At 38.3% G+C, this 72,089-nt stretch overlaps 5 protein-coding genes and 1 long non-coding RNA gene across 6 annotated transcripts; 3 read left to right on the plus strand and 3 right to left on the minus strand.

Annotated features, from left to right (window-relative positions):
* The first annotated feature begins 373 nt into the window (after positions 1-373).
* LOC133524762 (tigger transposable element-derived protein 4-like) lies at positions 374-5,414 on the plus strand. Its single transcript, XM_061860906.1, has one exon. The coding sequence runs from the start codon at positions 1,341-1,343 to the stop codon at positions 2,838-2,840; it is 1,500 nt and encodes a 499-aa protein (XP_061716890.1). The 5' UTR covers positions 374-1,340; the 3' UTR covers positions 2,841-5,414.
* A 4,584-nt stretch (positions 5,415-9,998) lies between these two features.
* LOC133524763 (uncharacterized) lies at positions 9,999-12,793 on the minus strand. The gene is made up of 2 exons (XR_009800429.1): positions 12,290-12,793; positions 9,999-12,204 (listed from the first exon to the last, which is right to left on the minus strand). It is a non-coding gene; the product is annotated as an uncharacterized LOC133524763 (long non-coding RNA).
* A 4,525-nt stretch (positions 12,794-17,318) lies between these two features.
* On the minus strand, positions 17,319-21,777 carry LOC133524764 (uncharacterized). The gene has a single exon (XM_061860907.1). It carries the CDS (start codon positions 21,565-21,567, stop codon positions 18,271-18,273), a length of 3,297 nt encoding a protein of 1,098 aa, XP_061716891.1. The 5' UTR covers positions 21,568-21,777; the 3' UTR covers positions 17,319-18,270.
* An 11,436-nt stretch (positions 21,778-33,213) lies between these two features.
* Positions 33,214-35,305, minus strand: LOC133525331 (uncharacterized). The gene is made up of 2 exons (XM_061861618.1): positions 34,829-35,305; positions 33,214-33,906 (listed from the first exon to the last, which is right to left on the minus strand). The coding sequence occupies exons 1-2, from the start codon at positions 35,060-35,062 to the stop codon at positions 33,214-33,216; spliced, it is 927 nt and encodes a 308-aa protein (XP_061717602.1). The 5' UTR covers positions 35,063-35,305.
* A 19,358-nt stretch (positions 35,306-54,663) lies between these two features.
* Positions 54,664-55,420, plus strand: LOC133525241 (uncharacterized). The gene is made up of 3 exons (XM_061861542.1): positions 54,664-54,872; positions 54,948-55,025; positions 55,107-55,420. The coding sequence occupies exons 1-3, from the start codon at positions 54,664-54,666 to the stop codon at positions 55,279-55,281; spliced, it is 462 nt and encodes a 153-aa protein (XP_061717526.1). The 3' UTR covers positions 55,282-55,420.
* Positions 55,141-56,895, plus strand: LOC133525332 (glycoprotein gp100-like). The gene is made up of 3 exons (XM_061861619.1): positions 55,141-55,277; positions 56,081-56,541; positions 56,589-56,895. Exons 2-3 carry the CDS (start codon positions 56,134-56,136, stop codon positions 56,856-56,858), a joined length of 678 nt encoding a protein of 225 aa, XP_061717603.1. The 5' UTR covers positions 55,141-55,277; positions 56,081-56,133; the 3' UTR covers positions 56,859-56,895.
* Positions 56,896-72,089: the final 15,194 nt, after the last annotated feature.

Genomic DNA, 72,089 nt, shown 5'->3' on the forward strand with positions numbered 1-72,089 from the left:
CTGACAAGAACCAATGGTCAATGGCTAAGCCCCTACTGAAGCTCGGCCTTTGCCTGTGCGGAGTACGACCTATGTCTTACGTCTTCGCTTACACTTAGACGATGGTTGGCATGGCCTCCGCCCTTATGCGAAGCACGGTCTTCGAATTTGCTTACACTTTACGTTACCTACTGTTGGAACATTACTGCTGCGGTACTGTCAATTTCCGTGATAAATAGATGTGACAGATTGAAAATTCTATTCTCAGCAGTAATGCGCCAATAAACGTCACGCAATTTACCAAGAAAATTCAATGTAATCTTGATGAGGGGGCACCATGGCCTAGAAATGCTTAGGGCACCAAAATGTCTTAATCCGGCACTGTCTCGGGCTGATAGGAAACGACTCCTCTACATAATTAATATATGACATTGCATCTAACCCCCTATCCTTATTACGCCGACAGGGCAACGGTAACCGCGAGAGCGCATCCGCGTTACTATTATCATTGGACTTGACAAATTCAATTTCAAAATCGTAGGCTGCCATAAGTGTGGGGACTCTGACCGGGACATTTTAGAAAAACTAGTAAAGGTAGAAATAATCGGACAGACAGACGGACATGACGAATCTGTAAGGGTTCCGTTTTTAGGGTTCCGTAGCTAAATGGCAAAAAACGGAACCCTTATAGATTCGTCATGTCCGTCTGTCTGTCCGATTATTTCTACCTTTACTAGTTTGCCATTTGGCTACGGAACCCTAAAAAAGGAACTTTTATTACAACAATAGGTAACTTTTCCTTGCCTAAACACAAAACAACTTTTAACATAGCCATTCAATGCCAGCGACCCGCCAGTCGGGTTTTCTGTTCGTTGGCGCTTTTCGCTACAAAGGCGAAAATGCACTTTATCGGCTACGAGCGCAGCGTATAGCATGCGCTGCCGCTGAATGTGTTAATTCTGATAATTTTACAAAATACAGTGTAAACTCTTTATAACGTTATCCTTTATAACGATAAACTCCCTATAACGTTGAAGTGAGCCCAACTTGGTTGGTTTGCGTTAAAACCCACATATTGAAACACTCTTTATAGCGATACGCCATTCTCTATTACGAAGAAATGTGTTCATATTTTTAGACAATAAATATTTATTATCGGTATTATTGTTTATGTTATGTTATCAGGTAACAAAAGACTTTGAAGCTCCGAAACATCCGAGGTCCGTCTAGCTTTTGTTATCCTTAATTGCCTTGAACACGTGCAGTAAGACGCATTGTTTTCTCGGAAGTGATGGTCTTCGACCAAGCATACTGGGTACCTATCGTATTATCAGTCGTAAACCTACTTTGAAACTGTTAACATGGCCAGTAAACGGAAAGCGATTAGTGTTGACGAAAAAGTTTGTGTGATACGTGCGATTGAAAAGGGAGAAAAGAAAAGTGACGTTGGAAGGCGTTTTGAACTAAGTCAATCCACTGTTGCTACCATTTGGAAAAACCAAAAAACAATTCTACAAGCGGCGCTGGAAGGAAACTCTTCTAAAAAATTAAGAAAGCCAAAATTCGAAGACTTAGATCAGGCAATGTTGTCGTGGTTTAACAATCAGCGCCAGAATAATGTACCCATCTCGGGGCCAATTGTAAAAGCTAAGGCTGAAAAGTTTGCCAACCAACTTGGCATAATTGACTTTAAAGCATCTGAAGGTTGGCTTGGAAAATTTAAGCACCGTCACCAAATTACGTACGGTAAAATGAACGGAGAGGCGCGGGATGTCGATATGAATGTGACTAACAATTGGATTAGTACAGTGTGGCCTAAATTAAAGATGAAGTACTCACCAGAAGACATTTTTAATGCAGATGAAACTGGCCTTTTTTTCAAGTTGACTCCCGATAAAACTTTAAAATTCAAAGGGGAAAAATGTGTTGGAGGAAAACTGTCTAAAGAGCGTATTACAGTTCTAGTGGCTGCCAATATGAGTGGCACAGAAAAAAGAAAGCTCTTAGTTATAGGCAAATCGAAAAACCCTCGGTGTTTCAAGAACATAAAACAGTTGCCAGTTACGTACAAAGCAAACAAGTCAGCTTGGATGACATCGCAGATTTTTGAAGAGGAAGTGAGAAAATGGGATGCTGAATTAAAATCACGGAAAATCTTGCTTCTAGTAGACAATTGTCCTGCTCACCCAATCATATCTAATCTTCGAAACATAGAGTTAGCATTTTTCCCAGCTAATACAACCAGTATTTTACAACCAATGGATCAGAGTGTAATTAAAAGCCTAAAGGGCCACTATAGACGGAAAATGTTGATGGATATGATCGAAACTGACGGCAAGGTCTCGATCAACATGCTACAAGCAGTGAACTTCTTATCAAAAGCCTGGCAAGAGGTAACAGCAGCCACTATCCAACATTCTTTTCGACATGCTGGATTATGTAGTAGCCAAGAAACGAACCAATTTGACAGTGAAGACAATCTACCACTGAGTGAATGGATAAGACAGTTCAACGTACCAAACAATTTTAACGAAGATCTACAATCGTACGAAAATATAGATGAGGATGTAGCCACAACTGGTACACTTACAGATGAACAAATTGTTGATTTAGTGTCAAAAAGTCAGGAAACACCCGATAATCAAGATGAAGAAGATGATCAAGTGGACAAAGCCGAATCACCACCAACAATTCAACAAGCCCTAGATGCCGCTAAGTTGGTAGAAATTTTTTTGTTGTTTAATCAAGACGATTCCACCACATATCTAGATATGAATAGAATACATAAAATAATTCAAAACAAGTACTGGCATAGCAAAAAACGTCAGACAAAGTTATCAGACTATATGTGTAAACAATAATATTATCTAATACATACATATTAAAAATTCTTGTTAATTTGGTTGTTTTTTTGTTCACTCCATATAACGATAACTCTCTATAACGACAAAAAATGCTCAGTCCCTTGAGTTTCGTTATAAAGAGTTTACACTGTATTGATAAAAATACATTTATTTTTACGAAATCGACATTAACTGAAGTATTAAGTATCAGTCAACATTTTTTAATTAGCACACTATGTAATCAACAAACATAAAATTATCACAATGTTATTTTTTTAATAAACAAAATATAATTATATGATTAAACGAACTTACCTTAAGTGAAGTTCTATCATAATTATACGATGCTTCTTGTCCGAGACGTTTTTACATAGGTAGTCCGCTGTCGCTACAGCGCCGGATCACTATTCCAAAGCTAAAAGAAAAAACACCTCTGGTTTGACAGGTGTTTTGACAATCATTAGTTTAAAGATATTATACTATGAACAACCCTATATATTTGGGAATAAATACATCAGGATTTATGGGAGGTTACGGGACCGACGTCTCGGACAAGAAGCATCGTATAATTATGATAGAACTTCACTTAAGGTAAGTTCGTTTAATCATATAATTATACTCCTCTTCTTGTCCGAGACGTTTTTACATAGGTAGCTGTTTGAAGCTGAGGTTGTGAATAATAAGCAAAAGTAAGGAAAAGGTAATCGTTTTATTAACGAGTAAAATTTAAAAACAAAGCAACATAACAATACTTCTAAGTAATCATTAACGTTACAGACAGTTATACTGTCCTATCCTTGTTCTGAGCCTCTATGATTACACTCGGGTAGAGTTCAGAACTGCGTTACTAAAGTGTAAGGTCTCTGTGACCGGTCTATTGTAATGTCTGGCAAATGTGGTTGAAGTTCCAGACCAACCCGCTGTTTTTTGAATTTGATCAATATTCAGACCTGCTCTCAGTGCAGCAGATGTAGAGGAGTGTCTGGTCGAGTGTACTGTGAAAATATTCACATCAACTCCTGCCTCGTTCAAGGTTTTCTTGATCCACCGACTTATACTTTGCGTGGACGCAGGAATGTGTGGTTTTTTTAAAGTAAGAATTAACCTGCCATGTTGATTTCTTATACTTTTTGTAGCTTCAATATATGTCTTTAGAGTCTTTACAGGACAGATTTCTGTTCTGTCATAGATTGGAAGTTGTAACAATGGTTGTGGTGTCCCATATTTGGACGTTTTTATAATGTCAGATATAAAAATGTTGACCTTGTCACTAGAAAAAACTATATTTTTAATATCAATCAACGATAATGTTTGGACTTTATGTCCAGTAGCCAAAGCCAAAAGTGTTACCAGTTTTCTTGTTAAAATTTCTAGAGAACTATTTATCATAGGTATGGTGCTCAAATAGTTTTAAACTATTCCTGGGTCCCAAGTAGCATTGTATTTTGGTTTTGGAGGCCTTGATCGGTATATGCCTCTCATCAACCTTTTTATTCGGTCGTCCGTTCCTATTTTAGGACCCAAAATTAAGGATAATGCAGACCTAGTAGAATTTAAGGTTCCATACGAAGCCCCAGATTTAAAAGATTCACTTAAATATCTAAGAATATGTGGAACTGAAACCTGATATGGATCTAGACTATGATCGTTGCAGTATTTCCACCACAGCTTTAATGGCGAGTTATACTGTCGCATGGTGTTTTTAGACAGGGACTTGAGCATTATTTGTAGGACTGAGGCAGGGGTGCCGCGCCTTACATATGCTTCGCTGACAGCCTCGCTGCAGCCAGGGTAAGCTGTTGGTGGAGTGGGTGAGTCTCTCTGAAATTTGATGATAATAGATTCTTGTTAGGATTAAACATTAAAAGATCACCAATTGCTAAGCTTTTTACAAGAGGGAACCATGGTTGAGATGGCCATAACGGAAAGACTAAGATACCAGTGGCTTTATCTGTCATAATCTTTTGAACACATTTTAGAATCAAGGAGAAAGGTGGAAAGGCGTAAAAGTACATATTTTTCCAGCTCAAGGTAAAGGCATCTATAGCAAAAGCATCAGGGTCACATTTCCAAGAAACAAATTTATCACATTTAGTGTAGACATGCGCGAAACAGTGCTTCAAAAAGTAATGCTATATCACATCACTTTTTCGAAAACGTAATGTTACACTGAGATATCACATCACTTATCACTCGAAACGAAACATTTACCCGAACGAATACAGCGCGCGGGCGCGCGCGTGATGGCAACATCACACTCATCACAGTCATCACAGTACCAACTACATTACGCAGCGAGTGTTAGGACTCTAGGGCGTATCATATCGGCGCGTCGATCTATTACGCATTGCGTTTTGTCACCGCCATGTGATAGATCGTTTTTGTTAATGTTTTTATTTTTATAGTCGTAAAATATGCATCATAGATAAAAAATAAAAGAAAATATCTGTTAATTAATGAGATAACGCCATCGAGAGTCACTAGGTAGTATTTTTATTTGGGTATATCAATAAAATTATGATATGATACTGATACGAGAATGTACTGTAAACACTAGCTCACTATTAAATTAAAGATAAATAAGTAACTTCACTCGTGCTTAATTTAGTTTGCCGCGAAAGTCAACCAAACCAAACATTTCACAACAATAATAAACAGTAAATACGTTTTTGTTCGTCAAATTCAAACTCGCAAGCGAATTATCATTTAGCCGCATCCTTATAGGTAAAATACTAAAAACATTGTAAGCTCTATGGTAACGCATTACAGTTTTAAATCGATTGCAGGTGCAAAAATCCGTTATCGTATCAATTTAATGAAATTTGCAATAACTCAAATGAGACTGCTACCGACCGGCCGAGCGGACCGATCCGAAGTGTTCCGAAAGCATTGCGGAATGAGAGCGAGCGAGCAGTGAGTGCGGGTGCGAGCGGGATAGCAAAGTAATGATAGCATGGCAAACAAACATCACACATCACACCATCACGTCTCATTGCTCATTATACATTACGCGGATTGTACTTGAACGGACCTTTCGTACCGACTACCGGCGCGTCAATCTATATTGATGCTTTACGAGTTTACGCGCGCTTTGGCCAGTCATATGCTCGAGTGATGTTTGAAGTAATGCTTGGTTTCTCGGAGTGATGCGTAATGCAACATTACGCGTTTGAGTGATATCTCATTTGTGATGTTACGCGCATTACTTACACATGTCTAATTTAGTGTTGATTCTTGAGGTAAACAAGTCAACTTCTGGTTTTCCAAACCTGTTTAGTATTTCTCCATAGGCACTCTTACAAAGTTCTCATTCTATGTTAATTTTTCTAGATTCTGTATCAGCTTCAAAATTATCTTTAGTGTTAATGTATGATGCGAAGATCCATATGTTTCTCTCTTCACAGTATTGCCAAATTTCTCTGGTAATACTGTTAAGATGTGGAAATTGAATTCCTCCATATTTATTGATATATGCTACTGCTGTAGTATTATCTATTCTTAAAAGTACCTCGCAATTTCTTAATTCTTTTGTGAAGCATTTAAGGCTTAATAGCGCTGCTTTTATTTCTAAGTAGTTAATATGATTTTGTTTCTCTGAGTGCGACCAAGACCCTGATGTTTTTCTACCCTCACAGAAGAGTCATTGTTGCATCGTAACTATCCTGGTTTTTTAATAACGCTAAATATTTTTCTCTTTCGAGTAACTTTGTATATACCCAACCATATGGGATAGCAGGAGCTATAGAATTGAGTGATCCCAACAATTGTGAAAAATCTCTTATGCTACAAGAGGATTTATGCTGAAACAACTCAATTTTTTGTTATAACGCCAATTGCTTCGATTCAGGTACTCCTAAAAACATATTTTGAGAATTTAAAATAAGGCCCAAAAATTTACATTTTTTGTTTGGTGTTAGGACACTTATCAAAATTGATAACAAAACCTAGATCTTCTAAAATACTGCAAGCTAGAGTTATATTATCTTTGCAATTTTTTTCAGAATTCCCATTAAACAGAACATCGTCCAGATAGCATGTCAGTATTACATTATTACTTCTGAGGTAGGTACTTATTGGTCTGATTATTTTTGTGAATACAAAAGGAGCCGTACATAAACCATATGGAAGAGCATTAAACTGGTACAACTGTCCATTAAAACTGAATCTTAAATATTTTTTGAAGTTATCTGATATAGGAACAGAGAAGTAAGCTTCTCGAAGATCAACAGATCCTAAAAAACAGTCTTTGGTCATTAGCTTGCATGCAGTCCTAATGTCTTCTAATTTAAAATGTTCAGTTTTAATATATTGATTTAGCTTTTTTAAGTTTAAGATAAATCTATATGAACCGTTTGGTTTGGGAACCAGGAATATTGGTGAAGTAAATTGGTCTTTTGTATACGAGCACTTTGAAACTGCGCCTAACACTTGAAGTTTTTCTATTTCTTGGCTAATTAAAACAGTTTCTTTTTTAGACCAATTCTGTTTAGCAGCTTCATATGGTGGCGGTGTGTGATTAAAGGGGATTTTATACCCTTGCACCCAGTCCAATACTACTGGGTCGTCTGTTATTTCTAACCAATTGTTGAAATATTGTTTTATTCTTCCTGCATGTACTTGTGTTAGCGGCGGTGCGTGTGACGGCTCCGTTGATGGTTCCGTTTCTGGTCTCTGTGGGGGGCCTGGTACTTCCTCGTCGCTGGTGCCTGTCGATGCCCGCCACGTGAGCGTTGCTGTTGGTACTGCGGTGGCGGGCCCTTCCAGTTTCCCTGCCTTCTTGGTTGTTGCTGTTGTATAACAGGATTTTTGTTGGTATTTGTTTCAGGGGCTTTTATTTGTGCTCCGGTCTTTTTAATGACTTGAGCCGCTTTTATTTTTTCTCCACAATCTTTCCCAAATAGATATTCATCTGGTTTCTCTCCTCTAACTGCTTCTTTAATTGTCTGGTTAGCCCCTGATAAGGCAAAGAACTTTCTGGAGGAAGAGTCTTCATGAAAAATTAGACAGCATAATTTTGCCGCATCATTCACCTCTTCAATTACCGCTTTTGAATTAATATTTCCTTTTAAAACACTCGTTAGGGTTTTTCCCAGAGCATACATAACTTTGAGTGTTAAATTCTGTCGATGGATTATGCGTTTATCCCGTTTTTGGGAAATCTCAGAAAGAGAAGCTGTGATCTCCGGATTTATTTTGGGAGCTTCCTTATAAAAGTTTGTAGGGGCTGGATATTTCTTGACAAGTTGTTCTTGTGCTTCTTTGTCCAGTCCTACACACATCAATTTTGTCCATCGAGCAACAAGCTCGGGCCGAATCTCTTGACCTCGCTCTACAGTTTCTTCTCCTTCTGTACCAAGGGCAAGTAGGAATTCTTCCGGCAACACATCCTCATCCTCTGAAATTTATAACATAATGTTAAGACATTGAAGACTTCATATGTCTCAAGTAGTCTATCCACTAAGTGATAGCGCTTAATATGAGGTAGCATGTCTATCCGTTATATGATAGCGCTTAGTTCAAGATGCAATGTTTGTCTATCCGCAGGTGATAGCACTACATACCATGTATGTAAAGTATGAATATTATGTCATACAATGTTATCTTTCAATTCAATAAAGTATAGTCTCAGATATGGTTGGTCAAGGTCTACCCGCTGTGTGGTAGCGCTAGCTTGCCCAGGGTGGTTAAACTGACAAAAAAGGAGAACCAAAGAAAAAAATAGACCAGATTTTTCTCCACCATATGGGACACAACATAGTACCACTAGGTATTACTACCCAGTTGTTTGAAGTAAGATAGTTATATTTAATCTTTCAATAACAAACCTATAAGGTCCTCAGGATTAGTTGCTTCGTTATTGGGTTCCTCCTGTTTCTTCGGTGTCGATTCTCGCTGTGGCGATGGTTCCCGCGACGAAGGTTGCGAATCAGCTTGGATCGGCATCGGCAATGTTGACTCTGATGGTAACTTCTTTATTTTCTTCTGTAGTCGACGTAATTTTCTTTTGAGATAATCAGTCTCCGTTTCACCTGCTTTCCTTTTTGACATTTTTGTGATTTTTTGCACTGAATTAGTCACCAATTCACAATGCGCGTCCTTAATAGTAAGCGATTTGAATGAAAGAAAAAAACGGTTTTTCTTCTCCTATAGATTCAATAGATTGTCAATGAAGGATCAAGGAATAAATAAAAGTTGAGTAGGGCCAACTTAACAGATGAAAAAGTCATACTTAATTAACCGGTATCGCGCCAAAACAATGTCATACGCACGGTCGTACGTCACTAGTGACACTACGAAAGTAAATGGTTCATAGTTTGTATTTGTCTATGACCAAATAGAAGCTCCTGGTAACTAATTTTGATTGTTTTTTATGTATTCACAACAGTTACAAGTTGAAAAGCAGCATTAGCAGCTAGATACAATGTTGAAATGAACAACAAAAGCATTGTGTTTTTATCACGTACCTTTCAATGTTGATTAATAGCTTACCAACCGGCATCCAATCCTCTGCGCGTATTTTTCATACATACTGACGAATATCACAAAAAACCATGTGTCACTTATTAATTCACTTTAAAAAACACTATACACATCAAATCTCCACTCCTTTATGCAAAGATAAGCATAAAACCAAATATTATCGAGAATTAACAACATGATCGGCGCCATCACAGACAACTAATGATTGTCAAACCAGAGGTATTTTTTCTTTTAGCTTTGGAATAGTGATCCGGCGCTGTAGCGACAGCGGACTACCTATGTAAAAACGTCTCGGACAAGAAGAGGAGTATAATTCCTTTGTAGCATCGCGATTAGAAACTGTAGACGCCTTGTACGACCGTAAGTTTGCACTCTGATTTTCTGTACATACGACCTCGATACTTTACATTTCCTGGCGACGTCCCGGACGGAAAGGGTTGGATTTCTCTTAAAGTTCCCGATGACTTTTCTCGCCTTGGCTTTATCAACAGGACCACGATTTCTACCCGAACAAGGGGACTTTTTCATGGCAAAATTCTAAATACTGAGCAGTAAATTTATAAAAAAATTACTTAACTAAAAATCTAACGACACTTTTTTGGTTTTACAAATTCTTGTAAATAATCTGATAAGTAGTCAGAAGTAACAAATTGAAACTAAACAAATTGGATACATATTTTGATAAATAAAACAAAATTTTACAAAACAATGCAATTTTATTAATCAGCTGCGACCCAATGATGGAATACAGTAAAAAAGCTGCCAATTTTTAAGTACAAACTTGATATGTTTTCATATAAAATTTTGTACATTACCCTGATAATAATTTATAAACTATGACATATAATTAATTGACATTTTACATTAACTTAATGGTGGGTAAGCCGGTGGGGGTAGACGGGTCGCATAATAATAATCATAGGGGGGGGGGGGCCTGAATAAAAAAAAGTATTGGATACATTTTCTTTTGTTTCAATACGATTTTTTAATTCAGTATATCTTCACGCTAATTAGTACACTAAATCTAATAGGATTATTTTGGCGGTTTGTACTTATCAGCGTAGAAATGCGGGATGGTCCGACTTAGGGAAACTGCGCGAATTTCTTGTGCCCGGTAGCACAAGGGGAAAACCATCAAAAATCTTGACCCGTGCACAGCCCGGCATGGGAGTCGAACCCACGCCTAGCCAGTCTAGAAGTACAAACAGTCAAACACTGCGCTACACCATTCGTCCAAAAGACTGGCCTATTACTTTAACTTAAACTAAATAGAGTAGAAGTACCTATTAAACAAAATTTATATCAATAGAGTATCACGTTGTGAGATTCGTTGTTTAAAATTATACATAAATATCGTTTCAATATTACAATTTTTATAAATTAATTCGGTTGACTACTGGCCGAAAATGGTACTCTAACTCTATTACTATATATTATCAATAAGTAAAAAGTTATTGTCTAAAATATAGTCGATGCTTCTTAAAAGTTGCACTTTCCTTTCATCCCTACTCTGTAATCTCAAAAAACAAAAACACAAACTGTAGCTGTTTAGATTAAATGTTGAGGTTAGGGCCTAAGAAAATTATAAAACTTTTTTTTTATTGAAAGATAAGTATCAATAACTCTACACAAAAATTTTATATAGATTCTCAGTACCGTTTTTGAGTAATTACTTTTTTGAAATTACATATTTTACACTTAGACGTATAAAAAGTGATGCAAATAAAACGTAAGTTCAAAAATTAATTACTCAAAAACGGTACTGAGAATTGGAGTAAAATTTTTGTGATGAGTTATTGATACACTTATTTTAGAATTATTTTACCATAAGCTAGTAAAGTACCTACATAACCTTAAAAGTTAAACATGTATACATTGTTTGCCGAAGGACATCGATAGAGGCGCTGTTTGTATGCGGGAATACACATTAAATTAGATAAACCACTTATTAAAAAATACACCACGAGATGGCGCAATGATACTTTACTAGCGTAAAGATCCTAACCTCTACTACCTTAAACAAAGTGTCATAACTTAGAACTTATTAAGGTAGTACTACCTGTTAGAGAATTCATGCACGTTCAGAATTTAATGAAACTTGGCATATTGGTACATTATTATATCATAATTAATCAGTTAAATTTTTATAGTCCTACAGAGAACCAAAAAAAAGATATTGACGCTTGTTGTATCGGTAGTACTACCTTAAGATTGGTCTCGTAAGAAAAATTGTTAAAAGAAAATTTGAGCAATTTTAGAGAGTGAATCCCGTCGACTACAGAAAATATGCAACATTAGAAGGCTTTGGTTGTAATTAAAACATATCAAAAAGTATATTTTTGGATATATATACTTTGGCCAAGTTACATTAACAATATAAATTTTGACAATATAATATACTATATTTTTATTCATAACGTTTATCACTAGATTTAATCTCGTAGATGGCAATAACAGTTCCAAATTAATATGGAAAATTCTGTGAAATTACGAGATTCTAAAATACTGTGAATATAATACTATAATTCAAAAATATTAAATACTCTGCAGAATTACTAATACAAGCCTCGGACGGTTAAAAGTTAATTTGGTCTTTCATGTCTTTTATAATAAGTACTCGAACCGAATAACACAACCAATTTTGTGACTCGAAAATCAGATCTCTATACGTAAGTTTATATCTTAGGAACTATATGGAATGTTCAACCGATAAATAAAAAAAAAACATTCCTTAACAATCAGTCGAGATTACAAATCCTTATTTCCTAAAATATCTACTAATAGATCAGCCTTAGGATTAGTCTCACGGGGTCTAGCTCCCTGCTGCCCAGTCTTGCTTTCGTCGTGGTGGGCCTGATGACGGTGGGGATGTCCTTCAGGATGAGGCTCTGCCTGCCTTGCCCTGAAATAAATAAATTGCTCTATTAATTTCATTCTCAATTGATCAGCCAATTCAATTTAAGAGCTCGATTCTATCAGTTAGTTACCTCAGAGGATAAGGCATCGAGCCAAAGTTAAATTCCTGGCGGATCAGCGGTTGGCTCCGGGCTGATTCGGAATTCCTTTGGTCCGAAGAAGTCCCAGATTCCACTCTTTGGCCCCAATGTGCGCCGAAATTTATCTTGAAATGGAATTCGATGTTGGGTAGTTGGTTTTGGGGAATGGAAGTTTCTTGGCGGTGAGTCTCTTGTTCCATTTCATGATTGTGGTGGCAGCCATGTCCTCTTCTCTGCTGATCAGCTTCGGTGGAAGTCGAAGGTTCCCTATAAAGTTAATAATTACCTTGTCAATTTTTGTATAGTTATTAAACACAGGATAATACAATAGCCCTTAAAATTAGAATTCGATCGTCCCAAATAATCCCAGATATATTCTAGACAAAATTAAATAATTGTCAATTTATTGTATACGATATCTGTAGTTATGATCGCAGTTGATCAGTTATAAAAACAACAAAGTAACTGTCAGAAACTGAAAAACAAAACTGACAGTCTTTTAATCCATTTGTTATAAGATTAAAAACAGAATAATTAACAAATGTTGGCAGCGGCCGTGTAATTATTTTAGTCTAACGGTTTAAACGTTTGACAATTAATATTTTAGTTCCGAGTATCGGTATTAGGGATGTTACGGAGGTTCGGCTTCGGCTCCGATATACCGAAACTTTCGGCTGAATTCGCACCTCCGGCTTCGGCTTCGGTTTCGTCTAATTTGAAGCGAACACCTCCGGCTCCGGCTTCGGTTTCGTCTAATTTTAAGCGGAGGTTTTAACGGAGCCGAAAGTCAGCAGCCGCAGTTAGTGTTAGTTAGTGTGACAGTGACAGTAACATTCGACGATGAAGCGGATGAAGGCTAAAGTAAGTCCCATATGGAACTACTTTATTGAAGTAGACGCAAACACTGCAAAGTGTAAAATATGCGAGAAAACATACTCAAGAAAGGGCGGAACGACTACTCCATTAAAAAGTCATTTAAAATCGGTTCACGAAGATGAGTACGAAGAGTTTTCGAGATTAGACAATTTAAAGAATACCGTACAGTCTTCGACCGCCTCGACGTCGACGCCTTTACAACAGGCCAAAAAACAACTTACACTAAAGGATTCTTTAACGAAGAACCAAAAATGGTGTACGTCGAATCCAAAATCCCAGGAAATTGATAAATTAATTGCAGAAATGATTGCATTGCAAGACCTTCCTTTTAATTTTGTCGAGGGAATTGGATTTAAGAGGCTGATGCAATACATCGCACCAAATTACCTATTAAGGGGCAGGCAGTTTTTTACCACATATCTTTGTGAGGACTTGTACCCAAAACTTGCAGAAAAAATCAGTAAATTGCTAAAATGTTTCACAAAATATCATTTACTACTGATATATGGAGTGAACCAAGTGCGAATGTGTCGCTGTTGAGTTTGACCGCGCACGGAATAGATGAAGATTTTAAACGAATAAAAGTGATTTTAAAATGTCAGACATTCGACGGCCGACATACAGGAGATTTGATCCAAGATAAATTTAATGAAATGCTACTGGAATGGGGTATAATTTATGATAAAATTCATTGCTTTATCCGTGATGCCGGGTCCAATATGGTAAGAGCAATGCGACTAGCCAACATACCTGACATCAATTGTAATGTGCATCAAGAATCATGAAGTGATTACCCATGTCGTTGAACATGTGTACAACGCAGCGTCTGCCGCCGCCAGGCCGATAACTCAGAAAAGAGGTTTGCATGGACTGCGCCCCTTTGCTGTGACAGGACAACGTCTAATATTGTGGCATGTTTTGACTTTTAAAGTGCTTTTTATTATTAATTTGTTATTTTATATTTAAGGAGTGATCTTAGGCTAACGTAATTATTGTTTTATAGTAAGTATTTTAAGTGTTTTTTTTTATTACTTGTAACCTTACAATAGCTCGATACCACCTCCGAATCAATGGAATGCTGTGTATGTAAAAGGACTTTCACAACATCAAAAGGCCTACACATACATCAGTCTCGCATCCACCATGTTCGCGTGTGCCCGGTTTCTCCCGGTGGTCTACAATGAGAGGAGCTGACCCGGAATGATGCTGGAGCGTCGCGGCACCCCTTTTATACGCATCTTTACAATGTGTAGCTAGGAAAACGCCATGCGTATTAGTAACACTCTCAAGTTCACTTGAAGTCGTAAAATAGAATAGAATAGAATAGAAGAAATTTATTCAGAAAACGCTTAAGTTTAAGTAATACATGAGATGACAGAATCAATTTATTATTAAGCGTCACTGAAAAGGTCTCCACTCAGCTTAATGTCAAGATACCACCTAAGGATCTCGACGCTGGTCTTCCGTGGAAACCTTTCCGAGTGAGCACAGCTACACGCTAAAGTACAAAATTTTATATAAGTATTTAAGTTTAGAAGTTTTTAGTAAATATCATAAGGCTATAATTATTATTCAATTAAAAGCTACATTAACAAATAAATTATTTATTTTTATTACTTGTGTTAAATATCGATTTTATTACTTGAACGTGACAAAAAGAATAGAATTGTTCGTGACCGAGGATTAGTCAAGTTAACTAGAACTCATTTAAATAATATTTGTTAATACAAGGTCGGCATCGCGGATTTTTAGGGTCCGTAACTATATGCGTGGTGGTTCTTGAACCTCCTGCCTCCTTAAGATAAAAAAATACTTTTTATACAAAAAATATTTTTTATGAAATTAGTACAACGATTGCACAATATAAGTTCTATGATTATACTTGAAATATACATGAAATAATCAATAAAATTAAATCTTAAATTACCCTTAGTCTTTTACTGCCCTATTTTATTTTATTTCACTTTGTTTATGGTTCTTTTTCACTTCACTACATTTTCACTACAAAACGTCTTCCTGGAGTGCGTTGATTAGATCTTTACACCACGTAACTAGTGCACATACCAATGTGACATTCTCCTTCATTTTCCTTCTTTCTCTTTGTTCCATGCCAACTAGCAAAATAACCTTATAACCAAAGGCTTATATGGCCAAAACTCTTATAAACGTCATTTAAAGGCATCGTTTATGTCAACATACCGTATAAAAGCTTTTTGCAAGAGGATTAAGCTAATCTAGCTACAGACTTTATAATAAGGTCAGGTAAACGTTTACAAACCTAAATTATATGACTACAATAAAACCTTTACTTATAAGGTTACAACTAGTGTCCGACCGAAATTTCGGTTTCGGTTTCGGTTTCGGCCAGTTTCGGCCAAAAAATCAAGTTTCGGCCCGAGTTTCGGTTTCGGCCAAAAACGGCCGAACCCTTCGGCCGCGCCGAAACTTACAACATCGTATCTTCGGGTCGCGCTCGGCTAACGTCGGGCGCGCTCGGCACGGCTGGCAATATGGCGTCGCTCGCCTGACTCCGCCGGGAACTACCTAAATCAGTGCGCTTTGCTCGTGTAGACGTGTCAATACGTGTTGTGTTTGTTCCGCCAATAATGGTAAGTAGTTTGATCAAGTATTTTAGTTTGTTTTTGTTGTGAATTCGTCATGTCATAGTTAATATTTAACGCTTTATTTTAATAGTTTGCTAACCTATTGACGAATATATTTAATTTTAAAGGTGTAAGTGTCAAGGTCCGTATCCGCATTGGGCTAGCGTGGGGACTATAGCCCAAGCCCTCTTGCACATGAGAGGAGGCCTGTGCCCAACAGTGGGACGTATATAGGCTGAATTATTATTATTATTTGTATGTCTTTCCATATCTCGGGACCATGGGGTCCCGGACCTTTGGGAGGCATGCGTGGGGCCGAAGCCAACAGCGCAGAGGCCCTTTTAGACAAATTTGATGTTATGTAATACACCAGCTAGAACCCATTCACGGGTACAAATAGATACCCGTAAATCGGTCCCAGCTGGTGTAGGGGCTATTGTAAATAAAGTGGATAAGAGGGCCGGTGTTGAACTTTGGCTGGTCAAAAGATTGGGCTATTGTAAAGAGGTCCGGACACCTGCCATAACAATGCTTAAACACGTTATCGAGGCAGGCGGTGACTTGCCGCTGACTAGATGGGCCCCTGAAACTGCCGTCGTAAAGACGACCAGGAGCAACACCGGTGTGAGCGGCTCAGGGGTGTCGAGAGGTGTACGCCGCTTTCTACCCAGTGGCTGATAACAGCCACTGTGCCAACTCGCGTCTTATGCATCTTTCACTTCCACCCCCGGAGCATATAGCTCTAACGATTCCCCTCTGGACGGCCAATGAAGGGTCCCCTTGGGGTCCACTCCGACCGACAAAGACACGCCGGAGACGGAGACCCTGACCGACTCTCGGGAACACTCGGGTCCTTGGGGTCGTTACTCCCCAACAGCTCGCCACAAGCTGCCCTGCGGGCTTATTATTATTATTATTAAGTGCCAAGGTTAAGTACCTGCTTCATTAAAGTTTAAAATTCATCTTAGTTGCGTGTACTATTAATGTAATAATAATAACGATTGTAGGAAGTAGAAACCTGTATATGTCGCCCCCTTACCCCTTATAGGTCGGCGAGATATTAATTTTAGAAAAAAACGGGCATACTAACATTTTTTCGACTTTTTAAGGACTTTTTTTTTTATAAAAGGTTCGGTTTCGGTTTCGGTTTCGGCCGAAACTACAATGAAACCGAACCTTCGGTTTCGGTTTCGGCAAAAAAACATGTTTCGGTCGGTCACTAGTTACAACCTTTATAATTGGGTTCGGTAATCGTCAATAAAACCAAATTATATACCGATGCTCCGATTTTACGCTGCTACCCGATAATTGAACCGCGGGGACAATAATGTTCGTTTCGTCATTGTTCTGAGTATTATTTTCCTTAGTTGGCTGAGAAGGTACTTGTAGCTGAAGTTGTCTATCCTCTTCTGCTTTTCTCTCGCGTTCTTTGCGCGTTGTACTGCGAGTATTCACCATCTTCGCAGGCGGAGTACGGAACATAAATCCGGTCGAAGTGACCACTGTTGACGCTGTAGGTGTTCCACAATACAAACTCGAAATACGGATTACGAAAAACAGTTTAATTTCCAAAAGTTACAGACACCACGTGAATTTTATATGAGAGCGATATGTACGTGTGTCGCGCGCGGATAGACAAGCCGACTGACGCGTGGTCAAAAAACAAAACCCGTTGGAACCTTGTCGCTGCGTCACACGTATATATATTTACCTTCAAATTTCAGCTTAAAACTAACATTGTACAGATTATGAGAGTACCACCATATTAAAACAAATTAAAATAAAGAGAAAAACCCATTTTGAGCACGTCGCTAACACGCCCCACCCCAGTGCTGGCTCAGCACTCATTAACCAAAGGGATTCTAGCGACGCGCGCCGCAGGCCGTTTAAAGACGCCAGATTTAGTTTTTACTTCGACCAGTCTGATCCGACCGTCTCTACCTGGAAATACCTGCTGGACGACTGCCTTCGGCCACACATTGCGTGGTGCTCCCGGATCTACAACTAAAACTAAGTCTCCTACCTTGAGTGGAGTTTGCTCATTGTTCCATTTCCTTCTAGGGAGTAGCTCCGGTAAGTATTCCTTTACCCACCTCTGCCAATACATATCGGCTAGCCTTTGACTCTTCCGCCATTGCTTCCGAAGGAATAAGTCGGAATCGTCAAAGGCACCCAAAGCGGGGGTATTAGGAGAAGAGTGGAGAAGGAAGTGGTTCGGCGTCAGAGCGCCGTCGCTACCTGGTTCCACGGAGACGTGGGTTAACGGGCGGCTGTTCACAATATTCTCAACCTCCGCCATAAGAGTGCTAAGAACTTCATCCTTCGGTGCCCGCTCTTTAAGGACAACGCTAAGGCTTTTCTTAACGCTGCGTATGAGTCGCTCCCATGCCCCACCCCAATGGGGACTTGCGGGAGGTATAAACTTCCAACTCGAACCGTTGGTCAATGCAAAGTCATTGACAGCTTTGTTGTCGAGTTCCTGCACAGAGCGTTTCAACTCGGTATCAGCGCCCGTAGGTTGGTACCGTTATCCGAGTAGAAACAGTCTGGCCATCCTCGACGCGCCGCCATACGCCGTAACGCCATAATGAGAGAGTCGGTGGTGAGAGAATGTACGATCTCCAAATGGATCGCCCTTACAGTGAGGCAGGTAAAAATGACCCCATACCTCTTTTGGCGTCCTCTGCCGACCACCACCTCCATTGGGCCGAACAAGTCGAGGCCGCAGTGTGTGAATGGCCTCTGGTGATGTGCCATTCGACCTGGAGGTAACTCACCCATTACAGGTACATGTGGTTGCGCCTTACGTATTTTACAATACATACATCTAGTAGCTACATGTTTAACCGTTGGTCTTATCCTCGTGATTGCATATTTTTCCTTAAGATTGTTAACCACGGTTTCCTGGTAATCGTGCGCAGCCCTTACGTGATAATGCTTAACGAGCAATCGCGTCACATGGTGCCGCCCATCCAAAATGATCGGGTATTTTGTATCAGCATTGACACCCTGTGCGGCACTAATACGGCCGCCGCAGCGTAGGACTCCACAATCATCCAGGTAAGGTGACCAGGTAAGTATTCGGCTATTTCTTTCGAGACTCATACCTTTTCTAATCGCAGCTAACTCCGCGCCAAAGCACTCTTCTTGTGCCTGTCGCACCAGGAGCAGCTCGGCTCGCCGCATCAACTCAGAGTCATCGTAAGTCTGCTTTCGACATTTATGCACGAATACTAACACATGATATGTGCTCCTCAATAGCCGCAACCACGAAGAAAAGCGCTCCGGATTAAATACAGGTAAGTATGTAGCAGATAAGTCATTAATTATATTTATAATTTCTGACCTTTCAGGTTCACCAGCTGCAGGGCCGACAATATTAAGCGGCCAGGAGGACTCGTCGCTTCTCAAGAACGAAGGGCCCTTTAACCACTCGTTTTGGAAGAGACTGTCGTCATAAGTCTCGCGCGTTGCAATATCCGCAACGTTCAATTTAGTAGGTACGTACCGCCATTCATTACTGCGCGTGAGCTCATCAATAGCGCCCAACCGGTTTGCTACGAATGTCTTATAATTGCGCGCGTCATTCTTAACCCAGTGAAGGAATGTGGTGGAATCGCTCCAAAAATAGCGGCGCTGTACCACTAACCTGTGGTCCTTTTGTAGACTGTCCGCAAGTCTCGCTGCCAAAAGAGCGGACTGTAACTCTGCACGAGGTACAGTCAACAAAGGTTTCACGGGTAAGACTCTGCACTTACTTGCTATAAAGGCGATGCATATTTTATTATTATAAATCCAGCGCCAATAAGCAACTGCACACATTGCTTTGGTAGACGCATCGCAAAAAATATGCATCTCTAAATTATTACCATAATAAATATTCGTAGTTGATGCCGGCGTACTTGGCGTAGCGTTGCTACGCGGCTCATAGGTAGGTGGCGGCGTAGTATGCGCAGGCGGTGCGGCGGTCGCGGGCCGCGCGGGGGAGGAGTCATCGGCTACGCGCGTCGTAGCACTGCCCGGCGACCCTGCCGTCGCTCGGCTACCCAGGCCGTTTGATCCTAGGGGACTTAAGTAACATCTAGGTATACGTACATAACGCATTTCTTTTAAAAGATTAATCCATTCAATCCACTTAGCGAAAATATTATTTGGAATATTTTCGTCCCAATCGACGGATAACTGCCATAAAGACTGTAGCATTATCTTACCTTGAATAGTGAATGGAGATAAGAAACCAAACACGTCGAATATCGACATTATTACACGAAGCATGATCCTTTTAGTAGGTACTTGTTTACCGCTAACTATATCGCTAGGTATGCGTTTGAGTGACAAGTCAAACCCAAACTCATCTGTAGCGGGGTACCAGATAAGACCAAGCGTTCTCTCACCTTCTTGCTGTTGATCTAATTTGAACCTTAAGGCTGCATTGCCTAAGGCTTCTTTCGGCACGCTGTCCAATACTGCCTCGCTGTTACTTGTCCAGTTGCACATGTCGAACCCGCCCTGTTTGTGAATAAAAGTAACGTCTTTTACCATTTTTATAGCTGCGGCCTCGTCTGGCAAACTGTCCAAGTAATCGTCCATGTAGTGTTGCTCGCAGATGGCAGCAACTGCAGCAGGCATTGCGGACGCGTAACGCTGTGCATTCCTGTTTTTTACGTACTGGGCGATAAAAGGGGACGAATTAGCGCCAAACACTAGTGACGTCATAGCATACGTTTTGACTGGCTGTTTAGGGTCAGTCCTCCATAAAAACCTAAGTGCGTCCTGGTCCTCGGGTCGTATTTTGACCCTTAGGAACATGTCACGCAAATCCCCGGCCACAGCGTACCTATTCTCTCTAAATCGTACCATAATGCCGAATAGGGACGCGAGTAGGTCGGGACCTTGAAGTAGGTAATCGTTCAACGATGTACCTTTACTTTTTGCGGCACAATCAAAAACAAGACGAAGTTTTTTCTTATTTAAATTGTCCACCCCATGATGAGGTAGGTACCATGTGTGAGGGGAAGTGGATCGCGGGTCACTGACCTCCCTTGCAAAATCATTGTGGAACAAATGATTTACTCGATCCGTGTACCTTTGAGCATACTCACTGTTTGCAGCCATTTTCTTCTCAACTCCCTTTAACCTATTTAGAGCGTTAGGGTAACTGTCAGGCATCACGCTGTTCTCGTCGCGCCACGGCAGACCTACTTGCCACCTGCCGTCAGCGAAGGTCGTCGTGTGGTCTAATTGGGCTAAGGCACGGACGTCATCGCTGTTTTGACGAGGCTTGTTACACACACCTAGAGAGTCAATAGAAAAATAACGCCTTACTTCCTCATGAAGGTCGCGGAGCGCGTCATCGTGGGCGCTCGGGCAGGGCGCGCCGGCGCCCTCCGCCGCTATCAGCAGGTTGTGGGCGGCGCGGGTGCATCGGCCGTGCGGGGCGCGCATCTTCCCATGGACGGACCAACCTAAGACAGTGCGCGTAGCGAACGGCTCAAAGGGTTTACCTTTACATATTTCTAACGGCATAATTAAATCATAATTATCCTGCCCAATTAAAACTTCAGGTTTACAAGAAATTAGATTAGGTGACCATTTGTCTTTTAACTTCTGTAAGTGGGCAAATTTATTACAATCAATGGACCTAAAGTCCTGCTCAGGTATTTGCAAATTATCTACAGCTCGTAAACTGATATTAAAAACATCGCTACCATTAAGGCTAGATACATCGATAGACATAACTGTAGTAGTACACTCTAAATCGCTATCTCTCCACGCTCCGCTCACTCGCATAGTCTCAGTGCGCCCGCGCAGGCCGGCGCGCTCGGCGAGCGATTTACTGATAAGACTGATACTACTTCCGTCATCTAAAAATGCAGTTGACGTAAACACACCATTAGGTCCGCGTATTTTTATCGGCACAACTTTTAACAACACTTTATGGTTATTTAAGTTTATAAAGGATACGGTTTCCTTAGTAGGGCTGGACTCAGCTGTTTCCCGCGTATCCGGAGATCTCGACGTAGCATCCTTATCTGTATCGCGATTTTGTACATAGTGTAATAGTCGATGATGCGCCTCGCCACATTCATCCTTGTCACAAGCGGGCGCGGGGCAGTTCTCGCGATCGTGGCGTGACACTAGGCACTTGAAGCATACTCCATGGCGCTTCACATGACGCCACCGGTCCTTTCTTAACGCCTTTTTGAACATCTTGCATTCAGTTAACTCATGTTTTGCACCGCGGCAAAATAAACACTTATTATCACTGCGCGCCGATTGCAATAAAACTGTTTGCTGGCGGTTGGCGTTATTATTATCACTTTTGTTTCTCGAGTGATGTTGATAACTGCTGCGCTGATCCGTGACGTGAATGTTCGCTGTAGTGGTTATTTTGACTGCTTCGATGTTTAAAAAGTCTCCAAGTATCTCCAAGCGTGGCTTCTTACCTTTGGCTATTATGGGGAAACTGTAGTCAGACCATTTCGATATAATAACCGTCGGTAATTTAGATAAAATTATATTAGCCATGTTTACGTCGTGTAGGTACTCTTTGCGGCCGACTGCATGTACGGCTGCGATGAAGTTTTGCACTTTGACTGAGAAAGATACGATGTCCTTACTGTACTCGTTCGACATAGATGGTAGCTTGCGTAATCCTTGCATAATACGAGTTAAGATGCTTTCTGGATTTCCACATACCAATTCCAAGGTTTTCATCACTATATCGGGCGACGTGGCAGTAACCATTAAAGCTGAAACTGCTTCCCTGGCAGTTCCATGTAGGCATTTTCTCAGTCTCCATAGGTTCTCCTTCGGGCTGAATCCGCACACTTCGGTGGACTCTTCATAGGCCTGCTTAAATTGTAGCCAGTCCAAAGGGTCGCCAGAGTAACTAGGTAGGTCTCTGGGAGTACATAATCGGCTTAGCAGGTTTTTGTCACTCTTTTGTTTAGCGGTACTTGCAGTTAGATTTTGAAGTGCACTTGCGAGCATTTGAATCGTTCCATTGGAGGTGCCGGGGTCAACGACCGGCGGCGGGCACGGCAGGTCCGGCTGGTTACCTTGATCGGGGACTTGCTGCGCGGCGGATTCTAGCTCACGTTGGCTTTGTTCCAACCACTTTTCCACTTCACCCTGTTTGTCAGCGTGCAGATCATCATGTGGACTGTAGTTATCTTGTTCCTCATCCGTCAGGTTAGCTAAATCAGCTTCAAGTTTCTTGTCGATGAGGGCCATTTGGATACACGCTTTTTCTTGAGCCGCTTCTAGTTCCAGCTGTTTTCGTCGAGCTAGCACAGACGATGATGACGACTTGGGCTTTGCCCCCGTTAGCGAAGCGGGCGTATGTTGCACCGGGCGATGCTCCGATTTTACGCTGCTACCCGATAATTGAACCGCGGGGACAATAATGTTCGTTTCGTCATTGTTCTGAGTATTATTTTCCTTAGTTGGCTGAGAAGGTACTTGTAGCTGAAGTTGTCTATCCTCTTCTGCTTTTCTCTCGCGTTCTTTGCGCGTTGTACTGCGAGTATTCACCATCTTCGCAGGCGGAGTACGGAACATAAATCCGGTCGAAGTGACCACTGTTGACGCTGTAGGTGTTCCACAATACAAACTCGAAATACGGATTACGAAAAACAGTTTAATTTCCAAAAGTTACAGACACCACGTGAATTTTATATGAGAGCGATATGTACGTGTGTCGCGCGCGGATAGACAAGCCGACTGACGCGTGGTCAAAAAACAAAACCCGTTGGAACCTTGTCGCTGCGTCACACGTATATATATTTACCTTCAAATTTCAGCTTAAAACTAACATTGTACAGATTATGAGAGTACCACCATATTAAAACAAATTAAAATAAAGAGAAAAACCCATTTTGAGCACGTCGCTAACATGGCCACTATAAGACTAAAAATATTAATTACCTTATAATGGCTAATTAGGGTGACTGATATAGTTATTGGCCGCCCCATAGTAATTAGCCACTCTTGGAGAGACAGAAAGAAACAAGCAAATAGAAACGTTCACGCGGATGAATGAGACAAAAATATTACCTTTGTTTCGCATGCTTTCGCTTTAGTTCATAGAAAGTTGCATAGATGGCGTTGTAACGCGGTAGAAGGTCAGTTACCAAAAGTTTTGACACACGTGGGTGAATTGTTATGAAAAAATTAAGGTAAGCGTTTTAGAAGAACTCAATTGTACATAAAAGTTACGTAGCTAACAATTGTTTGTGGTACTATTCTGTTGCCGTATTAAGTTTGTCTTAATTCTCTTTACTTTAAAAGATCGTAAATCATAAATAACCTAAAAATATTTCACCGGCTAATAGCTGAATCCAAATTTATGTAAATCTAGTTATTAGCCACAAGCGGCCAATTACTGATTTTTCAATTTTAGTGTTGTCAAAGTAGTTTGGATTTTAAAACAGTGTGATAATAGGTGTAAAAAAATTATACACCTGTAAGTACATTGGATCAGTTATTAGCCGGGGGTGGCCAATAGCTAAAAATCACTGTGGCCAATAACACTGAGTAATTGGCCACCGTGGTTTTTAGTTATTAGCCGTAGTCTACAGTTTAATAAAATCCGTATTTGTGACTGTTTAAAATACCTTTCAGACTGATTTATCATGCCAAAAATACCGCAATATACTAAAGAGCAAGTGGACAAAGCTCTAGAAGAGATAAGTCAAGGAGCATCAGTTCGGACGGCTGCCAAAAAGTATGGAATACCTCGAGCATCCTTACAATTCAAACTTAAACACCCAGCCAGTAAGAATGAGTTTGGACCAGAACTCTACTTAACAAGAGAAGAAGAAACACATTTAGAACAATGGCTATGTGATATGGGCAAAAGAGGATTTCCTAGAAATGCAGATGATATTTTGGATTCCGTCCAATTTTTTTTGAATAAAAACCCAAGAGAGACCCCCTTCCATGAAAACCGCCCAGGTAAAGGATGGTTAAAAGGGTTCCTCAAACGTCATCCTAGGATAGTTGAAAGAAAAGGTGAAGCTGTTACGCATGCGAGTGCATGTGTGTCGGAACCCGACATCAGAAACTGGTTTAATCAAATCAAAGACAGCTTAAACAACTCAGATTTATTACATGTGTTAGATGACCCTTCAAGAATATTTAACGCTGATGAAAGTGGGTTCCAAACTTGTCCATCTACTGGCAAAGTTTTTGCTGAAAAGGGAGAGAAAAACGTTTACATCGTTGATAAAGGAACAGCTAAAGAAAATGTAACAGTTCTTTTTACAGTCTCAGCTGATGGACAGATGGTATTGCCTACGATTGTCTACCCTTACCAACGATTACCTGACAGGATCAAGCAAACTGTACCCAATGAATGGGGCGTGGCTACTAGTGGTTCGGGTTGGATGACTGCTGATACATTTAAATATATTATCGAGCATATCTTTTACCCTTTTTTGACAAGGAACAATATTCAGTTGCCAGTATTGCTGTTCGTAGATGGCCACAAATCTCACTTAACCTATGAGTTAAGTGTGTTAGCCCGCTCTCTTCAAATAGAAATATTCGCACTGTACCCAAACGCCACAAGAATTCTTCAGCCAGCTGACGTATCGCTATTTAGACCCGTGAAACAATTCTGGAAAACAGCTGTAAGAGAATGGCTTCTGGAAAACGTTGGCGAAGTAGTATCGAAACAAAATTTTGCCCTGGTTTTAAAGAAAGTTACTGATAAAATCAGCCCTGCATGCATTGTCAATGGCTTTCGAGCTTGTGGCCTCTACCCTTTTAATCCCGATCCTGTAGATTATTCTAAATGCCTAGCAAAGCCTTCATCCAGACCTGATGGATCTCCAGCAGAAAAAAATGAACCTGAAAAAACATTGTCTTTTTCTATGTTTATGCAGATTGTCGGAACAGAAATGGTTGATAAATTTAAAGACATAAAAAATGTAGTTCGCGATGTGCAAGACAATGAATCATTTTTCACGCTGTACCGACTGTGGGAACACTTTAATTCAGATCCAAATGGAAACACAATTGAGAGCCTAAACCAAAGTGAGCAAGGAGATATTACGAACAATGACATCGAACCAGACGTAACTGATGCTACAAGTGGCCATCTGGAAGATAATTCTCCTGCATCAGTTCCAAATGATAGTTCTGAAACTAACTCTATGAATGACTTATTAAATAACAATGAAAAAAACACAAAACAGCCAAATGTATCTATAAATATAATTCAAAACAGTGAAGAAGTAATGGGCAAGAAACAAAACATAGATAGGAGTGACACCCACAATACTGAAAATAATAATTCGACGTACTCTCATAGCATACATAATGACGAACAAGATCTTATTACTTTAGAAGACCTGGGAGTAGCAAATACAAACAACTTGCCATCATGTTCGAAGACTAATCTTAAAGATTATTTAACTATACCCCCAGAACCAACTCGAAAGGGAAAACGTAATGTAGAGAGACTTCCATACCATATATCTGGACAACAGTACCAAAAGATTCTGGAAAATAAGGCTAACGAAAAAAAAAGGATAGAAGAAGAGAAGCAAGCAAAAAAAATTGAAAGGGAACAGAAGAAAGAAGAAAGGAAAAGAAAGCTGGAAGAAATAAAGCAAAACAAATTGACCAAGAAAAATAAAATGCATGAAACTAGTTTGCTCAATTGCTGTGACGTATGTAAACGGGTGGTAAAGAACATAAAATTAAAATGTGGTCAATGCAATAAAGTTTTTCATAAAACATGCATTCCGAAAACGCACCATATACATATACCGCAAGAAGAAGGTGACGGTTTCTTATGCCACAACTGAAAGCGAAGAAAGTGACCAAGAAGATGAAGATTTTTTGAATATGATTAGGACAGGGCAGAAAGAACTGAGTCTAAGCTATGCCAAAATATAGTTTTATTAACAAAAAATGACAAATTTAAAGACATTTCTTATTTTAATTATTTGGCTAATTACTGTATCTTATGGAGGCTAATTACTGTAATTTAGGGGCCAATTACTAATTTCATGGAGGATTTAATTTATGTTATTTTTTTTAGAATATAATTTTGATTTTATTGATAATATGTTTTATTTTCTTTGACCTTATTAAATTTGCTTTAAATCAGTATTCAATATGTGTATGTAACATTATTGCATTTTTTTTTTAAATGTAGGTTTGTAAATTTCTTTTTGCTTAAGTGGCCAATAGCTATAGCTGTCACCCTATACGGGCTTTTAGCCAAATACTATTAAAAGACACATAAAGGCTATCATGGAGGCTTTTTATCTTATAAAAGAAATACACAGGAATTATAAAGCATTCTATCTTATAGAAGTCAGAAAGTAAACGTCTATACAGCAATGGAATACATGTCATTTATGACTTTCAAAAGAGTTCAAGTCTTGGTTAGTCAGGTATATAGTAATTATAAGCGTGTAGTCCTTATTATTGTCATAAAACTTTTGTTTATATGACAAAGACAGCCATTACACGAATTAAGTTTGCTTAGATAAAATTATAAAAGATGAATTTGGAAGAATGGAAAAAGTTCAAAAAAAGTGGTAGTTACAAGAGGAAAGTGAAAAGGATGTACGACCAAATGAATAATGATATTAGTAAAACTACGACTTCTACTTATGTCAACAACACTTCTTTTGTCAAGGACAATACATCCGAAAGTGCAATTGGTTCCGTACAAAATATTAACTTAGAGAGTTCGGTTGACGGCTTTCAAAGTTCGGAACATTTTAGTGAAAATTCGGAATATGACAGTGACAGTAGTAATTACGACCTAGAAGAAAGTGTTGAGTTTAAAAAAGACAACTTACGTAAGAACCTCCGGAATTGGACATTCCACATATACCTATAAATGAGTTATCTCAAATTGTGAATGACGCATTGCCGAACACTTTGCCATTAGATGCGCGGACATTGCTTAAAACCAATGACGGAAACTTATGCATTACAGAGATAGGAACTGGTCGTTACTGGCACAACGGTCTAATTACTGAATTAGAGAAAACGCTATCAAAAATCTATAATCTTCCAACTAAAATCTCTTTAAATGTCAATATAGATGGGTTACCAATTTATAAAAGCTCAAATATTCAACTATAGCCAATATTGTGCAACATCGCTGAAATAAAAAATATATCTCCCTTTGTGGTGGGCATATATATGAAGGAAAGACAAAGCCATCTGATCTGAACTTATACTTGAATCCATTTATTAATGAAATGCTTCAACTGCAACAAAATGGTTTGAGGGTCTTTACTTCGACAAGGAAGGAAATGAGCATTGAAGTTAGCATCAGAGCGTTTATATGTGATTCACCGGCAAGAGCTTCAGTAAAAGGTAAACTTTGATTTTAGTAAGTAATTATACTATGAAGGACACTACATAAGTAATACATTTCGTATGCTGGTTATTTAGGTAATTTACATGTCAGTAATAAATATACAACTAGTTTTTTGCAGGTGTTTCCAACTTCAACAGTAAGCATGGTTGCCAAAAATGTACAGTTATTGGTGAATACAGTCATCTGTCACATACTGTAATTTTCCCGAAAATTGATTGCTGTAAGAGAAACGATGAAGATTTTCGTGCAAAAAAGTACGGACAACATCATAAGGTTGATTCACCATTGCTAAGATTAAAAATTGATATGATTGAAAACATCCCCGTATCTGACTCTCTACACCTCATAGACTTGGGAATAATGAAGCCTTTGTTAGTTGGTTGGCGAGATGGAAATTTCATTATACGGGTCACTAAATGGAGTAGTCAGGATATAGAAAAAGTTAATACATTTTTATCCACAATACGTCTTCCCAAGGAAATTCATAGAGCGGTGCGAAAAGTCGACGTTTTGGCGCATTGGAAGGCTTCGAAATTTCGCACTTTTTTACTATATCTGGGAATAGTAATTTTAAAATATGTAATGAAGCCCGATGCTTACAACCATTACATGTTTTTTTTGTGCTATAACAATTTCTTCGAATAAAAGGTATTTTATTTTTTTGAGACTGGCGCAGGAATTGTTAAATTCTTTTGTATTGAATTACCGACACTTTTATGGCAAAGAATACATCACTAGTAATGTGCATAATTTGTGTCATCTTGTGGATGAAGTAAGAAAGTTTGGAATATTGCAGACTTTTAATGCTTATCCCTTCGAAAATAAGCTCCAAACGATAAAACACTTAATAAGACAAGGCCATAGTCCCCTAGCACAAGTTGCAAGAAGATTGCAAGAAAGTCATCAAGTTGAAATTGATAATTATAATCAAAACTTAGTATATCCTTTCGTAAAAGAGCAAAGAAGCAAAAATGGGAGAATTTTTGTTCTTCATTTAGAATGTTTCATTATTTTAACTCAAGAATGCGATAAATGGTTTTTAACGACTGACAACAGGGTTATAGAAACTAAATCAATTCATTACAGTGAAGCTGAAGGAATAAAACTGGATACACTGTAAATAATTTAAACGACGCCTTTGACTATCCCATAAAATCATCCATAATTAAGTTGGCAGCTTTGAGAAAGAGGGCAAAATACTCTGTTCTAGAAGCGAATTATTATTTTGTACCTCTCGCCTTCGAGACAACGGGGTGTTGGGGGTCTGACGCCATAGCGTTTATAAGGGAAGTGGGACGTAGGATTAGGGAGAAGACCTCTGATGCCCGCGCGGGTTCGTACCTGGTGCAGAGGTTGGCCATCGCTATCCAGCGCGGTAACGCGGCAAGTGTGATGGGCACCTTTGCGCCCGGTGCAGCACACGGAGGTCTTTTAGAATAAGATAGTAGTTTATTTATATATTATTGTTTTGTGTGTAAAAAAAATATATTTTTTTTTTATCGTTAAGTAGAATTATTTACTGCGTAACAATTGCGTAAATTTGTATAAGTTCATTGATTTGCAATATAGTGTCTTTGATTTTGATCTCTCCAACATAATATATCCATAATTAATATTTATAAGTGCATAGATTATATTGTTTCTAAGTCAAGCAATATTAGCGAGTTTATGGTTGGTGATATAATATGTAAATTAATTTGTATTAAATATGACTCTGAAGTTTATTTTATACCTTTGATACACACTTTATATAAATAAAACTAATATGAGAAAATTAAAGAAATCAGACCAAATAATTCGTGTAGTTTTGAAAGTTGGTACAATTATTCCTAAAGATGTCCAGATGAATATACTAAAAATCCCCGATGGTGGGACCGGAGCCGGAGGGGGGGGAGAGGGGGGGAAGGTCTCTTTTTCACCTTATTTTATAATAACTCCAAAACTATTTAAGATATCTCTTTAGTGACTTCTACATTAATTATCTATATTAAATTTCCTATAACTTATGTTTACACCATATTACTCTACGGTCAATACTTTAGGAGATACAGAGTGTTAAAGGTGATAAAAATAAGAAACAAACTCGTTACTTATACAAATTTTAATTCTGAAAAAATACATAAATTTTTGCACGCGTATGCCGACTTATCAATCAAATTGTGTTTCATCTTCGTCATCTTTATCATTAACATCGATGGGGGAGTGCCCATTAGTACAAGCCCCCAGGCAGCCATTACAGATAAGACTACACTTAATGCCCGCTTTTCGGCAACTGCATTTTCCAGGACAGCCACTTTTGCATCGGCAAAAAATTGATTTTAACAACGCGTCAGGAGCAGGAGGATCCAAGGTCATGATTGGTACTAAGTTTCCATCGACTCCTCGCTTCCAACCCCATATTTCAGGAGGCAGTTGGTTCCCAAGCCACTCTTGAACTTGATGGAATACTCTGTAAGAGTGATATTTTGCTGACCCTTTGGTAGGAGGGAGGGAAGAAAGATCTGGTTTGGGCTTGGTACAAGATTTCAGAAAAACTGTGAATCGATATCTGTTAATCTCAGACTGAGTACTGGGCGCTCGGTATACTTGAAGAAACATTTTTTCTCCGGCTTCTGCTATAACATCCGGAGTTGATGTCGGGTCATAAAACACAGTTGCTATTTCTTTTACTATTGGCTTTTGATCAAAAAGCTTAATAATTGCTATTTTGCCCTTCCTGTAAATAGCTGAAGTTGTATCACACCCACTGAAACTATGCAGAAAGAGAATAGAACAACAAAATGAATGTTTTTGAAGTTCTTGGGAGGAAAATATTTTGGTTTCCACTTTCCCTCTTCCCGGTTTGACAAAAAACAATTCTTTTTCTGGAGGAGTAAGTGCCATTAAAAGGACTAAAAGATCAACATCTTCTCCAATAACAGTGACCACAAGATTGTCTACAGCTTTATCAATTGCAGTGCGAATAATTGTGCAGTCAGCATCTCTCGCAGCTATTCGTGTTTCTATGTTGGCAGCTTGCATTTTTTCTGACAGAAGTTTGATCAGTTGAGACTTGTTTTTTGTATTTGATAGAAAATGCTCTTGCTGAACAGTGACCTTCATCGAGAGATTGATGTTAATATCAACAGACGATTTCACCGTTCTCCTTCTTTGTTCAGATGTTTTTGTACTGTTTTCTACGTCATCGTACCCATCAAACACGACGGTAGAATGTGGTCCGTAATGACATTTCACATAATCTATGTACTGGTCACATATCTTCAGAGATATCTGGCTTTATTCAATGATGGCTTAATGAGGAAAACAACAAAAGCGGCTTTATATGATGTTTTATCGAAATCCGACAGTAATGTAAATTTGAAGAATAATGAGACGGTTGTCAAGTGCACGTGCAAGTGGTACGGTGCAAAGAAAGCCACCATCAACAACCGTCTCATTATTCTTCAAATTTACATTACTGTCGGATTTCGATAAAACATCATATAAAGCCGCTTTTGTTGTTTTCCTCATTAAGCCATCATTGAATAAAGCCAGTGGATAGGGAGCCAATTCATACTCCAAATGTGATGCTAAATGTTCATCATCCTTCTTGGCAATCGCAATCCTTTGAAAAAGAAGCAATGGATCGACAACTACTATCTCATCATTAATCTTGACAGCACTGTGCATGGCTCCCAATGATAGAACTTTGTCTTTACGCTGTAGTTTTACGTCTGCGAAGTTATTCCCCAGCGTTTTTTCCATGAGCTGTTTACCAATTTCTTCTGCAAGGTGGCAATTAACTTTGCTATTTCCAACAATACCAGTCGATAAGGACATGAGGTTTCCTGTCTTTGGGAATGGGTAATGATCCATAAACCACGCGTAAAGCTTTTTTCTGTCTTCTTGATCCCTGCACTGACGAGACAAAAGAAGATCTGCATGTTGATCTCCCGAAGAAAAATATACTCCACTAAATACCTCAAGTGCAGAGCAGATGGCATGACTAACAACCGTCGCTTGTAACCATTTTGCCAGTGTTGAATCCGTGATTCCCTTTCCTCGGGTCATTCCTCCACAGCTCTTCATGCTGCGCATCAAGGTCTGCTCTATGTCTGACCAAACTCCAGACCAAAAGGTATCGCCTCTTCTTATAGTGAAATATCCTTTTTTTTACAAATAACTGATATTCGTGGGGCGTCATTCTTGTTTCAAGCTGAAGCATATCTTGCAGATACAAATGTGCACATCGTGCATATTGGAAGTGACCGCTGGCATGAAAAAATGGAATCATTTTGTGGACACAGCTAAGATGACCCTTCCAATCACCAGCTCGCTCTGCAGCAATGAACTGTTTCATAATAGTCACCATGTGGTAGTATTGGATCCATAATGCAGCGGTAGGTCCATTTTCTTTTAAATCATTTAGTTTATTCATAATTTTTGACTGAAGTGAAGTCAACTGCTCATTGTTCATTATTTTATCTTCACTTAGAGGCTCAGTTCGCATGTCTTTTAAAAGGGTATTTATAGTTTCCTTTTCATCGTCATTAATATCCATATCATTTAAAATCATTTGTGACATAGTCGTGTGGACTAATAAATGTGCACGAACTGCTCTTGCGTAAGCATGACCGCTCAAAATGTGTTCCACTGAGTTTGGAGCAAAAATATTGCATAGTAGATCCCTTAGGCCACTTCCTGCCATTATGTGTCCAATGCAACCCAGGTAAGACATTAACATATGGAACCCGCCAAGCCTCACGATGATATTTTGTATATTTGGATCATCTCGACTAGATGCAATAATATCCCGAGCTTTTATATAAAGAGGTAGATCAAATGTGACAAAACATGTTTGGGTCAGGCACCGGTCCGTGGCACATTTCAATGCAGTGTATATTGTGTCATAGTCAGTTGGAGGTGAAGTTATGAAAGGTAAGGGGATAACAGCACTTTTATCAAAGTTCTGGCTTGGCTGAATACATCGCATGAAACCTTTCCATTCGGGTACATCAGGCACTTCGAGCCACTTGCCGCTTATCCATAACATATCACTTAGACTTGGTACTGTCGTGTCTTGGTGTAACAAATTTGATTGGTTAACATCTTGTTGCTTGTGATTCATTTGAGGCAGGTGAAATGTAAGAAGCAGTGCTATAGCCATATTGTCTCGAAGATCCTGGGGCAGAGAACCTCAACGTGTCAGTATATTGAGAACCAGTGTTTAATGAATAGCTCCTGAAGTGTCGTTCCGGCTTATTATTATATTGTTGTGAGACACCTGAAGTTGAATGGGTTTGAGGAATAGAGGCATGAGTAACAGACTGGTAGTTTTCAACCGGTTGGCCAGACTGGTAACGTTCTAATAAATTATACATTTCAATTTTTAATTTTAAACGCTTATGATCAGGAACTTTTTTGATCTCCTTAACTAATGAAAGACAAAACAGTTTATCTTCATCATCTTCTTTCCTTTCTTCTTCATTCTTTCTATTTAAACTTTTTTCTATAATGTTTGCAAAATGCTCGTCAGCTGGATGAAGTTTGTATTTCTTCCGTGGCACCTTTTCTGTCGGAGATGCACTATTGTTCATGCTATTTAATTCAACGTTTACTGGTGTTTCCTCATTGTCTAAGCTATTATCAGTTATTTTTTTATTTAATACTGGTTTAAGAAATGACAATCTTTGCAAATAGGCAAACGTAGATGTCGTTGATGCTGACGAACCAGATTTCAATTTTGTTTTTTTTATTTCTTTTACATAACTATCTCGCAGATTCTTCCACTTTTTCTGTAAAATTGATCCTGTAAAAGAAATTATATTTACAGTTATATATTTTTGTTACAGATACCTTGCCACCGGATGTTCACTTACAGAAATCCAATATAATTATAAAATAGGTAAATCAACACTTTCGGCTATAATTCAGCAAGTATGCCAAATTTTATGGAGAAATTTAAAAGGAATTGTCATGAACCAACCAAACAGGGAGAAGTGGTTACAAATAGCTGAAGAATTTAAAAAGAAAGCTTTTTTTCCCAACTGTATCGGTGCTTTAGATGGAAAACATGTTCGTTTAGTCCAGCCACCGGGATCGGGCTCTATGTACTACAATTATAAACACTTTTTTTCATTGGTTTTAATGGCTCTGTGTGATGCAAACTATTGTTTTACATGGATCGACGTTGGAGCTTATGGCAAGGACAGTGATTCAGGTGTATTTAAGGAAACATCGTTTTTCAAAAAACTGACAGAAAATTCTTTGGATATCCCTGAACCAATATGTATTACAAATAATGAGAATGTTTCCAATACGATGCCTTACGTAATTGTGGCTGACGAAGCTTTCGCCATGTCTAAAAATCTGATGAGACCATACGGAGGTAAACTATTGTCGAAGGAAAAAAGAATATTTAACTACGGCCTTACTTTAGCACGAAGGTATGTTGAATGTACATTTGGCATAATGTGTGCTAAATGGCGAATTTTGCACCGGCCTATAGACGTCAAAATGGATTTTGCAAATGACATAGTGAAAGCCATTTGTGTTTTACACAATTTTGTTAGAACTAGAGATGGTGTCAATCAAGAAGACCTTATTAATCCAGCGCCGTTGGCTAATATGAGCCGATTCAACAGTGGACGGGCAATACATGACGCAGATAAAGTTCGAACCACATTAACAAATTACTTCGTAGGTGAGGGTGCATTAGATTGGCAAGAAAATATGATTTAGTATGTACTTAGAAATAAAATAAAATTTTAACTTACCCAAGTTTTTCTTTTTCTCTTCCGAGTCATCATGGTTGCAAAATATTAAAACTAATTCTTCCCATGACCTTCTCTTTATTATTTTATTAGAATATTGCTTCGAATTAAGATTCCAAATCGCATCTCTTTTTTCAATTTCGTCAATAAGTAAATCGAGACATATTTCCTCCTCCATTTTGTACGTCGCTCCGTGCGTCCAACCGCCTCAAACCGCGCGGGTCATCTGAACAGGTCGAGACAGGACTGTAGTTCGTGTCCCGCGCGGCGCCGCGCGGGACAAGAACTTGCGCGCGGTACACGGCGGTGCGCGCGGTGCCGCGCGGCGCCGCGCGCTCATGTGTACAGCAACATACATTTGTTACGATCTTGAACCGCGCGCTGAGCAAACCGCGCGGCACCGCGCGTTCATCTGAACGTAGCCTTACACTGCGAGCTGTACCATGTCTAATTTAAGATCTTGTGCCCAATGTCACGGAAGCATACAACGGTTTTATGTGATTTTAAATCACTAATCAATATTCTATCGCCATATATCTCCTTAAGTTTAGATTTAACCGTGTCTGTAGTTGGCTTTTGCCCGGTAATTTGGTTCATCAAATGATCTATGGACATTTGAGAGTCTTTATTTTGTTCTATGAAACATTGTATTTGTTCCATGGCTTTAGCTAAAGTATTGACCGTAGAGTAATATGGTGTATGTGCGTTTGAATTTCGCGCAACCATCTTTGTTGTTCTGAAGTCCTGTATATGTGAAAATATTGATTTGCGTATCTTTACTTTTCATTTAGATTACAAGTATTAATAAAGAATAATGAAACGTTGGCTTAAAGGCCATAAAAGTGTTGCAACAAAATCTACCGAATGTTTAAATGTGGCACGCCCGGAGGATACAGCAACTCCCGATCATGACGGTGATGCGACGACGTCAAACTTCACGGTTTCGAAGGCGAAAAAAAGGAAATATAATGAATCATACATCAATCTTGGATTTGTGGATTCCAACGGCTCACCCCTCTGTATGTTATGTAGTAAACTGCTTCCTAATAGTTCCATGGTACCTACCAAGATGCGCCGACATTTAGAAACTGTACATCCTGAGTTTAAAGACAAGAATGAAGATTTTTTTTTACGTAAAAAAGAGCAATTATTGAAAAGTCAAAAAACTATGATGCAAACGACCCAAACTGTCAATGAAAACGCCACGGAGGCATCGTATTTAGTTAGCTATCGCATTGCACAAGCAGGTGAAGCGCACACTATCGCTGAGAATTTAATAAAACCATGTATGTTAGACGTAACAAAATGTATGCTCGATGATAAATCTGCAAAGCATATTTCTACTGTGCCGCTGTCAAACGATACTGTTTCGCGCCGAATTCATGATATGGCAAGCTATGTCAAACAAGAACTTGTTACACGTCTACAAACAACACAATTTGTCTTGCAAATGGATGAGTCTACCGATGTCGCCGGTCTGGCCATCTTGCTGGTTATTGTGAGATACCCATATGAACGTTCTTTTGAAGAAGACATGCTTATGTGCTCACCACTGCCCACAAATACTACCGGAGAAGAAATATTTAATAAAATAAATATTTTCTTTGAAGAATGCCAGCTCAATTGGAATAATTGCATCGACGTTTGTACAGATGGGGCCAAGGCAATGACCGGTAAAATAACAGGAGCAGTAACACGAATTAAAAGTAAAGCGCCTAATTGTAGTTCCAGCCACTGTATCCTACATAGACAGGCACTGGCGATGAAAAAAATGCCGCCAAATTTAAAACTGGTTTTGGATGAAGCGGTTAAAATAATAAACTACGTGAAAACACGTCCACTACAATCCCGATTGTTCTCAATACTGTGTGAAGATTATGGCAGCAAACATAAAACACTACTACTCCATACTGAAGTGAGATGGTTATCTCGGGGTAAAACTTTAACAAGGCTTTTTGAACTTAAAGAGGAGTTACAAACATTTTTCAAAGACAATTCTTTTAATTTGAAAGACCGTTTGTATGACGAAACGTGGCTGTTCCGACTATCTTTTATGGCAGATATCTTTCAAAAACTGAACGAATTAAATTTATCATTACAAGGTAAACAGACAACAGTGTTTCAGGCCTGTAACAAAATAACCGCCTTCAAAAGAAAACTAGATTTTTGGATTGTTTGTGTTGGTAAGAAAGAAATAGAAAGCTTTACATCACTCAGTGAGTTTGTCAGCGATAAAGGCTCAGAAATGTTTCAAGCTGATTTGTTTGAAGAATTGGTCCAATATCTCACTGCAATGCGCGAGTCTTTTGAGGCGTATTTTCCCGTAGAACAGAATACAAAAATTAAAATGAATTCATGGATTCAAAATCCTTTTGTACCCAACATGCCAAAGCCCGAATGTATGTCAAACGAGATATACGAATCATTTTTAGAAATGACATCAGACACCAGTATGGAGGCACTGTTCAAATCGATGCCTCTCAATGATTTTTGGTGCAGAATTCGCGATGAATATCCACTTCTTGCCAAAATGGCCGTGAATGTTCTTCTTCCGTTCCCAACAACATACTTGTGCGAAACAGGATTCTCAACCTATGCAGCTACAAAAACAAAATACCGCAATAGACTGAACGCTGAATCTGATATGAGGCTTCAACTCTCTTCTATCAAACCTGATATCAAACAAGTGATGAAAAATAAGAAGCAGTATCATACTTCCCATTAGATCCGTTCTGGTTTTCTTTTTTTTCATTTATTATATATTATGTAGCCGTTGCATTGTATGTAACACGATTGTTAATAAAGAGTACACACATATTTTTTTTTATTTGGGGCTCCGTCAAATATTTGGCTTTCCAAAAGGGTTCCGTCACCAAAAAAGTTTGAGAACCACTGTCCTAAAGTATTGACCGTAGAGTAATATGGTGTAAACATAAGTTATAGGAAATTTAATATAGATAATTAATGTAGAAGTCACTAAAGAGATATTTTAAATAGTTTTGGAGTTATAATAAAATAAGGTGAAAAAGAGACCTTTCCCCCCCCCCCCCTCCCCCCTCCGGCTCCGGTCCCACCATCGGGGATTTTTAGTATATTCATCTGGACATCTTTAGGAATAATTGTACCAACTTTCAAAACTACACGAATTATTTGGTCTGATCAAAGATTTCGATGCTAATTTTCTTAGGCTAAACAGTAAATTTAAAAGAAATTATGTTTTATTTTCCATAACAATTTGCAGTATAACTCAATATTTTTCATTTAAAATGAAGAAGCAATTAAACTTTCAAAAATAATCAAAATACGTATATTTTCTTACACGAACCAAAGGTTTCGTTATTGATAAAAACTGCGTCTATAGAGCGACCACTGAACTCGGTTCTGGCGGAGCTCAAAATTATGTTTTATTTTTCATATTAATTTGCAGTATAACTAAATATTTTTCATTTAAAATTACGAAACAGTGAAAATAGCAAAATTTGACGAAAATAATCAAAAAAGGTACATTTTCTTACACAAAACAAAGTTTCGTTATTGATAAAAACTACGTCTATAGACTATATAGAGCGACCACAGATCTCGGTCCTCGTCTGCGCGGTACGGAGGCGCCGGGGTACGGCCGATCCCACACTGGAACGGAAACCGCATGTCGTTCCGTTGTGGGAGCGGGACAGCTCTATATACGTGTATAGCGCTATGCCGCTCCTAAAACGGAACGACATGCGGATTCCGTTCCAATGTGGGATCGGCCTAAGACGACTAAGTCTTTCTTTCCCCGTTATGCGTCTTTCTTCGCTACCCCTGTACCAATCAGGCGAGGACTGAGTTGAGTGGCTGGGCTATAGTGACACCCTTATTATTATTTGATTTATAGAATGAAAATTATAATATGAAAATTGAAACTAGCCTAGTGAATTAGATTAAGATATTATTAAAAGTAATAAATATACTAGGTACTTACTTACTAAGTAGGAACCAAAAGTTACATAAAAAGGAACTTAATAATATTAACAATCAAGATTTAGGTACATTGAATGTTAAAAATCAAATCTTTGCAGTGCGACATTTTCTTAATGTATCTCGGCAGCCATCGTATTTCCGAATATCAACGAACTGCTAACCGAGGTAACCTCCATATACTTACTCCCAGAGATAAGCAATCGTTAATATTCGGAAAACGATGGCAGCTGTGACAAATCCTAACATTAAACAAGTGTTTCCAGGCGGTTTTTCGGGGAAGATGTTTCATTGTTTTCTTTGTTAGAATTATTAGGCATTTCTAGGCCTGCAAGGTGGTTTGCCGGGGAAGATGTTTCATTGTTTTCTTTGTTAGAACTATTAGGCATTTCTAGGTCTGCAAGGTGGTTTGCCGGGGAAGATGTTTCATTGTTTTCTTTGTCAGAACTATTAGGCATTTCAAGGCCAAGGCACGGTTCAGATTGTTTTTTTTTTTAAATTTAGGTCTGTTTTTTGTAGCCGATGTCCGCATTTTTTTACTGCCACTCCTTTGTTCGGAGTTTTTTAGTTAAAAAAATTATGGCACTCTACTAAAGTGAAGAGACTATGGGAGCCATGAACCAAATTAAAAAAGAAGTTAATTATTCCTGTATGACTTCGGAAGCAAAATTTTTCTTGAGAAGTGCGAGAACCTCCGGCCCATGAACATTTTTTGAGAAAATTTCTGTCAAACATGACATCAATTAACAAATATGCATTGTTGATGCCTCTCCCTTTACATTTACCGCAAATTATTGAAAATTGTTTCTTCAATTCAACTAGTGAATCTGGATTGTCTAACGATTTTTCCATTTTAATCAGATCTTCAAGACAAGTTATAGGTTGTATAGATTCAGTAGTTTCATCATTAATTATAGGCGGAGAGTAACATTTTTACTATCTGTTCAAATTGAACGCTTAATTTTGATAAATTTAACATGAATGCCTGTTGACTTTCTAATATTATTTTCTGGTTTTCCTGTAGGGTTCTTACACTTTCCATAATATTTGTACCTATAGTATTTAAATTCTCACTAACAGCATCCATTTTTGTAAGTAATATATTAAATATTTCAGTAAGTCGATATTAAAGTCGAGCTGTCCTTCAGTTTCCCCCGTCACATTATGCTCTTCGAAATTTATTCCTGAAGTCTCACCGGTAACATTATGTTCGTCGTTTATATTTGAGCTTTCTTCAGGCGGACTTTGTTGTAAAATAATCACCGCATTTTCCAAATTTTGTGTTTGAGGCATTTTATTCATCTGGAAATAAATAAATATATTGGAGATGTTTTTATACAGATAGAGCTTTAAACTAAGCAAAGCTTATGATATTGGCGGGGCGGGGGGTAGATATATGATTCCATATAAATCGTCCATTACTCAGAAACAAATATGTAAATTTAAATGTCATCGTAAAAGTTAGTATTTTAATTAAATTTTAATAGTTTTAAGAGCTTGATTACCGAAATACATTCTTGCACAATGTCATTAAAGGTCCGTTCGTTGCGGTTAGGTACTTTGAATATTTTTCGTGAAGAATAGTCGTCGTTGTCGGTTTCAGTTTCTGAAGCGTTGCACATTCTACTGATTTCACGTTCTGCTTCAATGAAAGTAGCCATATTTAATCTTTTAACTGTACACTTAAAAGGTTTCCAGTTTGATTCTACGCATGAATTTCCATTTTTGCGTAATTTTTCGTGGCCTTTGGGTGGCCAGTATAAAAATTCACCTTTCTCCCAACCACTGGGTACGGCTGTAAGGACAGTTTTCCCATTTTCAATCGTGCTTACTATTTTGTAAGACATATTGTATTAATCTGAAATTAAAAAAATAACTTATAACTATAACGGTTGTTAAGCAGCAATAGTTGCTAAGCGGGTGAGATGAGGTGTTCAAAATGACCTTCACGCGCTCTTGTTTTCTTAACTATAAAGTCGTGCCAAGATCATTGTGAACGCCTGACCCGCTTAGCTACTTCTGCTGCTGACTTTAGACACAATAACCGTTCATAAACATAGACCCCATTATCCATAAAAACTTAGCATTGGCTTTAAGTGACTACTCCGTGTGTTTACCTATATCATTGAAAAGCACACTTTCAGGACCTACGCCAAGTTTTTAAAAATAAGGAGGACCAGAACTGAACTCAGTAGCAAGAGAGGAAACAAAGTTGACTAGAATCCTCAGAAAGAACTGTGGTAGCCAAAGATGTTTCATAACTGAAAACCTGAAAAGGAAACTTAACATTAAAAGTAACAGTTCAAAAAGACAAGTATCTTTACTTAATAACTTAACATCATGTGCCTCTGATAGCTGCACAATTAAAATTAAATCAAGAATAAATTCATATACTGTTGACGTAAATTGTATGATTATTCAAACGGTTTCTGACAACATTCCCAGTGTGGATCTGAATCTAAACGAATTGAACTTACTCAACAATATACGATTAGCGGATCCTCAGTTTTATAAAAGTAACAAAATTGATATTTTGATCGGATCCGACATAATGTGGAATATTGTCAAGGGTGGGTATCAAAAGACGCTAGGCAAAAACGGGCCTACGCTAATTTACTCAAAGTTTGGTTGGTTGGTAGCGGGACCCATGTGCCCTACCACTCCTATTTTGCCGCGAGGTAAGATATTGTGTAATTTTAGCCAAGAAATCAAGGATTCACTTTTCAAATTCTGGGAGTTGGAAACATTTACCGCACCCACTAAAATATATTCCACTGATGATCAAATATGTGAAGAATTATTTGTAAAAAACACAATCCGGTTAGACTCCGGTCGATTTCAGGTTTCAATGCCATTGAAAGAGTCCCCAGAGGTCCTGGGAGACTCATTTGCTTTAGCTAAAAGATGTTTTTTCAATTTAGGGAGGCGTTTCCGAAAACAGCCGACTTTAAAACAAATGTATAGTGAATTTATTCAAGAATATGCAACACTGGGCCACTTGACTGAAATAGAAAGGCCACCAAATGGCAATTTTCTCCCCCACCACCCTGTATTACGGGAAATAAGTGAAACAACCAAATTGCGGACTGTCTTTAATGGATCAGCACGCACCACATCAGGTAAATCTTTAAATGATATTCAGTACGTGGGCCCAGCACTATAGTGAGATTTTTCTAACATCACATATTTGACACATGACAGCACCCATATAATGTAAATGTGTATGATCCAATCACATAATTAAAAACAAAACCACGCAATTATAATATGTCTTTCGTTACCACTCATACTACACACACTTTTTTAATGTAATTATGCTTATAGTTTTTTTTTTCTCATCGTATATCTGAAGTATTTAACAATAATAAATCACTGCACAAACGTTTACGTCCTAAGGGTCTCTTTTTTTAAAACCAGCGTTGTGGTCTAATCATTTTTTTCGATTCGGGTAACGTATTAGTAAGTTAAAGATAATCGATAAAATCGATATATTTATAACCTACAGAAAATACAAAAATAAGGTATTATAACTAAGAAAACATTAACTTAAACAAATACTTTTAAAAAGCCATTATAATAATAGATCTTTACCGTACAATTTGCAAAAAAATATGTCGATTTCTGAGCGGATCAAATTTGACGTCAAAATCATTCATTTGTCAAATGTCAAATGCGCAGTCTGTCGAAGTTTCTCCGTCTTACTGTGCGCATATTCCGTTTCTTTTCGTATTTTTCACCTGGCTTTATTTTTGGATTCTTCTCTTTCACATCTGGTTACCTTGGCTCGTATTTTTGGACTTTTCTTGTGATTTGAATTTAGTTGACTTTGGACCTAAAAATGCCTAAACCGTACGGTAAACAGGCGCGGCAAATGGTCGTAAAACTCTACCAGTTTTTTGAGAAGGAGTCTCAGAATGGTGGGCCTCTCTTGCCTGTGACTCAAGTGCGAGAACGCGTGGCGTCTGTGCTCAACATTAGCCCATGGATTGTGACCTGCATACTAAAAGAAAAATATGGAGCTTCTGGGATGGAAGATAAAACCATGCGGTCACCTAACAAGAAGAGAAGGAAAGCCAAACCAGTGACCGGTATTGACAGTTTTGACATTGAGGCAATTAGAAACCATGTATATGGTTATTACACAAAAAAAGAATGCCCTACTTTGAAATCCTTAGTAATTAATTTCCTTAAAAGATGCTGGATTATTCAACGGAAGTGTATTTTCATTGAGGATTGTTTACAAAAAATCAAGTTTCCGTTACGTTATGCGAAACCAACGGAAAGTAATAATGGAGCGCCAAGGTATTGCATTAAAAAGAATAACATTTTTGCGAAAAATGAAAAATGTCACAGATTGGAATAATGTGGTGTTTTTAGATGAGACATGGCTCAACAGTAACCATACTGTATCAAAATCATGGACAGATGGGACACAGGCATCCACATCAAAAGTGCCTATGGGAAAAGGAGGGCGTGGGAGGGAGGGAGGGAGGGCGTGAGGGCGTGGGAGGGAGGGAGGGAGGGCGTGAGGGCGTGGGAGGGAGGGAGGGATGCCGGATCTGCTGGTGGTGGATTTGTGTTAGACAGTCTGCTGGCCTTTGAGTCAAAAAGCACCAAAGATTACTGTACAGTCCCATTACTGTACATGCTTACGTTGCGATAAACTATAGCGTAAGCCCTACGTGATGCATACGTCATGTGACATTAAGAAAATAGAAAATAGATTAATTAACGCACAATAGAAATGTCAAGGGTATGCATCATCTAAGAAATTATAATTATATTTAATATTGTTAAATGTCACCTAAATGCCATGCACGTAGACAGCCACTATATAAACCCTGGTTTTCCTCAATAAATCGTTCAGTAACCATCCAACCTTCAGTGTATTATTCTACCTCCGCCACCAGCGCTACCAGTCGCATCAAGCAAGTGTAAGGGCTAACGGCCCCTACATTTTAAATAAAGTCCTTCGAACCTCTCCGGGTCCTTCGCTGCTCACAAAAGGTATTTAGTGTTTTTTTGTTGCTTATTACGATAGTGAATCGGTTTCCTGGCCTCCCACAAGCGGGTCTCACCAGTAAATTGAGAAGGCACATATATCGTGCTAAAAACACTGATTGCCTGTGAGCTGTGAACACGGACATCGGGCTGAACCAGAGGTAATACTCCACCCACGCTGCGCTCCGGAACCTACAACTACAACAGCATCTGAAGACAGACGGGGTGCAAGCTCTACGTGTTGTGTATTAATCAAACTCGTCAGCTCACTCATACTCGGTAAACTACTGAGAACATCAGCTTAACAATTGGCTATCCTATCGCCTGTCACGGTAACAGGAAACCCGGCGGTGATTGGACATAACAACTAACTTCAAGCGACAGCTTAGCTTTCAACTCATCATGAGCAAACTCCTGCAGCAACAAGCCTGCTTTGAAAGCATCAAGTCCCTGTGCGCCAACTACAAGAAAGACTCAGCGGACAGGAAAACTCGCGACTATTTAAACAAACGGCTGGCCAATCTTGACGCCTTATGGGATAAGTTCGAAAGCTTGCTATATGTTGCAAGACCTGCTCATTACGAGCCATTTGTGACGAAGACGTGACGTCACACACTATGACGTCATCCGGAATAGTCACTCTAGCACAAGGTTGTGTACTACAATCCAAATATTTAACTATTCACTCGGATCACAATGTCACCCAAAACATCGATCTGCGTCGAAGATGTCAACTTATTGAACATATGGCACAGCGGTTCTGGAAGGCTTGGTCTTATGATTACCTAACTCAACTCCAACATCGAAGCAAATGGAACAACCCTACCAAAAACATTGAAAAGGGCGACATAGTCCTTGTCAAGGAGGACAACTTACCGCCTGCAAAATGGGCCCTTGGCCGCGTCATAGGCGTCCACCCGGGCCCAGATGGTCTAACTCGTGTAACAACTATAAAACCTAAAAATGGGACTTTGAAGCGTCCCATTGTCAAGCTTTCGCTCCTACCAATAGAACCAAACAATAAACCCAATAACAAGCCATCGCAAAAACCAGATAAACCTGAAGAAAATGCATGACGTCATAACCGAATGCTTAAGTGGACTAACAAATATCGGCTTAGATACCACAACGTGGGATCCTATTATCGTTCATTTGATGACTTTGAAATTGGACGCATCCACACACTAGAGTCGGCAAGAATCTGAATTTAATCGCCCCCAAGTTCACGCACGTCCAAAAAGCCCCACAGCCAGTCAAAGTCAAGAGGGGCCCAAATGACGAACCAGAACAACTGGCTGGGCGACAACTCAAACTCCGCGCCGTAAAGAACACCATCCGGGGCCGTGAAGGACAGCTCTCCAAAAAATCTCTCCCCAAGCTCCAATGCAGGAGTTTGGAGAGTGATAAAGGGATGGCCCTCGGGAGTTATAATACAAGATTGATACACCATCCCATAACGAGGATGGTTATAGCGCACCCGCGAGTAAAAGAACTGCAACCCGTGGCGCTCGGCAAACGCGACTCTGCGCGAGCGAACATGCACAAGGGTTGCTACGGACTCCATGATGCCAAAAACCGTACTGTGGTTAATCTGCCATTAAAATAATAATGAAAATATAAAGACCACCCAGAATGCAATATGAAACCAATAACAATAACCTACTAAACTAGCAGAATCCCAAAAAAGGGGGATCTCCATCATCCTTACAAGTGATAGTGATATAATAGCTGATAAGCATTATTAACTAAGCGAAACATTGTCAAATCTCACACCTACCTGTAGAATATAAGATTAAAACTCGAATGCACATTACATATTAACAAAGCACTTTGTAATTATAAGTAGGAAATCTAAGATTATAAATACTATTGTAACTTTAGCTATGTGACCTTTAGGTTAGGTTAATGTAGCACTATCCAGATTGTTTAATGTAATATTAACAGGAACATTTTCCATGTAGAAATTTAAAAATGATGATCCAAAAAAAACATAAATTTTAAAACGTGTGCAAATTTGGCGATCAATTAGGAAATTTATCTGTCAGATTTAAAAATATTTAAAACGCGCTCTTTCCAGTCTATGGTATGACAATAAATAATGTCTCAAGTTTTTAGATTTGAGAATGATTTAGATCATTTTGGACGCTAGAGAATCAGCCTAATTATCTTTAAGTCTGTCCCTGTTTCTAACTCGAAACGACGAATGTTTCGAAATTAGTCTTTGATGCTTTTATTGAATAGAATTACATCAGATTTTGGATTTGTTGATTAGTTTGTTCAGAACATTGAAACCAATTTCAATACAAATGTACGTTATTGACCAGTGTGAATCATTAACCACTTGATTTGACGTAGAACAATTAATATTATTTTAAGCCCATTTTCCTTTTGTGGTTTACTGATAACATTGTTCACTAAGTATTTACTTCGGCGCTTAGCATCGCTTACCATTGTATGGTAACAAAAAAATAATTCTTCTGTCATCATCATGTTCATTGTCCACTAATATTAATTAAAGCACACGTTCCATACAAAATATAAACGTGATAACTGTTTTGGTTTTCCTTTCTGATCCAACATAACAAGATCCATGACGTAATCACTATAAGGCTACGGTCGTACTGCACACGCCGCACGCAGCCGACAACGTCACGTCGCACGCAGCGTCTGAATGGTGTGTTCGAGAATGCTCGGGAGTGGTCGTTTTCGTTCGCTGCGTGCGGCGTCCCCCCGCCGCCCGCTGCAGCCGCCCGCTGGCCGTTGCGTCTTTAGTCATTTTGGAGCATTGCTGCGGCTGGACGCTAGCTCGAAATGGAGAAATTTACGAAAGAAAAAGACGAGTTATTGATTGAGTTAGTAAAGTCGAATAGTATTTTGTACGATACACGTGATAAAAACTTCAAAAACAATAACTTAAAACATAAAGTGTGGGAGAATATCAGTGAAACGCTAAATATTTACGCCAATTTTTCCGCAGCAGAAATAGGGTTTGGATGGAAGTTAGTTGGTGTATTCGTCAAACTTTGTTCAATCAATCTTAGTACTGTCGAAAACTCCGCCCGTGATAGTCGAAAATATTCCACAAATTTTAGTTCATTATCAATTAAATGCCTAGTCACCAAAATATTGTAGGCACCCTCCGTTTGTCTAGCTTTAAATATATTGTTCTTCTTTTTCTTTTGCTTCCTTGATATCATAAATAAAATGTCCTCATCATCTTCCTCCTTAAGCAGTAAATACGCTAGAGTTTTTTCCATCGTATACTACACACACACGTCCTTTCGCTACAAAAACTCTCGGAAACTGCGCGACTGGCCGCTGCGGCTACGGTCTCAAAACGACCAAAACACCCGCTGTCGGCTGCGTCCAGCGTCTTCCATCATGCGACGGGACGTTGTCGGCTGCGTGCGGCGTGTGCAGTACGACCGGGGCCTAAGAGCACGTCCAACGAAGCACGTACAACGAAGTCTATAAATAACTCGCAAAAAAACTGAGCCCTGATCGAACACGTTTTGTAAGTATTAATGACCTGGTAGGTTATGGAACGATAAGACTGTTTACGGACGTTTGTTTTTTCATGGTTACACAATACGCTATGTGTTTATGGAGACGGTGAGGTTAGTGGCCGATATCAGTGGCCATGACCCACCTAGTTAAGGCGTTATTTAGCATATGCTATATTAATGCATTAGCAATTAATTATGAACAGACATTCTAGGAAAAAAAAAATTGTCCTATGACTCCAGTAATTTGCTTAGAAAATAAAACACTGATACACGCTAGCAATTTTTTTATTTTCAATAGATTACATGTTTAGTTAACCCAATGACAAATGCAAGTCTGTCTTGGTGAGGTGTGAGCGAAACTGGAGGTACATTGTTTTATCTGTTTTAATGGTAGCCAGAAAGTAAAACAAAATGTTTGTTATTGGTGTATTTTTTTTTGAAAAATAAATACACCAATATCTTTTCTACATTAAAATTCCGTGAGACCAAGAGTGGCAGTAGTATCACGAGCCCGTGGCTCACTCATTTATTTGGTCCTTCGAACCGGACTCTGAGATGAAGCCGTGGGCTTAACGTGGGCAATTGAGAATCCGGTTCGAAGGACCAAATAAATGAGTGAGCCACGGGCTCGTGATACTACTGCCACTCTTGGTCTCACGGAATTTTAATGTAGAAAAGATATTGGTGTATTTATTTTTCAAAAAAAAAAAATTTACTATGGCGGGATGTGAAAGGCGGGGCGGGTTTGCGATACTTTCGCCGTTCACAAAACTTGAGAAGCGACTTAGCCTTAATCTAGGGGCTTACTTGGTGGGTCCTCGTTCTTCGCTCAGGCTTGATCTGCAGAAATCGGGTCCTTTTTTGATAGGCGCACCTCGTGGCCCGCTGGATGCCAAAACCACTGTTGCTTCTCGATTTTGATCACAAATCCGACGTAGTCCATATGATTGACAACCCCGGGGCGAAATACAACACATAAAAAACACTAAAAAACTAATAAGGGCGGTGCTACGGCGGCGATGCAATAATATGCTTCCAAACGTAGGAGTTTCAAGCGAAAACTGATTTTAGTAATGGCCGCGGGCGTTCACGCCTTGTTGCCCCTAGGTGGCGCTGTCGTACTCAGTTTTTAATAGGCGAGTATCGCATTGGCTCAAACATAGCCCCGGCCTTGAAAGGTTCCCTTTTCAAACCAGGAAATAAATTTTACTAATTAAATATACAGATATGCGTTACAAACTAGAAGGGCCGCTTAAACAGCCGAGGGAATTTAAGAATAGAACGTAGTTATATACATTAACCTACTTTACTAACACTAATGATGTTACAAAAAAAAAAAAAAACGGACTAAGGGATATTAGAAGGAAGTGGACACAAACGTACTACCGGGCGCCTATACGTGCCATTCTTTGTTTTTACTAAGACTACTCTTATCGCGCCGTCTTTTCCTGGGTACGTCTCAATAACTATGCCCATCGGCCAGTGCAACGGCGGGGCGTTGTCAGTGATAATAAGAACTACAGTCCCAACGGTGATAGGTCGCGAATCGGTGTTCCATTTTTCCCGCGTTTGTAACGTATGTAAAAACTCCAGGGACCAGCGTCGCCAATACGATTGTACCAGTTTCTCGAGTAAACTATAACGAGATAATCGATGAGTCCTCTCTTCTGTTATCTCCGCGGCGGGTAGGGACCTTAAGGGTACGGTATTCAAAAAATGGGCCGGTGTGAGCGGTGCGGGCTCTGCGGGATCGGCACTCAAGAGGCCCAAAGGCCTACTGTTCAATACAGCTTCAATCTGACACAAAAGCGTGTAAAGCTCGTCGTATGACAATATTTGAGCGCCAATCACCCGAAATAGGTGAGTCTTAAATGATTTTACAGCCGCTTCCCAGCTGCCTCCCCAGTGTGGGGCGTTAGGTGGGATAAATCTCCATTTTACTTGATTTTCTAGAAGCTCTTTCTGAAAGATGTCAGAAAAACCTTGATTAAGGAGATTTTTCAAATGAGAATCAGTTCCGACAAAATTCGTTGCATTATCTGAATACATAGTATCTACCGGACCTCGACGGGATATAAACCGTTTCAGCGCGTTAAGGAACGTTTCTGAACTTAAGTCGGCGCATATCTCTACATGAGTGCTGCGCGTGGTCAGGCAAATAAAGACACAAACGTACATTTTTTGACTCTTAGCGCCGCGTCTTCGCACCAAGGTAACGTTGAGCGGTCCGCATAGATCAACTCCGGTATGCGCGAAAGCCTTGGAGATTTGTAGTCTGCATTCCGGCAGGTTTGCCATTGCTGGCGGCGTTGTTCCCTTTGGACGTGCCTTGAAACACCGCACACATGACTCAATTCTGGAGCGTACAATACCCCTAGCAGACAATATCCAATACCGAAGCCTTAACAATGAAAACAAATGTTTTTCACCCGCGTGGCAATTTTTGCGGCTCCTGTGATCTTATATGCTAAACTTATGATAAAACAGTTATGGTTAGAACACATCGAATGGGATGAGACTCCACCCTCGGCTATTATTGACACGTGGGCTAAGTTCGTTAGAGATTTACCGCTTCTTAGCCAAATGAGAATACCGCGTCACGTAGGCGTAACGTCTGCCTGTACGGTTACACTTTTAGCCTTCGCAGATGCGAGTGAGAAGGCTTATGGTGCGGTACTGTACTTACATGTGGTAGCTAATCAAAGCATATCATTGCGATTTTTGTGCGCGAAATCGAAATTGGCCCCGATGAGGGTTGTGTCTTTGGCCCGTTTGGAATTATGTGCGGCATTGATTATGTCGAAATTGGTTCGAGTAGTTATGGATCATTATACCGCGCGAATCACACTCTCTCAAATATATGCGTTTTCGGATTCGACCGTGACCTTGCACTGGATTCACTCCAGTCCCCACCGATGGAAAATTTTCGTCGCGAATAGGGTGGCAAAGATCCAGAAGAATTTGCCATCGGATTGTTTCTTCCATGTATCAGGGAAGGAAAATCCAAGCGATTGCCTTTCGCGTGGGCTTACACCCTCCCAACTATTGGAACATCCCCTGTGGTTACAAGGTCCATCGTGGGCTCGACTGGAACGCTCAAGATGGCCCATAAAACCTTTCGTTGCGAGCCCTGAGAGCGAAGTGCCGGAACAAAAGGTGATAGCCTTACCCACTATTGCGACTATGCCCCCCCCAGAGGAGGAGCCTGTGTTGTACACGTTGTCCAAAAGGATCTCATCTTGGTTAAGATACCTGCGCGTGATTGTTTACGTATTACGTTTCATGAAATTGCTGCTATCCAAAGGCGCGGTTACGGTAGAAGACACGGAAGCGGCTGAGGTAGCCGCTATCAAGGCTATTCAGACTGTGCATTTTCCTGAATATTTGAAGGCCAATCAGGCTAGCAAAGTTCCAGCCTCGAAGGCTATTCGGAAACTTAGGCCCATCCTAGTAGATGGAGTGTTGCGAGTAGGAGGTAGGTTGGACAACGCTAATCTCACCTTCGATCACAAACATCCATTTCTGCTGCCGCGTAAGGATCATGTCGTTAATCTGATTATAGATTATATGCACCGCAAAAATTGCCACGCGGGTGAAAAACATTTGTTTTCATTGTTAAGGCTTCGGTATTGGATATTGTCTGCTAGGGGTATTGTACGCTCCAGAATTGAGTCATGTGTGCGGTGTTTCAAGGCACGTCCAAAGGGAACAACGCCGCCAGCAATGGCAAACCTGCCGGAATGCAGACTACAAATCTCCAAGGCTTAGGCTCTAATTTTGCCAAGCATATTTTTTTTAGACGAGCCTGTCGTGATTACAATGATAAATTTTCAAATGTAGATATTTTTTCATTATCATTTTGTAAATACAGTAGCATTCTGCGAAGTTCAATCTTTTCTTTATAAATATTGTACGTTTTCTTTTAAGTACCTAGTAACTATATATTATTTGCACGCATAACAACTATAGCGATACATGTATTTTTAATTATTTTGTATTCCACTTTAAACTCTGTACTATGTCATGCATTTATTAATTACCTACCGATGTTTTGAAGTCCCTGTACGCGTGACAGACAAGAAGATGCCTAACACCTTCCCTGTTTCGATCTGTAATTTACTATGTATACTTTTATTTTCAATGGAACTAAAGGTCTGTTTGTTATCACTTAAGCTTATATATATATTAATATGTGACTGTTTGTTTCCTAAATAAATTAAAAAAAAAAAAAAAAAGTAATGAATTGGAGTTTGAATACTGAAATTTCGTTGCTGTCTTACTTTCAAAACTGTCATTGGAACTGAAACTGTCGCAGTGTGTACTAAATGGTACAGGCACATGTCAATGATACAATATGCTGCAGTCCTTCCAATACCGAGGTCACCGTGCACGATAATTGGACCAGGTAGTGACTGATTAGCCTGCATCGCTTTCACTGAATACTGCTGCTCTTGCATATTGACGGCTAGCAGGAACTCAACGAACAATTGTGGGTCCGGAATGGCATTTTCTAACCATTCCAAATACTTGAAGTGGTGCATTGTCCTTGAATCTCCAGTTTGTTTGTGGATAACAGTCATTGTTGTGCTGATGTACTGGGGCTTCATCCTGATGCTTCCCGTCTTTATGATAAACTCCTTCAATATGTGTAAGCTTTATTAAGTATTTAATATTTTTACCATTCTTAAAAATTATAAAGTCAATTATTTCAGTAATTTATTATTTAATTTCAGACCAATAGAAGATAAGAATTTGGAATTCCATTCCCGTAATTTGGAAGGGCGAGGAGAAATCACTATCGCTGTACCAAATTTCAGAAGGATTCTTAAAATGAAAAATATTGTTGGAAATCAAATTTACCGATCCGTTTTCATGTCAACGTATCGAAATATTGGGATTATGGAGTAAGAGTTTGATAAATAGACACTTTGTCAGTACTAATTTCTAGAATTCTAGCTTAAGCTTTTTTACTAAGTTATTGCATGCCTTAAGCGTGAGCGTAGGTATGTTATACTATCGTCTAAAAATCAAAATCCTGTGATTCGGCACATTAATTTATATCTGACAGACATAATATACATGTAAATCATGTCAATCTGGAGTTGCAGGTGTACATAGGCTGCGGAGACTGCTTACCATCAGGCAGGTCGTATGCTTGTTTGCCACCGACGTAGTATTAAAAAAAAAAAAAAATGCTATAAAAATACATTGTCAGATACAGAAATGATTACTGATCTATTAAAAAGTTTTTTTTTAAATTGTTTTTAATCACTATTTTTATATAATAAACGTTTTTAAGTACTCGTAGTCATGAAAATTAAAAATATAGCCGTTGTAAACACTATAGCTTTAATAAAAATCCACTTTTTCCCTTTTTTTTTAATTGATTCATTATATATTTGCGAACATAAGGAATACAAAATCGTAGCGTCAAGTCGTTTTGTTTAATTACAATGAATTTATTTCGGTTGGTCTCTCGAGAGATTTTGCTGTCTTTTAGCAGTCTTGTATCATTTTTTTTCTAAATACAGCTGGAAATAGCTTAAACTATACATAATATATTATCATACCGAATGTCAGTAATGTAGTTATGATATTATTGCATGCCTTAAGCGCTAGTGTAGTTTTTTTATCTTTATTAAATTGTTTTTTTTTTTTTTCAATTCGAAAATGTATTATAAGTCTATCTAAAAATTGAAAATAATAAAAGGACTTTTTTTGTGTTATCAAGAACCTCTATTTAAATAATATACGAATGACATAAACGCTTAAGGCATGCTTATTTGGTTTTACCAAACTTTACCCCTTTTTATTAATTTTACAGGTTTCCTGCGATTCTGTCTGATATAACGTCGAATGCACTTCCATCTATAAATGCACAGAACTCTGATATACTGTGCTGTAATATGATTCCACAACCAAAGTAAGTTATTGCCTGTTAAATCTTAGACGGATTTGTCAGTATGAATCTTTATAGACACAAAACTTTTACTGGTTACTAAGAGTTCAAAATTTTCAAAAATAAACCGCATTTTCAGGGCAAGTCTATTTTTAACATCAATTATTACGATTTTTTGTTCTATTCTTTTTTTCTATATCAATTTCGAAAAATTAATGGCATTTTATTTCATTGATAGAAAGCCTTAACTCGCTCTCAAAGTTGTGTAAATAATGCTACTGGATTGGTTTTCTTTTATACATTGCTGAGACATATTATAATGTTATTTCTTGTTACAGGTCTCAGTTCTTGGGAATCTTAGAGCCAATGACAAAATATGGCATATATATTTCAACATTCCTACTATTAGTGTACTTGTTTTTTTTTTTTCAGAAAATTTAGAGCTCTAATATCTTATTAATGACGCTTATCAAAACTTTTTAATCATATAATCAGTTTTATAGCATTTTTATCTCTAGCACATGCGAATTTCACTATTGTAAATATCTTATGAGTTTATGACTCATAATATTATTTTTATCTTATGTCATTTATTTAATTATAAAACAGTTGATACAATGTAAGCAGTCGATCACTTTTGCAACTAATACTGTTATTTTACTATAAAAATAAAATTGTCGTGACCTATCTCGTATCTAACATTAACTGCCATTACCAATCAAAATTCATAAACTATTGAACAGATGACGGCAGTTTTCGTCGAGCTTTAAATTTCATATGCACACAATGGACTTATATGGACATTACACTCCCACTTTCAAACATTTCCGCAGCCTCACATCTTACAACTTCACATTGCCCTTGATAAAATGGCTACACGTTTCGCCACACCCAACCAGGTCTTAGATACCAACAATTTTGTTTACCGATCTTCAAACATGTTCAAATCCTATTTCGATAACTTGACAGTTCTTGGAATAACAATAGCATGTCTGTACGTATTTTTATGCACTCGACAACACAAAGAAAACTCGACTATAATCGTAGATCAATAAGATGCAGAATTCCGTATGATTCACTGTCACCGTAAGAAAAACACCTTAATTAGATGACGAAATTGAACCGCCATTTCTGAAACGGTATCAGTTGAACTCACACGTGTGCTCTTATATTTTAATGAACTTTATCAAAATACTAACTTATAAGTGTTAATATTACCTGACATTTCTTAATATCGTTGTGACAAAGAAATTTACAGTGAAACACTTGCCAATTTACTGGACAATCGTCAATGCAAAACTAGTTTTAGCGATTTGTACGTTAAAGGTATTTATAGATTCTGCATAACAATAACAGTAGTTTTGCTTGCATTATTTTTTACGTTGATTAAGTTTTGAATCAGTTTTTAGATTAAATATGGAGTACCAGAACATGAGTTTTGAACGTGAAGTACCGACCGAATGGCCTTTCCAACAATTTCGAAATGAAATTTTAAAAATGACGTTGAGAGCGACTTTACATCACTCAGCAGATCAACAAGTTATTTTGACTACAAATAATGTTTCTGCACTGCTAACATCAAACGAAACGGGGACCAGATACATTTTTAGAAAAATTGAAGAGTTGTAAGTTGTAACTTCATTTTAAATTCTGCATTTTTAGAAATTTAATATTTTTAAATTGTGTATTTTTAATTTTAGGCCTGATGAGTTTTTCCAAATGCATTTAATAATACCGTCAGAAATTATGATGCTTTTTAACGGAGAAACAAGCCTGATGTAAGTTTTATTGAGTATTTAATATTTTACCATGTTTAAAAATTATGAAGTCAATTTCAGTGATTTATTATTCAATTTCAGACCAATAGAAGCTGAGAATTTGGGATTCCATTCCCGTAATTTGGAAAGGCGAAGAGAAATCACTATCGCTGTACCAAATTTCAGAAGGATTCTTGAAATGAGAAATATTGTTGGAAATCAAATTTACCGATCCGCTTTCATGTCAGCGTATCAGAATATTGGGATTATGGAGTAAGAGTTTGATAAATAGACACTTTGTCTGTACTAATTTCTAGAAGCTTTTTACTAAGTATTTTATTAATTTTACAGGTTTCCTGCGATGCTGTCTGATATAACGTCGAATGCACTTCCATTTATAATTGCACATAACTCTGATATACTGTGCCGTAATATGCCGAAATTTTTCTGTCATCATCCCAAAAGCACATTCAACTGTTTTCCTAGCTCTGCTGGGTCGATAGTTAAAAACTCTTCTTACGTTATTAATCATAATCATAATCATTCTTTATTGCAACCATGGTACATTTTCATTTTCATCATTTGGTAAAACAGATGGCGGTGGTATGTTCAAACTAGAGTGCTCAATCCAGTATTTCATCGCTGACGCTTTGAATATACCCCCATCACTGTTTCTTCCTGCATAACCTGTTTCAATAAATGTGAAAAGACCATCAGCATCACTGCAAGCCATTAAGACTAAATTAAGACTAGATTAAGACTAGAGTTAAAGGACTTGTAATTGAAATTGCTTGAACCAGTTTTAGGTAACTTTTCTATTCTGATATGTTTGCCATCGAAGGAACCCAAACAGTTAGGTAAATTCCAAAGCAGATAGAATCTTTCGGAAATCTTCTTCCAACCAGCCATGTTTGGGATCGGCATATAAGTTTTACTTAGCGTATCCCATATAATAATTACAGTTTCTGCAATAATTGCACATATTGTATTGTCTCCTCTTGCGAAATATGATGCCAAGTTTTTAAATGTACTTCCTTCGCCAAAATACCTAAAACAAAACCATGGTTTAATTACAGGTGCTGAATGCAAAGAAAAATGGCGAAATATTCGCAATGTTTATGTACGAAATATGAAACCCGGTAAAAGCGGAGCTGGAGCAAAAAAGAAGAAACCATATTACTTAAATGAGGTGATGCAGTTCACGTTGCCATTTATTAAATTATCAACAGAGTCGGTTTCTGGGAACCTAGTCAGCCCACCAATCAACGAAACGAATCAACCTGACGTTTATGATGATATCACCGATGATGAAGATGGATCGCAATCAATACTGGCCAATTTTAACAATTCACATACATCTATTAATCAGATAAGTACAGAACATGAACCAATTCCATCACCACAGTCACCGACAGTGCCGACGCCTTCGCCACAATCTCGACCATTGCCAACGCCATCGCCACATTTATCAACAGCATCAGAGCCGACGCCATCACCGGCATCGATGACTTCAAACCTTTCTTCGAAAAAAAAACCCGCAAAACAAAAAACTCCGTGGATGAATGCATTGTTGATTACTTTAAGGCTAAACAAGCTAAGGCAGAAACAGCTGAAGATCTTGCACAAAATCCAAAAACAATGTTTCTGCTCAGCTTATTGCCCGATCTAGAACTAGAACCTATGTCCGACAGCCAAATGAGAAAATTTAAACGAGGTGTTATGCAATTAATAGACGAAATTCTGGAGGATAAGCCTAAGCCTACTACAACAGCTTCAGTAGCAGACTCAAATATTACTTTATATTATGAAACAATTGGACAAGATTTCACCACACCTGTTGTCAATAATATTTGATAAATTAAATAACATTCATTTAAGAAATAACTATCAATACTTTACCTGAGTGTTATTAACCCATTCATTGCCGAAGACGCGAATTCGCGTCCTATGTATGTGTAATCGTAATGCCGAGGACGCGATTTCGCGTCCTCGAGTTATTTGTTTTTTTTTGCTAGAAAACAACTGTACTTAAATGCTGATACCAAAATGTTACTTTATTTATGAAGGATAATATTATACTGTTGCTGGTTTTTGGATTCAGTGCATCTGTAATTTTCATAATTCTTATCTCGGATGCCGAAGACGCGAATTCGCGTCCCATGTTATGTGTAATCGTTATGCCGAGGACGCGATTTCGCGTCCTCGAGTTGTGTTTTTTTTTTGCTAGAAAACAACTGTACTTAAATGCTGATACCAAAATGTTACTTTATTTATGAAGGATAATATTATACTGTTGCTGGTTTTTAGATTCAGTGCATTTGTAATTTTCATAATTCTTATCTCGGATGCCGAAGACGCGAATTCACGTCCGATCGTAATTCCGGGGTCGCGATTTCGCGGCCTCGTTTTTTTACTAGAAAACAACTATTTATTTATTTTTTGAAGGAGAATATTATACTTCGGTTTTTGGATTCAGTGCATTTGTAATTTAGAAAAAATAGTTTTTGCTAGAAAAACACTTATTTAAAAAAACTTATCCCGAGATGTAATTTTTAAAGACAAATTGTATACTGTTACCGGTTATTAAAATAAACACATTTGTAATACTCAACATTTTCATTTCGGGTGAAGCGGAGGCGGATTCCCGTCCATTATGTTTATATTAGGTAATTGTCATTTACCTTTTATCGCGAAAAATATTTAATGATAGTAATTTAATCATGTGCCATATACTTTATAAGTGATTGTGGCAATTAATAATACAAACTACTAAAATAATTTAGATACGCAGACATGTTTATGTCCAGGGGTACTAAACATTTTCGACTGTATATTTAACTATAATAAAATGGGTTGCATTTAATATTTAAAGTGTGAAGAAAATAATGAAATGAGACCATTTCTTTTTATCTACTATATACTTAGTTTTGTTACTAGTCACGAATAAGAAATTATTACAACCAATATGGTATAGCCACTTGCGAGTCGTTAAGAAAATACCCGGTTTTACCTATGTATACTTCTTGTTAAAGTAATAAATCTAAACGGAAAATAAACTTAAAAGTTTAATAGTAAGACAGAAGTATCCTTTTGACCCATTCATTGCCGACATGCCGACGTGTACATGAAACAAAAGAACGCGGTGACTAATACCCCTACTCTTAATCTCCCGGTGGCTAATCCCCACTGCAACCCCAGGTAAACCGTAAAGGATTGCAAATGGACTCACCTCATTTGCAACTTTATGTTCTTAGAGTTCGCAATTTCTTTCGTCCTATATTTTGTATTGTTTGCGTTGTGTTGACATTCAGTCCTCCGCTTATTTTTTGATTTTCTAAGCTTTTTCGAGTATGTGTTTGGAACGTTGAGCTTCTCTCCATACTACTTCTACGTATTGGACTGTTTTGGAAGATGTGTTGGAAGTGAATAGACGCAGTGACTTCTAATAGGATAACGAGGCTTGGGCGGTGAGTACGAAAACTTTATCAAATGTTATAAATTATGTTACACTTAATTTATACGTGTTGCGTGTATATTAGCTGTTTAATGTATTTTATGTAGGTACAAATGTTAAATAACGGTTTTAATTTGTATCTATTTATTTTATTTATATACATTAGTCTCTTTAAAGCACCTACTCAAATGATATGGTTTGATTACATGCATTGATAACCTTCTGTATAGGCCATAGGCCTACATAATTCCGTATTAACGTTCGTAACGTATAAAGCGACTATACCTTATGTTATGTACAGTGATCGGGGATTTATTTATATATTTACTAGCATAATGATTGAGGTAATTCACCCCAAGAGGCATAGAAATCCCCGATCACTGGTTATGTATATTATAGTTGCACTAATTGCAGGATAATAAAAAACACCACGCAATTGAATTGACACAAGCCGGCTAATACTTAAAGCCAACAAAGTATATCTTGGTCGAAGTCGGAACTCATTCCTGTTGTAGCCTATTGGCGAGGTGTATGGCTACTACTGTTTGCAATTTACCTTAAAAATTAGGCCGTAAGGTAGTTATTTGAACGGTTTATTATCATATTACCTTTCATTATGAACTGTTTACGATCTGTTTTATGACCACTAAAGACGGATTTATCCGTCAAACGGTACAGATCAATAATAAGCTACTAAACAATAAAATAAAAGTAATAATCATAGGTCGCACCACAAGGGGCGTTTTGCGGGCACGTCAACTGGTTTGTTTTACAAATAAACCAATTAGCAATTTACGTTTGATGCATAGTTTTTGGTGTTTTTATTCAAAAAAATCTGATTTATTCGTAAATTACTAAGTAATTGATGTATTTGTAAAGCATACTTACCCATTAACCCTATTTAAAAATGTTGACCCTGACTTTTTAGTAAATGGTTAGAAATAAAACAAAATTCAAGTTACCAGTATCTTTTTATTTTTCGAAAATCCTTAATTTTCTATGATAAAGTCATTTTTAATTGTGACTTAAGTAAAAAGGGCTTATGTACAAAATGGGGTTATTTGGCGGGTGCTGTGTTGCAAACGTAAGAATTTTAAGTATGCCGGCAACTTATTTTTATAAACCGCATTTTTTTAGAATATGAAGAAAGATATTCGACGTCGATTAGTCCCGAAGATGTTTTAGCAACCAAGGCAGCCCACGTGACAGCCATGTACCGGCCGTGTCACAAATAAAATAAATAAATAAATAAAATATCGTCAGTAGTGCACTGTATATTATATTGATTAAATCTTAACCAACTTTCCCAAACTGACAGAACAAAGAAAGAGCCGCCAATTGCAAAAGCTAGACCCAGAGTACAGTGAGCTATTGAAAGAAGTTCGAAGGAAGGTATCCATTAGTTCAACTTCAAGTGACGAATATCACGATTCCTTGTCAGAGCTGCCATTAAATTTGATAGAAAATATTGTGCCATTAGTTGAACTCTCTAGTTTGAATAGGAGTATCATAGAAGGTACAATGACCACATTTGAATTTGATGAAGGTGTGCAGCAGTCTACATTCAAAGGTGAGGAATTCTATACTCAGCATATGAATGACTTGTTCTTAAGTGAGCAAAAGAATCTAGAAAACATTTTATGCCAGGGTAAAAAAATACGTGAAAAGTTGAAGAATGTTCAGCCAGGGTCGTATTTGGAAATAGGTGGGCTTATGGCTACTCAAGAAGAACCACTGCAAATAAAGAAAGATGGACCTGGGCACACCATTGGTGATGGAGAGTATACATTAAATCGTCTAACTGGTATGTGTGCTGCTTATTGTGCTAGAAATCGTGTAACCCCTCTGGCAAAATGTGCAATGGCCATTTCTTTGGGCATAGGTGATACAGATAAAAAACTGTATTATTCAGCTGCTCCAGGTGCTGAACATTTTACCGAAGTGTTTGACTACTACCCACTCCTCTGTGCCATACAGCAACTCAAGAGTGGTAAAGTATCTAAAGAAAGCATTGCAAGAATTGCATCAGTAAAGAATAAGGATGGTGTAACTTTAGCACAGCGCTTAGTTGCTGATAAGGCTAATGTTACTAGTAAGGTCAATTGTTTTGGAAAGGGAAATAATTAAAAAAAAAAAAAAATGTTTTCCGTTTCTACAGGCTATTATCTCGAAATGGTTTTTGAATAATGGCAGATGAAAAATTGTCGTACCCTTAAAATGTCCCCTGGAGTGCGACGTGTGGTAGTATTAATAATGAGAATATCCTGAGCTGTCACTTTTTCCAAGGGCGACATTTATATTTTAATAGATAGTTTTCTTTAAGTTTGAAATTAATAATAATAGATTACAATATAATATAGTTTCCGCATGGTATTTTATAAGCTACCTACGTATTCTAAATCAAAAAAGATTTTGTTTTCTGTTAATGGAATTGTTATTCTTTCACATAAAACGATTTAACGAATTAAGGTTAACACTCATGTAATTAAGTAGTAATTATACGCGAAAATTCGTTAAATTTTAATTTCTTTTTTCTTGTTTTAGTTTAAAATGGAACAAAGACCGTCGAGTTCACGAGACCCTGTTGACGATATCTTCGCTACTTTATCTTCATGGCAGGAGCCGGAAGACGTGGTTGAGGAGGATTCTGGTATACAAGAATCACTATCATTAAATGAACTGTACGGCCTTCTCAGTGAAAATATCGACCATCACTTGGAAGTTGAAGAGGATGAAGATGGTGCTGACACAACGGAAACAAATCTGCTGGTGGATTATTTAACTATGGATGACGATGACACAGATCATCATGCAGCGTCGACAGAGACAGTTGAAGACTGGTTGAATGGTAACCCACCGGTTCAAAATGATATTCGCTTTACTGCCGTTCCTGGCTTGAAATCTGATATGGCAGGGAAAAGTCCTATTGACTTTTTATACCTTATTTTGATGCCCAGCATAATGGACTTAATTGTCACGTGCACCAATAGATATGCGAATAACTTACTACAATCACCGCTACGGCCTCACAGTCGCATTAAGGAGTGGGTCCCGATTGATGTAAATACGTTTAAGACGTTTCTCGGTATCCTAATTCACATGGGGACAATAAAGTTAAATAGAACTGTGGATTACTGGAAGACTCATTATTTATTTCCAAATTCAGTAATTTCAAAGTACATGAGTCGTAATAAATTTCTACTTATAATGAAAGCGTTAAATGTTCAACGGGAGGCCGGCATGCAAAGCATCAAGAAAATAAAATCGCTGCTAGATACATTTAACGACGTTATGAAGAACATTTATCATCCTACAAGAGAAATAGCGATAGACGAATCAATAATGTTATTTCGAGGAAGACTATCGTTTCGTCAATATATGAAATCCAAGCGACATCAATATGGAGTGAAGTTTTATAGTCTAGCAGACGTACGAGGAGTTTGTTGGAAACTACACATGTACGCTGGTGCAAGGGACACTCTTGTCGGTGGACGTGGGCATTCTCACAAAGTTGTAAAGTTCTTAATGAAAGATTTGGAAAATTTAGGGCATTCGCTATATATTGATAATTATTACAGCAGTATTGCCCTAACAAGAGAACTACTCATGAAGAAAACATTTTGCACCGGTACATTAAGGGTCAACAGAAAAGGAAATCCAAAAATTCTTAAAACAAAACTAAAAAAAGGAGAATGTATCATATTACATGATTGTAAAAATATATGTGTCTGTAAATGGGTCGACAAAAGAGACGTTTTGTATATTTCAAGTGAGCATAATAGCGACCTTATCCCAATTCGAAATCCCAGAACACAAAACGTCGTTTACAGACCGAGAGCCATTTTTATAACGACCATCATGTTGCCTATGTCTAAAGCTTTACGAACATCATTATCTAAAATCAGCAAAATATTAGAATATAGAATAGAAACAAGTAAAAAAATGTGTTTGGAAGTGTAACATATATAAACGAACTCTACTAAGTAGCAAACCAATTTGCATAATGAGAACTCTATTCTATGTGCTATATATACGTACGAACGTTATATACTAATAATCATTGTGAAAATATATAAATATATATATATTCCGTCAAACGGTCGTAAATGCAACCCTGCATAATGTGGTTATAAAAAATTAACAAGAAATTGTTCAAGTTTGTTATTGATTTTGTAACTCTGCCTACCGCAATTCGGGCATAAAGGCACAAGATTATGTATGTGTAGTGTATGTTATAATTATAACGTAATAATACTTATAATGTATGCACGTATTATAAATAAATAACTATACATAAAGAAAAGGTTTCCAACCAGTGATGTTTTTAAATATTGATACTAATTTGCAAAAACATGATATTAGTCTAATTACTAATAATATATACCTATATCTATCTATTATCAATAACTGAACTGCTAAATATTTCATAAAACAATATCAAAATACTTACCATTTTTGTCCATTATCTAAACACTTGCTTTAAACACTTTCTTTAACTTTTATAATCTTACTAAAAACCATTAAAAACTCATATACGTCTGAAGTATACGGCCGTCACGTCTATACTAAATACGTTTTCGACAAAAACTGTTTTTAGGCGCAAAAATTTCACTTACGATGCCGAAAACGCGAAATTGCGTCCTTGACAACGTAATGCCGCGGACGCGAATTCGCGCCCTTGAAATAGGTTAACCTAATGCCGCGGACGCGAACTCGCGTCCATGAAATGTTAACGTAATGCCGCGGACGCGAATTCGCGTCGTCGCGTGGAAGGCGGCGGCACTGCGTGATGAGTAAAAATATGAGGCGTCGGCAATGAATGGGTTAAAATCCTTTCCTCAGCTGTCACACATTCTCTCATTACAGTATTTTGCTTATGAATATTTGGAGATAACAACTCAATCAAATAAGAATATGATTCTTTCGACATTCTGTAAAAATGTCGAAACTTCTCGTCGTCATTCTCATGCAGTTCTCTAGACGCGACGAAAGCTCTACAGTATAATTTTTTTTCAATGTACGGGTGCACCCAGAATCTTCTGTTATATTTCCGTTTTTTTCTATTTCTATATAATACGTAGAGAAGAACATTGTCTTCGTCGCTAGAGTCCGACATCTTGTACGCGCATTTCTTGTACTGCAAATGATAAAAAATCATCTCAGTTGCGTAGCACCGTGTGCGGAAACGAGTAGCATACCAGTTTGCGACCATGAATTGCATAGCAGTCGCGTCGCTAGAGAGTAGCCTCGTGAGCGGAGAGCCTTAGTGTTTGAAGGCTTACTCTGAGTTTTACTATAACAAGTTGACTTTGTTTGAATTTTTTTTTGTTAATTATTATTTTTTACTTAGAATAAATAAGTACTTAACAACAATTAACAACCTAACATATGTTTATCATATGTTTCAGAATTATAAAATATGTCAAACGACAAAATGTCTACACACGACCAATCAATGATGGATTCGAGACCTGCCGCTGTTAAGACACCAAGAGAATGTAAAAATGAAAATACCAATTTAAGTAATTGTTAAATAAACTGTCTATACGATTTTTTATTTTTTTCTAATTAAAAGTTTTTAACATTTAATAAAATATTTATAAATCCAATTAGTATCAAGTATCAATATCGCTTAACCCAAAATTACTTCACTGTAGCCACCACTCGCTGACTTTGAAGAGCAGGGCTCGTAAAGCAATTGTTAAACAATAGATCAATAATAAGGTGCTCTTTGTGCAGTTTCAAGTGGAATCCCGCCATCGCATTTGAAACAATCTATAAATTTTGTTCTAAATATATTCTATTCCGTAGTGCAGACTTCTTACCTCTTCAGCCACTGCCGCTCCCTACATATACACCGTGTTTTTATTGAATTGCGTTAACTTCGGGGTGCTGGTAAGTCCGTTTAAGGAAACTGCATGACAGTTAATTTTCCAAAAAAAAAAAATTTTTTTTAATTTTTTTTAACATTTTTTGTCATAAAAAGTAATTAAATGTTACATATAGCGTTGTTGTTGCACGGACAATACATTTATCTCAATCAAACAATTGAAAACTGTGACATGTCAATGTCATTTCGAACATCGATCGTCCGAGATAGTACTTACGTTTATTAGCAAATGTATTAACCCGTACTAAACACTAATCAATATGTGAACGGGCCCTAAGGTAAGTGTACACACTCGTAAGGGCTTTATAAGATAAAAATAAAATATTGATTATATCCGAAATGGAGTTAATTAGAATACCGGAATTGAGAAAGTTACTTAATTTAAGCTCAGCAATGCGCCCTCGAAATTAACGCAAATAAAATAAAAACACGGTGTATAATTGGCGCAGTACTTGATTCGGTCTAATCGCGAATAAATCACCGTGATCTCATTCCGGCATCGATCAACAAAAGGGCCCTGGCAGACAGACGAAGCGATCAAGAGGTATAAACAGCGGAATAGAGCCGGCGCACACGTGGGAATCTGCGATGAAAGTGGCTTGGTTAGTGAGGTGACAAGAGATTGGTTGCAATTTATTAATTATCCCAGTGTTCCTCCCCGGTTTAGCTATAGCTTAGACTCCGATTCAGCAAAAGTAAGAAATATGGCAAATCTCGACGAAGTTTACAAGGCCGTTCGCCTGTTGCCCGAATTTGATGGTAAGCCCGCACGTTCGAACAAGTTTTATTAGACTCTGTGAGTCTGTGACCAATTACTATCAGAGTATGTTCGCGAAGGATAAGATTTAACAGATTTCAAATTATTAAATGGAATATTAAAGTCAGTGGATCCGCCGCCCGATTAATAAACACAAACGGCATTCCAGAGGGATTGGATGGCAATTAGCAATGCTTTGGTAAATAATTTTTCTGACCATAGAGATGAGACATTTTTTATAATTATTATTATTATTAATCATTTATTTCAAATAACAAGGATTCATAATACATGGTCAGTAACATAATAGCTCATTATCTTATTATCTACGTTAGTATTCTTATATCTAAGGTTTTTATATTACTATGGCTATGTACACAGGCGGGTTATTTTGAATTTGGCCGACTTTAACACGAAACTGACAGTGTCACCAGGCGGCCATATTGTTTAGTTTAGTTTAGTTTAGTTTATTTATCTCTCAATACAATGTTCAAAGTTAATGTAAAAGGATACATAAGCAATTACTTATCGTATAGTGATCGTCGGATACATGTGAAATTTAATATTATTACAATACAATATAATGTTATAGAGGTAGAGGTAGTTATATACAATGGTATATAAATCTATCATATAATATTTGCCATATCAAAATGTCAAAAATAAGCAATAGGAATAAAGAAAAAAACTGAAATTGTACCATGATACTACAGAGTACCTATCAATGAATAAGTTACATATATTGGTTTTCTATAACCTGCTACATTTTGAACGCATCCCTTTCATTCGTCTGGGTGTCATGACCGAAGAAAGGTATTCACACGTCACGAGTTTTTTCATACCGACAGTTTTTGTTCAAATGATAAGTTTTTGTTGTTGTACCTATTAACCTAGCATTTGTTTCATTTCTTAAAAAAATATCTTTATAATTAATAAGTTACTTTTAGCAAAAGTGCTCTGTGTGTATTTATTATCAAATTTAATTTTTTTAAACACTGTACGGACAAACAACATACATGTATAACGGACAAAATGGCATAGGTATGTCATATTGTCCATAGTTTTTTTACAACAACAAGCAGATGATTCTATTCCAATAACAAATACGTGTTAGGTCGCTGTGGCTGCATTGCCTCGAGATAAACCAAGGTCCCAAGATATGTTGTCTGAAAAAAATAATGCAGCCGAAGTAACAGCACCGACCGAACCACAAGCTGAAAGTTTATCTCAAGTTCAAAAAGCAAACTCCAGTTAAGAAGATGCTTTAACTGCTGCTGCTACTAATGCACGTCCATCGTCTTCTGCTCTTGCTTTTCCCATTGAGGTGCTTTCTCCGGGTCAAAAGGACGTTTTATAAGTGGCCAAGGGAAACGTTAACAAAAAACTCGACAGAGTTCTTTGGTTTTGACTTGTACTCCTAATATGTTGGAAATAAAAATGAACCCAAAGCACCCACAGCAAAGAGAAAAAGCAAAGCTACCAAAAAATTGTTCGAAGACAATGACGAGTAAGAAGCTTTTCCTACCGTTTCTCATGACGACGAAGAGGATTGTGCTTGCATTTACTGTAACGACCTCTATTCACGATCTAGACTGGTTGCGCTGCTTACAATGTTCGCTTTGGGCTCATGCTTCTTACGCAGATGTCCCAAGAAGAACTAAGCGTTTCATTTGCGAATTATGCCAATAATTGTGTAGCCATTTTGTCCATGAGCAATATGTCATTTTGTCCGAAGCATATGGACAAAATGGATTATGCCTGATCTTAGTGAAATATGTTTTATTTTTTTTCTGTTGATTTTTTGCTGAAAATGTTTATTAGGTTCGATAGATTAAGGACCAAAGATGATTAATGTAAGCTATGGCTGTGCAGTGAACTACCAATAAAAAGTTTTGATACAAAAACAAAACTATATGTCATTTTGTACATTCTTCTCCTATAACCCAAAATAAACAAAGAGCTATCAGGACAGAACTGACTCAGAAAGGGAGTTACAGACATACTCCTGCCTTAGTTATTAAAGTTTTTAAATATAATTACGTGATACAATCCTCTATTCCTAACCAAACCAGCAAATACGAGCAGTCAGAGCACGACTGAATCAGATAAGTAGCTGCATTGTTGCTCCCACTTAGTTTTTCTATACCAAAACCAATTGCTATTTTTAAGCTAGAAAGCCAGCAAAAATAGGCTGTCAGGGCAGAACTGACACTGAAAGGGAGCTACCGACATATTCCTACCTTAGTTATTGAATTAAATTGTTTTTAATGTAACAGTCCGATTTAACCCTTTATTCTTAAGCTGTCAACTTTGCAAAAAGCTACCAAGGCTGAACTGGCTAAGATATCCGCCAGCTTCCGCTCCAGAGGTTTTTCTGACTTAGTTTTTGATTTTTTAAATATCACAACTAGAGTTTCTCTTCGAGAGTTCTCGAACCGAGAATTCCCGGGAAATTTTGCCTTACTCGAGACGAGAAAAAAGTGGTCGAGAAAATCGAGAAATTCAGTCAAAAAATTTAAAAACATAATAAAGCGTTTGCGCTCGCGCGCGGCTCTGCCACGCGGCGTGTGAGTGACCGACAGTGCCCCGCCCCCTCCCCGTTCCGTTCGTACACGCCAGTCTCCATTTTGAATTCGGCGGCGGAGCGCGTGTGCGTCGCTCTCGGAGCGAATTAGTGTATAAATTTAAGCGGGCGACTTCTCTAATGTAAATAATTTACTTTCTTTTTATAGACTAGTATAATTATGTTGCTTTTTCCGTTTTATTTCAATTCTTATATGGGTATTTGTGGTATTGAACAAAATATATTATTATGATCGTTTGAGTTTCAGTTTAAATGAAACGAATCAATTTGTTATGAGTGTGTTTCTTGCCTTGCCTATATGATTTGATAATTTGTGAAGTCGTTATGTTTATTCATTTTTCCAATGAAATTTAGTTCCATTTCTATTTATGAACTAAATGCTCAAGTCGTTGTCATCATTTCGCTTTTTCTCCCTTAAAAGTAAAGTAACTATTTATTATTTTTTGTTTAACAGTTTGAAGATGGAGAAATCTAAAGTGTGGAAATATTTCACTAAAATAAAAGATGACAAGTCGTCGTCCATACAAGCCGCACAATGCCTCAAATGTCCCAAAAAGATTTCAATGAAAGGTTCGAATACAAGCGGGCTAGTAACCCAAGTAGCATTGCTAGCTGTATAAGAGCTGTATATCAGTTTATTTGAATACTATAAGTTGTACATTTAGGCTGTACTACAGCTGTATAAGCGCTTATACAGCCCTTATAAGTTAAAAAAGGGCCCCAATTATACAGCTTTTCGCGTTATTAGAGCTGTACAGTAGCTGTACAAGCAATAGATAAGCTGTATAATAGCTGTAATTCGGTGTAGATGGAAACCTTAGCACTACAGATTATCTCTTATAAATATGATTTAAGAATATCAGTTTTAAATAGGTTTTTAAGAAGAATTACAATAGAATAAAAATATTCAAGTCTAAAAATGTCTTCTGTTCATTCGTTATATTTGTAATGGCGACAAATGACAAATATAAGTGGAAAGTAATAAAGTGCAGTTAAGATACAGGATCTTGAGAGCAGTTTATATTACTATTGGTAAGTGCCGATTATTATTTATTGTGAACATGTGTATCTTTTCTGGCAAAATATTCACGCCCCTGCTTAATAATCAAGAAAAACATAACAAAAATATCTAAAAGTGGTACATAAGTTTAGTTTTTGTTTTTAAGGTTAAGGTTTTTTTTTCTTTTAATGTTAATTCTAAGGTTAAAGTCAATTATTTTAGCTGGTTATTCATAATATGACAAGTTTTTGTTAAATATTTGCAAGTTTATCTTTAATTATATTTTCAAATATGTTTTTATTCATAGTAAATGGCGACAGTATTTAAACAGCCTATAGGATAGTTGGAGAGCATCATAATCTTAGTAGCTGTACTATGTAATTAATGGAGTCACTTCTACAGCTTTTGCATTTAAATCAGCTTTGTAATAGAATATTTTTATACATTTGACTGTATTTCGGCTTTCTGTACATAAGTTATAATTCCCGTTAGAGATCCGTATTATAAATAAATAACCGGCCAAGAGCATGTCGGGCCACGCTCAGTGTAGGGTTCCGTAGTTACTCTCCCGTCACAATAAGCTAAACTGGAGCTTAAAGTGTAGTAAATGGTACCTTTCACCCGAGTTAAACAAATAGGCAAATTTGCATAATCAGTACCTAATTAAAGTAAGTCTTTTTACTAGGAAGGGAAAACTTTTTTGCGATAACTCAAAAACAGCTAAACTGATCATGTCCGCTATAGTTTTCATTTAATGTATTTCTTAAGCTCCACTTCCACGATTTTTTTCATATTTTTGGACCTATGGTTCAAAAGTTAGAGGGGGGGGGACACATTTTTTTTTTTTCTTTCGGAGCGATTATCTCCGAATATATTCACTTTATCAAAAAATGTTTTTTTGAAAACCCCCTATTAGTTTTGAAAGACCTTTCCAACGATACCCCACACTCTAGGGTTGAAGCGAAAAAAAAATTCACCCCCACTTTACGTGTAGGGGAGGTACCCAAAAAAAAATTAAATTTTTAGATTTTATTGTACGACTTTGTCGGCTTTATTGATTTATATATCCATGCCAAATTTCAGCTTTCTAGCACTAACGACCACGGAGCAAAGCCTCGGACAGACAGACAGACAGACAGACAGACAGACAGACAGACAGACAGACAGACAGACGGACATGGCGAAACTATAAGGGTTCCGTTTTATGCCATTTGGCTACGGAACCCTAAAAAACGTAATAACGTAAATACGTTGTACCAATTGTATATAGAAAGTGCCTTCTTTTCATACATACACGTACATGCAAAACAGCAACTGATTTAGTATTTTTTCAATGCGTTTACATCATACAATTCTAGCTATAGCTACCTACAACATTATCTATATTGCGTTCGAGTTTGGCCGTCCGTAATGTTTTGTTTACTTTAGTTGATCGCAAGACTCGAACAAGAGCGGATGCGTCACGTTTGTTTTAAATTTCGGTGCGTGGTTATACTCATGCGTTAAATTGGTGAGGATAGCAATAATAATAAGACAAATCTATTTTACATATGCATACATTATTTAAGCTTGTTGTGAAGTAAGATTGGTTTTTTATATCATGTGTTTTACTTTATATTTCAGAAAAACATGCCATTTAAGATTATAGAGACAAATGAGAAGGGCCAAAGTAGACTCAGTATTATACCAAGTTTGTGGGAGTCGCAAGGCAGGTTAAGATGGCCAAGAAAGAGATTAAATTTAAAAACAATTAACTAAGGATGAATATTCTAAACCTGCGGATGATTGGTCCAACTCTAAGTGCATAGTAAAAAGGCCATCATTATCACCATACGAAGAAGCAGTCAGAGAATTAGATCTCATGGTCCAAAACAGTGACACAGAAATTGACAATGCAACAGAAACAATTAGAACAGATGAAAATATGACCAACTTTAACGATATAGCGAGTCAATTGGTAAGTATTCTTTTGTTATTATAACTATTTACATGTATTGTACAGTCGACGACAAATAATATGTTTACACTTTTGCACCCTGATAATAAGCTGGGCACTGCCTGTGGTTGGCAGGGTGGTCCTCGAAGCAGTTGCAGCACGTGGCTGGCTCCTCCTTCGGTCTCGTGCGCTCGTTCGAGTGGTGGTCCAGTGCGCACTTGACGCACCGGACCGCCCTGTGGCACCCGTGGGATGAATGCCTGAACCCCTGGCACCGGTGACATTGCGGTGGCCCGGGCTTACCTCTCCAAGGTTTCGACACGAACCTTGGTGGTGATGCCGGCTAGGTCCGTGAGGTCCAGGAAGCCTGGATTCTCGCGTTCCGTCCCGACGAGCTCGACGAAGAACACGCTGCTTCCTCGTCCTCTACCTGGGGATATAAGTTTAGCGTGCGTTACGTTATACCCCTTTTCAGCGCAAGCGTCCTTGACGTCTTGCACCGTCGTTGTCGGTGGAAGGCCGCGGATAGCGGCCTTCATTGGCATGGCGGACCTCTCCGCGTTGCTCGACGAACTCGAGCTTGTGGTGAAGGTCCCGCTGTGAGGTACTTTTTGACCCCTATGTATTCTACCCCGGACCTAGGGTAGAAACGGACGCCTTTTGGGCCTGCGGTCTCGGTTGTGGCCGAGAACCCAAGCCGCTTGTTGATGGCTTGTTACGTGACGGCGCCAGTCCGGGAAGTCCTCGACCAGGATCTGGGGCGGCTTGTACTTGGCCGGTTGGCCAGGCCTCTTCTTGTCGCTGGCTGTGGTACCTGCGGATGAAGATGGGGCGGTATTAGCCTTTTTGGGTTTTGGCGGCGGCAATTTAGCCGCGGTGGCGTACGTGTCAGTGCTAGCTGCCGGCGTAGGCAGCAGCACTTTACGTTTTGGTGGCTGGTGTGATGTTCCGGCGGCTGGTGTCGATGGCTCCGCTGTGTCCATCGGTTGATGGGAGACCTGTGGGTAGACCGCGGGTTGAGTAGGACCGCGCGACACAGGAGTGATATGGTTACATTCCCGTTTCTCCTCCTGTGTCGGCGGGCTGTCCTCTTCCCGCTGTCTCTTCTGTTGACGCGCCCCAGAGTGCGTCAACAGGGTTGATAGTAGCGCCGCCTCGAGCGGACCGAGGACGCAACTATTCTAGCGATCCCCGAGCTACTCTGTCGAGTTTCTCGAAAATCGCCATCCAGGCGTCCCCGGTCATCTCGAGGCCGAGCTGAGGGCGGCAGGGCGACTTGCGGCGGCGTTGCGGTGAGTTGGCCGGCGTGATGAGGTTGTCGGCCGGTTGGGGACGGACTTTCGGCACGTGGTGATTTACTACCACGTGGCGACTTGGTCAGACCGAGACAAGTCTAGTGGCGATGAGTCACCACGGGACAAGTCGGGGCACGAAAAATCGCCACGTGCTAGACTCTCGACGACT

The sequence above is a fragment of the Cydia pomonella genome, chromosome 14, assembly GCF_033807575.1.
Source record: "Cydia pomonella isolate Wapato2018A chromosome 14, ilCydPomo1, whole genome shotgun sequence".
Classification (NCBI taxonomy): domain Eukaryota; kingdom Metazoa; phylum Arthropoda; class Insecta; order Lepidoptera; family Tortricidae; genus Cydia; species Cydia pomonella.

Coding starts and splice junctions, on each gene's coding strand:
- LOC133524762 (XM_061860906.1), top strand. CDS start 1,341: ATGGCCAGTAAACGGAAAGCGATTAGTGTTGACGAAAAAGTTTGTGTG.
- LOC133524764 (XM_061860907.1), bottom strand. CDS start 21,567: ATGCGAGTGAGCGGAGCGTGGAGAGATAGCGATTTAGAGTGTACTACT.
- LOC133525331 (XM_061861618.1), bottom strand. CDS start 35,062: ATGGAGGAGGAAATATGTCTCGATTTACTTATTGACGAAATTGAAAAA. Junction 33,907..34,828: donor ATCATATTTTCTTGCCAATC/TAATGCACCCTC, acceptor TCAATTTTACAG/AAAAAGTGGAAGAATCTGCG.
- LOC133525241 (XM_061861542.1), top strand. CDS start 54,664: ATGGAGTACCAGAACATGAGTTTTGAACGTGAAGTACCGACCGAATGG. Junction 54,873..54,947: donor TTTAGAAAAATTGAAGAGTT/GTAAGTTGTAAC, acceptor TTTTAATTTTAG/GCCTGATGAGTTTTTCCAAA. Junction 55,026..55,106: donor AACGGAGAAACAAGCCTGAT/GTAAGTTTTATT, acceptor ATTCAATTTCAG/ACCAATAGAAGCTGAGAATT.
- LOC133525332 (XM_061861619.1), top strand. CDS start 56,134: ATGAAACCCGGTAAAAGCGGAGCTGGAGCAAAAAAGAAGAAACCATAT. Junction 56,542..56,588: donor TTTCTTCGAAAAAAAAACCC/GCAAAACAAAAA, acceptor GATTACTTTAAG/GCTAAACAAGCTAAGGCAGA.